Source organism: Vicia villosa, linkage group LG1 (assembly GCF_029867415.1).
Source record: "Vicia villosa cultivar HV-30 ecotype Madison, WI linkage group LG1, Vvil1.0, whole genome shotgun sequence".
Classification (NCBI taxonomy): Eukaryota; Viridiplantae; Streptophyta; class Magnoliopsida; order Fabales; family Fabaceae; genus Vicia; species Vicia villosa.
In genome coordinates this window covers 80,673,206-80,745,294 of record NC_081180.1, presented here as the reverse complement: position 1 = coordinate 80,745,294, position 72,089 = coordinate 80,673,206, and the positions used below count along the sequence as shown (strand labels likewise).

The 72,089-nt window shown below is 33.1% G+C and overlaps 7 protein-coding genes across 7 annotated transcripts; 3 read left to right on the top strand and 4 right to left on the bottom strand.

The window, feature by feature from the left end:
• Positions 1 to 15,081: 15,081 nt before the first annotated feature.
• On the top strand, positions 15,082 to 18,046 carry LOC131643315 (receptor protein kinase-like protein At4g34220). The gene is made up of 2 exons (XM_058913504.1): positions 15,082 to 16,963; positions 17,163 to 18,046. Exons 1-2 carry the CDS (start codon positions 15,349 to 15,351, stop codon positions 17,852 to 17,854), a joined length of 2,307 nt encoding a protein of 768 aa, XP_058769487.1. The 5' UTR covers positions 15,082 to 15,348; the 3' UTR covers positions 17,855 to 18,046.
• Positions 18,047 to 19,616: 1,570 nt separating this feature from the next.
• On the bottom strand, positions 19,617 to 20,294 carry LOC131647261 (uncharacterized mitochondrial protein AtMg00860-like). The gene has a single exon (XM_058917175.1). The coding sequence runs from the start codon at positions 20,292 to 20,294 to the stop codon at positions 19,617 to 19,619; it is 678 nt and encodes a 225-aa protein (XP_058773158.1).
• A 2,476-nt stretch (positions 20,295 to 22,770) lies between these two features.
• On the bottom strand, positions 22,771 to 23,493 carry LOC131647252 (uncharacterized). The gene is made up of 3 exons (XM_058917163.1): positions 23,378 to 23,493; positions 23,105 to 23,237; positions 22,771 to 23,016 (listed from the first exon to the last, which is right to left on the bottom strand). Exons 1-3 carry the CDS (start codon positions 23,491 to 23,493, stop codon positions 22,771 to 22,773), a joined length of 495 nt encoding a protein of 164 aa, XP_058773146.1.
• Positions 23,494 to 47,477: 23,984 nt separating this feature from the next.
• LOC131643314 (D-3-phosphoglycerate dehydrogenase 1, chloroplastic-like) lies at positions 47,478 to 50,570 on the top strand. The gene is made up of 5 exons (XM_058913503.1): positions 47,478 to 48,099; positions 48,449 to 48,825; positions 48,925 to 49,035; positions 49,132 to 49,227; positions 49,692 to 50,570. Exons 1-5 carry the CDS (start codon positions 47,574 to 47,576, stop codon positions 50,361 to 50,363), a joined length of 1,782 nt encoding a protein of 593 aa, XP_058769486.1. The 5' UTR covers positions 47,478 to 47,573; the 3' UTR covers positions 50,364 to 50,570.
• A 2,251-nt stretch (positions 50,571 to 52,821) lies between these two features.
• On the bottom strand, positions 52,822 to 57,056 carry LOC131643313 (sodium/proton antiporter 1-like). The gene is made up of 10 exons (XM_058913501.1): positions 56,547 to 57,056; positions 55,977 to 56,153; positions 55,720 to 55,848; positions 55,172 to 55,348; positions 54,820 to 54,926; positions 54,398 to 54,518; positions 54,127 to 54,188; positions 53,708 to 54,013; positions 53,332 to 53,626; positions 52,822 to 53,239 (listed from the first exon to the last, which is right to left on the bottom strand). The coding sequence occupies exons 1-10, from the start codon at positions 56,793 to 56,795 to the stop codon at positions 53,120 to 53,122; spliced, it is 1,743 nt and encodes a 580-aa protein (XP_058769484.1). The 5' UTR covers positions 56,796 to 57,056; the 3' UTR covers positions 52,822 to 53,119.
• A 6,484-nt stretch (positions 57,057 to 63,540) lies between these two features.
• On the top strand, positions 63,541 to 64,660 carry LOC131610637 (stress enhanced protein 1, chloroplastic-like). Its single transcript, XM_058882639.1, has 4 exons — positions 63,541 to 63,694; positions 63,778 to 63,882; positions 64,047 to 64,222; positions 64,363 to 64,660. The coding sequence occupies exons 1-4, from the start codon at positions 63,643 to 63,645 to the stop codon at positions 64,465 to 64,467; spliced, it is 438 nt and encodes a 145-aa protein (XP_058738622.1). The 5' UTR covers positions 63,541 to 63,642; the 3' UTR covers positions 64,468 to 64,660.
• A 382-nt stretch (positions 64,661 to 65,042) lies between these two features.
• On the bottom strand, positions 65,043 to 67,037 carry LOC131610628 (uncharacterized). The gene is made up of 6 exons (XM_058882629.1): positions 66,922 to 67,037; positions 66,720 to 66,779; positions 66,564 to 66,625; positions 66,413 to 66,471; positions 65,463 to 65,623; positions 65,043 to 65,368 (listed from the first exon to the last, which is right to left on the bottom strand). Exons 2-6 carry the CDS (start codon positions 66,737 to 66,739, stop codon positions 65,161 to 65,163), a joined length of 510 nt encoding a protein of 169 aa, XP_058738612.1. The 5' UTR covers positions 66,740 to 66,779; positions 66,922 to 67,037; the 3' UTR covers positions 65,043 to 65,160.
• Positions 67,038 to 72,089: the final 5,052 nt, after the last annotated feature.

The window sequence follows — 72,089 nt, the reverse complement described above, 5'->3', positions numbered from 1 at the left end:
GACTACTTTGCAACTAAGGATGAGAATAAATTAGGCCATCCAACACAGATTTATGGTTTAGCCTACTTAAAATCTGGCTAGGTCTATACCTTGATTTGGCCTACTTAAAGTTATACTCAACAAACAATAAATTTGAGTTTTCTACAATATTTTTGTATAGATATAACATCACTATAATATTACATAAATAAAATTAATATTTCCATTAAAATTAATGGTAGTGCTATTTATAAACAGAGCAACTGATCACCCGCTCCAATAGACTTTTTTGTAATTGTCTAAGCACCTAAAATATTTTTAAAAACAAACATTAAAATGGCATATTTGTTAAGAGAAAATGGATGGTGCATTGAGAGTGTAAATTATTTTTATACTGTCAACCAATGACGACCATGTAAAACACCAAGTCACATTATAAATTTTAAAATACTTTTATGATTTGGCACTTTAAATCATTCTAATTAAATGTATGTGTAATCTTTTTTTATACCGACAGAATACTACCATTAAACTCATTTGTTAAACAAGATAAGTATGGTCAGAGTATAAACAGATCATATACTATAGACTCCTATTAATATTTTATAATCACTTCCCCATAGTCTTGGACGGTGTTTATTATCCAAGTAAAATGTTAAAGAAGTCTCGTGTGAAAGTTCCGTCCCTTTCTGAATTCACAACTTCATATATGTACACATAATAAGACATACATTGATTTAGTTGTATCTTTACAATGATATGTACATAATTTAAGTATGGTGTGTATCTTAAAAAACCTATGTTTTTTTTTTTTTTTTATAAGCAAGATTATATATTAGATAAATAGATTAGAGTATTAGGGATACTCTAAACCAAAATAACGTTTTGATTACACTTATTTTAAAGCTTCCAAAGGAGCTTGATACCAAGAGTAAAAAGAGATAAAAGGGCTCTTTGACAAACCAACCGAAAGCCAAATCCAAGAAACCGACTTGATGTCCATGATAACATCATCTAAAACTAATAGCGAGTTGTTGAAGATAATGTTGTTTCTTGAATTCCAAATGACCCAAACCGTTGTAAGCCAGATCAAGCATAACTTCTTCCTTAAAAAACCTATGTAACCTCGTGACTAATACTTACTTATATAGTTTAAATTTAAGTATGGACTTTGTGATTTGGAAAATATATTCCACTAGAAACTGTAAAATTTTCCCACTTGAAAACTGGTGCCTGCTAAGAAAATTCTACATTCATCAATAAAGAACAACTTTTCTGCCCATTATTATTTAGAAAATTGATGGTGCGGTTAAAGAAGCAATAATGAGTCACAGAGATACACCTCATAATTTTCTGCTGCTATTCTATGCTATGAATATGACATTTTTATTTTTACTATATAGTTACACCCGTGACCAGAATTAATTAAAATGTACGAGATCAATTAAAAGATAGCACATGTGTACAAATGGAAATTAGTGATTTTGGTGATGATCAATATATATAATTTATTTGTTATTACTAACTACTATTGATAACTATTCATTTCAACCACATTTTATAATTTGTCAGTTGGTCGTGACAGCAAATAAACCTAGATGACACCAAACCCCATTTAAAACAAAACTAGTCAAACGGAAAAAAAGAAAAAAAAAAAGAAGAAAGAATAAACGGTGGTCCCATAAGCTTGGAGTTTTTGTCATTTGGACATATTTTAGATTTCTTAAAATTAAAATTTGAAGTTGTAGTTATGTTTTTGTGTAGTTTATTCTCAACTTATTTTGCTGATGCTTATAGACTCGTGAACTCGTCTCTATGCACCTTCGAGCGGTTTGTGTTAAAGATAGAAATGCTCTGCATATTCTTATTGATCAATGAAGAAGATAACTCTCTTCATTCAGTTTACACAGTTACAAGATGATGATTAACTAACTGATTCAGTTAGAGGTTAACTATATATCTTAACCTAAAACTGAAAACCTGTTAAACAATGGACACAACCAAAAGCTATTGGGTTAGGCCCATTACACTTTATTACATCATAGGCCCAAAGTAAACTATACACTCTAATAGTTTGGGATGACGAAAACCATGAATGATTTCTTGGAAGGACAACGAGATATAGTAACAGAAAGTGAAGCTTGAGAGTTAAATTTAACTAGGATGAACGAGAGAGTATTAAATTGTTCTCATTGCACCACCATCCAGGACAATATGATTCTTACATTCACTTTAGATTTATGTTATTATTTTTGGTTTATTTTTATTTTTATTTCTTTAAATTGTTTTTCATTGTAGTTGTTTTTTTCTTTTCATAATGATAATGATGAGGGCCTAAATCAGAAAAAAAAAATAACTATTCCGAATTTAATTTTGGAACCATAATCCCATCAACATTAGCTTCCAACAAGTTTTTGAAAAAATTTAGAGCTTTATCATAATAAACAAAATTATTCTCCCTACATTCTCGTTTTGCCAGAGCATCAGCACAAGCATTCGCACTCCTATAAACATGCAATGTAATAACCACTTCCATCATAGTCATAATCTCCATAATCTACAGAAGAATAGAAACACAATCAATTTGATCTACACCTCCTTTTTCAATAGCATAAGCTACTTGTAGAGAATCCACTTTAATCTTCACTTTAATATATCCTAACCATTTCGTGAGCTTCAAGCCTTCAGAAACACCTAAAAATTTCGCCAATATAGCATCCCATTTTCTTTAAGTGGTTTTTCATTGTAGTTATTTTAACATCAACAAGTTTTTTATGCATTAACTCAAAACTAATATGTAAAAATAGAATGGAACACATAATTGTAAAAGAGAGTATTTTTTTAAATGAATGTTTAGTTATGTATTGAGAGATTGGTATATGTTATAGTGTTTACAAGAAAAAAAGTTATTAAACATTTCTAAATATGAAAACTCGAAGAAGAGGATTACAATTTAATTTTTTTTTTATGTAATTTGAGTTTATTTTGTTATTATAGATATGGATTTTATAAACATTTACAATATATATATATATATATATATATATATATATATATATATATATATATATATATATATATATATATATATATATATATATATATATATATATATATATATATATATATATATATTAGTCTCCAGTATAGAAAACTTCTGAATTCGCCACTGATTTATAGACCGAGCACTAGTGTAGGAAGAGGATTTTACATCTGTTTTTAGACATTTTACAATCGTTTTGATCCTTTGTAAACTCATCGGATAAGACCTATATGAAGAATTTACACATGTTTTAAAACGAGTGTAAATGGATTATATATTACACACGATTTTACATATAAAGGATGTAAAAGGTATGATATTTACACTGTTATAAAACAAAATTACACCTTATTTTACATATAACAGATGTACAATGTCTGATATTTACACTGAATTTCAATGAAATTACACCCTATTTTAGATATAATAGGTGTAAAATATCTAATACTTACTTGAACGTATTTATACCCTATTTTAGATATAACAGGTCTAAAATGTCTAATATTTACACTCTATCTCAGGGCCTCCAATCTTAGGATATCCATAATTTTGGCATGCATCCCTCTTCTCGAAGTTTATGTGCTGGTAAGCATTACACATCCAATCTCCTCCTAACCAACTCATTTTTCCTGTTACATGTATGAAAACTTTAGTTTATTTTTTCCATCAATTCTTAATGCAGACAAAAAAAGAGATATAAAATTACTCGCGTGAGAAAACTAGTAACATATGTAGCACTCACATTCTAATCAAGAGTGTGTCTGGTGTTTAACATGCGTGTTGTGTCTGATGTGGAAAACAATTTTGTTGAATCATCACTTTGCACCGATGAAGATGAGGTGGGGCTAGTTCATACACTAATATATTTCAGAGTTATAAAATAAGTACTGGTGGTAATGGTTCTAATGAAGAATTAACTGAATGGATTTGACACTAAGCGTATGAGGTAGCAAGCTTTAGAAGTCTAGTATGCATTTTCAACTATGCAAATGCAATGATATTAAGCCATTTTCAGATAGACATCGTAGTAATTTGAGTTAATATAGATGAAATTCAAGATATGTATGCAATAACTATATAACTACTTGTATGCTCAAAATATAGATTCCCATAATATTTGATAATGGTGACCTCGTCAAGGAAAAAGACTTCAAAACAAGAAAGTATTTCTCTGAAAATAACAACATGATACTCACTAGTAGTTCAAAATTGAGTAGTCAACTAAGGTACTCATCAAATATAAATAAACTTAAGTGTAACATTATGAGCAATGATGTAGGTTTGGTTTCAAAGAAAAAAAACAATCTTCGAAACTTAAACAACATTTTTCCTTTAATTTTCACCTCCAAAACAACACTATATAATGTAGAAAACCTGTTACAAAAAGCAACATCATTGGCCAAACATATGGATAAGTTGTCAGCATTATTTTTCACTATTAAAATTCAAAACACAATAAAACATTTAAACTAATTTCCAATTCAGAAAAATTAAGATATTCTCTAATAAAACATGAAGAAGTTGTTTGTGTCACATAAAAAAAGAAAGGGTTTTGTAATAACATTTGAGATAGCCAAATTAATTCTAACTCCTTATTCAGAACCTAACATATCTTCACAAGCAGTAATTTTGTAAACCTTTCCTCTATCTTATTGACTCATGATCCTACAAAAATTGAGACACATAAGGAACCTTGAGGCACAAATTGGTCAATTAGCAAAACAATTTGCTGACCAACAAAAATATACATTCAAATACCTTGCATTCAAAATTGGTAATTTAGTTAAGCATCTACTTGATATAAAAAACAATGCTAACACTCAAACTAACTCAAATGATCAATACAAAGTGGGTGGAAATGTTAGTGATAAAGAAACATAAAAAGTTATGAAAAATGAAACTATGAAATAAGCTAAAGAAAAGAAGATGGAGAAAGAAATAATTTTAAGTACTTCTTCTGTCATTACAGTCGGAAACCTAATCAACATCACAAAAAACTTTGAGAAAGGGATAATTGCTAATTTAGATAGGAGAAAGATGGAGTCTATGTCCAATGGTACCCTTAAGGTACCTTAGAATTCTCTTGAAGACAATCAAGTGAAATTTAAGAGATGTGACATAAATTGACACTCTAGTTGAAAGAATACGCGATGTCAAGTTTGGTGATCGTAGCATAATGTAGAGCACCCACAACAAACATGTATATATAGGGATCATGTAGGGCATCAAAGCCAGTTTTGGTTAGTTTGCAAGAAAACTACATGAGCATTTACAGGGTAGAATTCAAGCAAGTTAGTTTTATGAAGTAAATCCCTAATGTGTTTGGACTAAGTCAAGATCCAATAGTCATGAGATGGTTGTTTCACTTAAATACCTAGAAAGTAATCTAGGTCACCAAGGTTCTTGTGAGAGAAAGCCATATTAAATATTGTGATAATCTCTTGCAATAAGAGGTGAAGCTGGTATTTAGTTTGATATCATCTACATACACAATTAGATATATTGTGTGACCAATAGAAAAATAAGTAAACATGGAAGGATTACACTTGTTGGCTATGAATTGAAGCTGGATAAGGTCATATTTGAGTCTCTCAAACCATTTCCTGTGGGCTTGTTTTTGTCCAAAAAGAGCCTTATTAAGCTTGCATACAAGGGAGAGATTAAAACTATCAAAACCTAGAGGTTTCTCCATATACATTTCATCACCAAATAATCCATTGAGAAAGGTATTGTTAACATCAAGTGGTTGAATGAACCATTTGTGTGTATTAATGGTGAGAATCACCATAATAGTGATTGGTTTAACAATTGGAGAGAAAGTCTCATTGAAATCAAAGTCATGTCTTAGAAGAAAACTGATTTCCACAAGTATGGACTTGTACCTATTAATTGGCCCATCCAATGTTTTCTTGACTTTGATTACCCATTTGCATCCACTGGATTATCTTTGAGAAGGTAGAAAGACAAGAGTCCAAGTGTTATTCTAAATTAGAGTATCATACTAAGCTTGCATAATTGCGTTCCATTGCAAGTCAGCAAGGGTTTGTTTAACTGTTTAAGACTTAGGATCATTACTACGAAAAACCCCTTTCACAACGGTTGGAAAAGAGGTACCATCACGTGGGTCATACTGTTGTTAAATAGGGTGTGGTTATAAGTTTGCTATTTCTACCAAGGTCTGGAAACCGTTATTGAAAGGCAAGACGCGCGCCACTTATCACAATGATTATACTTATAAACTGTTGTGATACGTACACATAGGTACTGGGTTCGAAACCCATCAGCACAACTTATATAAATCATAAATGACCTTTGATCATGGTTACAACATATAATCGTTGTGAAAAGTGCCCAGAGTTTATTATATAATATGTAGATTGCTTGTTTTCCATACACCTCACTAAAGAAATACAAGCTTTCAAATTGATGAAGAAGTCTTTAGTATCTATGTCAATTTAAATGAATGTATTTTAAGTGAGGGTTAGTGAAACAAACAATCTACATAGAGTATGATAAACTCAAACAACATCATACAAATAACCAAATATTATAAATTTGTGAGCAATGAAAAAGATATATTATAAATTTCTAGGACACACTTTTTATTGAAACTAATCGTGGAACAGGAATCAATTATGAAGTTCATCTAGTTTGTGAAGCAATGAAGAAGAAATATAAGGAGGAAGAAACTTACACAACAACTTCATACTTCTAATATTTCTTCTCATTGTATCTCAAACTAGATGAAGCATGATGCCGTTGTTATTTCTTTATTAACTAAAATGTATTGTTCTTGTTGAGTCCTACTATAACCATGAAATTTATCAACATGTGAAAACACAAACTTATTTGTCAATAGAGTTTGAAAAACATCTTGTTTATGAAGCTATGAAGAAGAAGAAGTACAAGGTGGATGAAGTTTCCATCATAGGTTCATACTTCTTGTACTTTTTTCCATAGCTACACAAACAATATGTACCATAGCCAAAGTATGGTCTTTCTTAAGATAGTGAAAACGAACCTGAAAAAATGAGAAAAATTAATCAACAAAAATAACATGCAACAAACAAGATAATGAGGAACTATCTAACAATAAGATGTAAGAAGAAGAATACCTTAACATATGAAGCATAATATTCATGGCTAATGGCGAAGAAGAAGAAGAGAAAAAATGGGTGCCAGGGTTTTATAACACCCGAGGCCGAAGAAGGTGAGGGGTGGTTGCACCGTATGTAACCCTCGAGGCCGAATATGGCAAGGAGTGGTCGCCATATTAGAATGAGAGAGATCCTGAGGCCGTGCAGGTATAAGACTGCATGATTGAAGGAAAGCTTATAAGGATTGATGGATACTATCTATACAAACAAGATGCATCTTCTTTTCGGTAGTCCGTTCCATAAGAACTCCACAGTTAAGCGTGTTTGACTTGGAGCAATTATGGGATAGGTGACCTTCTGTGAAGTTTCTCGGAAAGTGTGTGTGTGTGAGAATAAATCATGCTGAAAAGACCCATGTTGGTTTGTGGGGTCAGTCGATAATCTTGAAAGCAGTCTGGGGCGTTATAGGTTTTATTGTGAAGGAAACAACGCTACTGTCAATAAGTGAGAGTTCATTCACTTATATATGGGAAAATTATATCACAACGGTTATCTACCAACCGTATTGATAAGCATTTATTTATTATAAATATATCACAACGGTGGAACGTACCAACCGTAGTCATATCCCTTTAAGTTTTTTTATATAAAAATAAATAAAAAATAAAAATACGCCTTAACATTAAAGGAATACTATATATGATGGCGCTGACGTTCGAACCCATGAAAGCTTTATGGTTTTACCACGGTTGGCTGCTCAACCGTTGTTATATACAATTAATTTTTAATCAAAAAACAAAAAAAAATGGTAGAGCCTTATTTTAGAGATGTCACCACGGTGTAGTGAAGAACCGTGGTGACCATGGTGTAGCGGTGAAATTGGTGAGACTAAAGCCATGGAAAATACTTAGCTCATTTGTTTTAAACATTTTTTCCACCGCGCTTTATTGTTTCCAAAAGGAATGGGAGAAAGAGCGAATAAAACCCACAGAAGTTTTTAAAAACAAAACTAATAAACTTATCAGAGATTTGGGTAAGGGGGTTTGTTATACATGGGGAGGTTTTAAGCACTCCTCATATCCATGGTACTCCATGGGAACCTCTTTGAAAATGTTATTGTTTTTGTTTGTACATGTATTTTGAAAATCATATGTGAACTTGTTTAAAATAGAGGGTGGGGATGGGAAAAGAAGTTCTTAAAAGTGAGCTCGATAAGACATCGCATCTTAGGCCTACATACCCCTTTTAAAGAAAAGAGAAGTCAGAGCTTTTGTAGTTCCCCTTAAAAGGAAAATAAAAGGGGGCCAAAGTGGCCAAAATATTTTTGGGTGTGAGCTTTAACAATACTCAACAGGTTTTTAAAAGGGTTAAGCTTTAACAATACTTAATAAATTTTTAAGAAAATGGGCCAAGCTTTAACAATACAGGGTCAATGGACTAAGAGTAGTTTTACCGGGAATAATTCTCCTCTTAGTACCAAGGTTTTAAAAACAGGCTGGTTGAGCTTTAACAATACAAAACCAAATAAAAGAGACCAAGCTTTAGAAATACAAGGTCAATGGACTAAGAGTAGTTTCACCGGGAATAATTCTTCTCTTAGTACCAAAGTTTTAAAACAAAAGAGGACCAAGCTTTAAAATACAAGTTCAATGGACTAAGAATTTTTTCACCGGGAATAATTCTATTCTTAGTACCAAGGTTTCAAAAACAAAAGGATTTGGTTAAGCTTTAACAATACTAAACCATTTAAAAAGATAAGGTAAAAAGCTTTAACAATACTTTTCAACACAAAGATAAAAGAGATTGGAAAGGGAGTTTGAGTACCTTGACAATTTTAGTCAATATCATTCCCATCCTTTTGGACAAAAAACAACAAACTTAAGCATTCAACAATGGACACCTCAGGTGTGTGTGTGTGTGTGTGTGTGTGTGTGTGTGTGTGTGATATCATGTGACACAAGCAAACAAGTGAGTATGATAATAAACAAATAAGAGAGATTGATGTATCTAAACCCTTGGTTTCAATCTCATGTATGAATGATGAACGATTGATATGATGATTAAACATGGGGTTAGATAAACAACATATGTACATAACAAGTGATAAGAAATCAACAAGATAATGGTTAAAATAACAATTAAGTACAAAACACAGATTAAATCAACAAGCATGTACAAGATAACAAACTTAATTAATCATGGATAAACAAAAGATCAACATGTTTCTTTTTGGGTTAGGGTTTTAAACCTAGGGTTTTAGGATTAGGGTTTTCAAATTAGGGTTTAATCATAAACACCTAAACCTAATTGATTTTAATTGTTAAATATCAATTTCTTTAAGAGAAATGGTCTAAGGGTACATGAAAGAGTCAAAGACATCTCATTCTAACCCTAAACAAATATTTACAAAGGTGCACAAAGTTCTTTCAAAGAAATAATCAAAACAAAGAGATTTGTAGTTGATTTTTCAATATAAAAGACATGTTTTGAATTAATTTTTAAATAAAGAAAAATTAAATATTTTTGGGATTTTTTAACATGGCATAAAATTAGGCAAGATAATTAAATCACACAAAAAAAGAACAAGTGAAAAAGATTTATTTTTCAATTTGGTTGGATTTTTTGAAGTTTGTAAAAGAAACTAAAGAAATAAGTGATAAAAAAAATGGGGTGTGGCCACAAGGGCTTGAACTCACACCCTCTCACTCAATGCACAAAACAACCACCAACTGAGCTGCGCGCGCGTGGTGATAAGAGGATGATCCCAGTTCAACATAACACATGGCAAGTTTTGAAAACATAAAAAATAAAATAGCAAAAAGGTCTGGGGCGAGGGGAATTCGAACCCCAGATCTATGGGATGCGCTAAGTACAAGCATTGTTACCAAGTGAGCTATTACGATGAAGTCGTAAGTGAACGCATACCACTAAATATAAAATAAACTCATTTTTTGAAAACTGAAGATGGCGCCATGGCCAACTTCTTCTTCTTTGTGAAGAACAACAACAATAACTTCCATGGCTGATTCTGATTTTACTCAAATCTTCACCAAATTCAAAAATGTATAACACTAAGTTGCTTGAAATTTTATCACGAATTCAACCAAATGATTATCAACAATTAAAACACAATCAAACTTATGAATTTCTGGAATTTTCGTATGAACCCTAAAACTCAAATTCTAAATTAAACTCTGAATTCAAACAATTAATCCCTAAAACGTTAGGGCTATCATTCCTTATATGATTGTGAACAGATTGGTAACAAGAAATGATCAAAACAATGCTCAAACAAGTATGCACGAATTCAAGGTTCTTACCTCTGAAAATGGAGATTCAACTCGTGTTTGGAGGTGTTACATAAGGGCTCTATGGATTTGAATAGCTCTAATGACCTCCAAGGAAGCTTTCTGGGCAGTTAGAATGGATCGATCACCTCTCATTCCTCTAGCTCAATTTCACCTACAAACACAAAAAGTTATGCCTAAAACTCAATGTTTTAGGTGTTACAGGTCTGAAACAGGGGTTTGGATAGCATGAGAATGCATGAGCCAAATTGAATTTGACAACTTTGGTTCAAAGAGGTGCTTTAATGGAGTTTTGAAAAATGATTTTCTGTTTGGGGCTTTTGGTAAGTGTTTAGAGGTTATGGATAGCTTCCATTTGATAAATAGAGGCCATTGGAAAGGCTAATTTGGTTGGTTTAGTTTGGATTTTGACAAGATTAGACCTTGGTGAAGCTTTAATGAAGGTAAAAAAATGATTCTGAGTTTGGGATGTTTGTGAGGTGTGTGGAGGTAATGGATAGCTCACAAATGATGTTTAGAAGTTATTGGAATGCTTGGTTTGTACTCAGAAACTTCCTAACTCAAAATGGCTATAAAAATGGAAATGACACAAAAATGGAGTTTAAGAATCAATGGTGACTTTGAGAATTTTTGTGTGTTTGTTTTCAGAAGCAAATGCCTCTATTTATAGGAATAATTTGTGATTTGTGGAGAGAAAAATCTCAGAATTTGGAGATCACATGTGAAAGTTATATATTTTGGCTTCTTCATGAAGTTATGTGAGTTCCATAGTTCCAATGGAAGGTACAAGCATGCTTGGAGTTGTTAGACATTTTAAACATGTTGTGTCTGAGCTTTAGGGTTGCTTGTGATCAGATTAAAACAAGTTGGGAGCTAAATGCATTGACTTTGTGCATAAAGCTTACTTTTCAGGAATGGAAGTCTTAGCTTTTGTACACAAATGGAATGAAATTTGGATAATGCATAAAACACTTGGACCATAGCTCAAAAGCAAGTGAAATCTTCTGATTTTGGTGCCTTGAACAAGTTACATAGGTTGTAAGCAAGGAATCTTGCAGATTTGAACCAGTTTGGTTCATAACTTCTTCATGTTCTTCATGTTCTTCTTCATTTTCGAGTGTCCATGGAGCCATATTGACAAAACCATATCTCCTAGCTCAAGCCATGAAATTTCATGCTATTGGTCTCTTTGGAAAAGCCTTGCTACATAATTAAAGTCCCTTGTTAAAAGTTTCCTCAAGCTATTTTGGGATCATGGAGAAAAATGGCCATAAAGTTAGGAAAAATTTAGGTGAAAACACTTAGAAATTTTCTAAGTTTTTTGGAACATAATCTTCAAAATTCCATATCTCTCAAAATAATCATTTTTTGAAGAAATGTTCAATGTGATGAGTTGTCTGTTTGATCAAGATCTACAACATTTATGTTTGGATATTTTTGAGTTTGTAGGAAAAAATTGGAGTTTCCAAAATTAGGTCAAAATTCACTTGAAACCCTAATTTTGACTTTTGTTGACTTTTTTATTCTTGATGAATTTTCTTGATTTTCTTTGGTCAAATGTCTTCAATAATCATATGATGATGATTTGAATCCTTACAAGTTCATAGTTGACCATTTTTCTCAAAAGTCAATGGTTGACTCACATAGTTGACTTTTCTAGATGAACTGCAATTTTGTGATTTCCAAATGAATCAAGTTCTCCTCTTCAAATGAATGATATGGATGGATTATAATTTTTATTTGGATTCCCTTGAATCATGGTTTGATTCTTGGAGCCATGTCCTGATTAAAAGTCAACCCTCCAATGTAATTAGGTCAAAAACCCTAATTGGGGCCTCTGGTGATCTTGAAAGTTATTGACCTTGCATTGAACCATCCTTGGGCCTTGATATTGATTATAGAATACTTTGAATCATAGGAGAATGTTGGATTCCTTTGTGGGCCTCAAAACCCTAATTTGCTCAGTTTCTTCCTAATCAGTCTCCTGTCTTAGGACATAAGCAACAAACAACAAAGTTTTTGTATTTTTTGGTTAGCAAACGATATATGCATGATGACAATGATAATGGTGGTGATCCTACTACTTGGGATATGGTGGGATCTCAGTGGTCAAAAATTAGGGTGCAACACATGGCGTTGTTGTTTACGCGTTTTGTAGTAGGGAATGAATGAGCAATATTCTCGGTTTTAGTCTTGGTTGAGAGAAACCACATTTGGTCATGGCTTGCATATGATGAAATTTAACAAACTTATGTTGAATAGGCATGGCCTTGGGTGGAATGAACATGAGGCTTTTTGTTAAGGAAGTTGTGGTTGTGTCATTAGATTGAGTGGAACCTGTATCACTAGGCTGAGTTAAAATTGGAGACAAAGATTCATGAGGTGAGACAAACTCATGAGAGGGCTCATTTGTAAATGGTGACAACTGTGAGGATTAACTTTGTGAGATGGCATAGGTATGACATGATCAAAAGTGACAATAGGATACTGAAGTGACTCAAGCATATAAGTAGTAGTGTTTTCTAAGGAGGAGAAATGGGCAAGAGTATTTAGAAGAGTTGTGGTAAAGGGACTATGATAGAGAGGTGGTAAAGAGATATTTGTTGAGGAAGATGCATTTGAGACAAACTTGGGAAAAAGGTCAGTGTTGGGAAACCTAGACTCATTAAACAAAACATCTTTGAAGATTTATAACCTGCTATTAGAGGCAAGGTATTTGTATCCCTTGAATGAGGTGGAGTGTCCAAGAAAAAGACACTCATGTGACCTAAAATCCAACTTGTCAGCATTGTAAGGTCTTAGAAGAAGGAATCATGCACACTCAAACACTCTAAAAAATTTGTAGTCATGTTTAATGTTAAATAGGGGGATGTAGGAAACTTGAAAATTAACGGAGAAGGAAGGCATCATGTTAATGAGGTAAACAATCGTGTAAAATGCATTGTCCCAAATAGGTGAGGGATAAGGAGGCTTGACTCAATAGGATAAGGCTCAACACAATAGTGTGCCTATGTTTTCTCACAACCACACCATTTTGGTGATGAGTGTGGATACATATGACCATATGGGCAATATCTAGGTAAATTAGGAATGTATTGAAAGGCCTAAATTCACCTCCCAATCAAATTGAATGACCTTAATAGGAAAATCGTTTTGAAGCTTAACCATATATTTGCACTATTTAAAGGTTGGGAGGACTTCAATTTTGGGCTTAAGGAAATAAATCTAGGTAAATATAGAATAGGCATCTACAAATGACATATAATACTTAAACTCAAAATTAGGAGATGAGCCCCCACAAATCACTATATATAAGTCCTAAAGGTTGAGAGTATGTGGTGTACGAGGCAAGTGAGTGTAATCTATGAGTTTTACCCATACAATAAGCTGAACAAAACAAAGAATTATCTTTATTATTGAAGGAGACAATATGAGCAGAAAATGGAGGTGATCCCGTTGGAGGCGTTATTGCATCCATAAAATAGACCTAGATCGCACATAACAATCTCATATCATAATAAAATGCAAAGATAGGGTTTCCATTTATGTTGTAACAATTGATTAATAGAAAATTAGTTACACAAATTGATACAATTGTTTGTATTCATAATTGCAAATACTTGACCTTCTATAACATGTTTTGATACATTCAAGCGGTCAGATGTCAGTCTTAAAAATATGCACAATTCTAAACTAAACTTTAACCGACTTTTCTTTAATATTATGGATACAAACGATATATATATATATATATATATATATATATATATATATATATATATATATATATATATATATATATATATATATATATATATATATATATATATATATATATATATATATATACACACACACACGATTTGAAGGGGGGTAATTTTTTTAATTAAATCTTTTAGATGTTAATTATTTTATTCAATTTTTACCTTAATTGACAAAAGAGAACTATCATTATAGCCTCCTCTCCTTGCCCAACATATATATGGATTTTAGTTTTATAGATAAAAACAAATCTCTCATGCAATATAGAGAACTATCATTCTCTCCTTCCCTTTTTTTTTTCTTTTCCAAATTTCTCTATTTTCTCTTCCTCTCACCTCTAAAAATATCTAAATAGATATTAATAAGTTTTTCTTGACATAGAGTAGACCGTGTGTACTGCAACTCTTCAACCGATATTGGTCCTAAAGTATAACATCATAAAATGTTATAAAAAACTTACCTCAAATAAAATAAACTAAAGTTTGATAGAAAATTAAAATGCGGTGTGTCTGATACTATTTCACACATGACTCGTGCCTAGGACAGTACAAGAACTATAGTTTATTCTCCAACAAAGTATAGTCTAAAAACAATCATACACCAATAAAATAAAAACAATGTCCTGACATCTGCAAAACACTCTAGCACCTTTGAATATAATTTCATTTTCTAAAAACTTGTGCATTTCCTACTGTCTTAAAAAAACAGTAAAATCACCCTTTTAAAATTTTCATTTTTCACCCACACAAAAATTATGGACTCCAACTCACATAGGTGTCTTGTAGTATGAACTAGATTCCTTTCTGTTCCATTTTCCAATTATTTCTATAAATAATTTTTTGTTTTTTTCTAACATGACATAGATAGTAGGTGCAGCAAAACCATATATCCCACTTTTATTATCTTAACTTCAGTTAGGTTCATTTCATCTCTATCAACTGCACAAAGCAAGAGATTTATTTGTCTTTGCTTTCTGCTACCTTTCTTTTTCTCCATACTCTTATTCATTTTTCATTCTTTAACAACTTCACAAAGATTTGGTGAACAGCACAAACATATTGTAGTTAGTAACCATATCCTTTGTCTTGATTGTTGTTTTTCTGCATCATATGAACGAACTTGTTCTTGCAAATCCAATGTGTCATCTAAGTAAATCATCATGATGAAATTGAAACTTAACACCCTCTTGAGAGTTTCATCTTTTTTTGTTCTTCTACTTCTTCAATACTCAGTTGCTCTTAACTCTGATGGAATTTTCTTGCTGAAATTCAGATACTCCATCCTCAGTGACCCTTTATCAGTCTTTGAAAACTGGAACTATGATGATGCAACTCCATGTTCATGGCATGGAGTTGCATGTAGTGAACTAGGATCTCCTAACACACCTGATTTCTTCAGAGTAACTAGCTTGATTCTTCCCAATAGCCAACTTCTTGGTTCCATTGCAGAAGAGTTAGGCTTTATTCAAAACCTTCATCACATTGATCTCTCAAACAATTTCCTTAATGGTTCATTACCAAACTCTATCTTCAACTCTTCTCAACTACAGTTCCTTTCACTCTCCAACAATGTCATCTCAGGTAAACTACCTGAGTTGGTTGGTTTATCAACAAACCTACAAATTCTCAACCTTTCTGAGAATGCCTTTGCTGGGTCAATCCCAGAAAACCTCACTTCTCTTCACAATCTAACCATTGTTTCTCTCAAAAGTAACTATTTTTCTGGTGAAATCCCAAATGGTTTCAACTCTGTTGTGATTCTAGATCTGTCCTCTAATCTACTCAACGGTTCTCTCCCAAGTAACTTCCAAGGCCAAAATCTCCAATACTTGAATCTCTCTTATAACAAACTCTCAGGAGCAATTCCACAAACATTTACAAGGCACATTCCGGAAAAATCTACAATTGATCTCTCATTCAACAACCTGACAGGACCAATACCTGAATCTTTGTTCAATCAAAAAACAGAATCACTCTCCGGAAACTCTGATCTATGTGGAAAACCTCTCAAGACTCTTTGTACTATTCCATCTACTAAGTCTACTGCACCGCATATCACAAACTCATCTTCACCAGCAATTGCTGCCATACCAATAACAATCGACTCAGGAAATAACACAAACACAACAACTACAACAACAACTAGTGGTGGTTCACAGAATGGTCTAAAACCTGCTACAATAGCAGCCATTGTTGTAGGTGACATAGCAGGCATGGGAGTTTTAGCTCTTATCATACTTTTTGTCTATCAACAAAGAAAGAAAAGATATCCAAAATCAACCAATGTTCTTCAAGAGAAGAATGCATCAGAAACTGTAGCGAAACAAGAGCAACAAGCTGTGAAAGCACACTTACTTCAATGCTCTTCTTGCTGTTTAACAGTTAAACAGCAAGAAGAAACATCAGAAGCAACCGCTTCTGATGACAGTGACCGTGAAATCCAGAACCTTCCGAAAGAAGGTACACTGGTAATGTTAGACGGCGAGACTAAGATGGATTTGGAAACATTATTGAAGGCTTCAGCTTATATACTTGGAACAAGCCGTGCCAGTATTGTGTATAAAGCAGTGTTGCAGGATGGAAGAGTTTTTGCTGTTAGAAGGATCGGAGAATGCGGTGTAGAAAGAATGAAAGAGTTCGAGAATCAAATCAGAGTTATCGCGAAGATTCGTCATCCTAATTTGGTTAGGATCCGTGGTTTCTGTTGGGGTGAAGATGAGAAGCTTGTTATCTCTGATTTTGTTCCTAATGGCAGCCTCTCTGCTATTGGTTACAGTAAGTCCATATTACTTTTTCTTTGTATTTAGTTTTGAATTATATGAAATATTCCATCTATGCGGTCTTTATAATAAGAAACAGATAATTTTTTAGGTTTATTGAATAATTAATGTATTTGTTGAATGATTTTTTAGATTCATTAAATAACAGATGTGTAACAGATGTGTCTGATCTCTGAATCATGTTTATGTTTTAGGAAGAGGAGGTTTGTCGCCGATGAATTTATCTTTGGAATTGCGGTTGAAGATAGGGAAAGGGATGGCCAGAGGACTTGCTTACATTCATGAAAAGAAATATGTGCATGGAAATGTTAAACCAAGTAACATTTTATTGAATTCTGAAATGGAACCTATTATAAGTGATTTTGGACTTGATTTGCTTCTCTTGAATGATATCAACCATAGAGGAAACGATTCAGCTAGGCAATTAGTGAACCAGAAAACTCAACAACAACAAGAGTTTCTCATTGGTTCGACTCCGAGTCCGTATACGACAATGGGGTCATCATCGTCGACTAGTGGTGGTTGTGGTGGTGGTCAGGTACAACAATATCAAGCGCCAGAATCTTTCCAAAACATAAAACCAAACGCTAAAATGGATGTGTATTCATTTGGGGTTGTTTTGTTGGAGCTTTTTAGTGGGAGGGTTTTCTCGGACCGGGAATTGGACCAGTGGTCTGTTCTGTCCGGTTCGGTTGAAGAGGAGAAAAACCGGGTTTTGAGGTTGGTTGACGTGGCGATTAAACATGAGATCGAAGGTAGAGAAAATGTGGTGTTCACGTGTTTCAAGTTGGGGTTCAATTGTGTTTCTCTTGTCCCACAAAAGAGACCGTCCATGAAAGAAGTACTACAAACTTTAGAGAAGATTTCCACCGTTGGTTTTAATTAATTGTTTGAATGTAATGATAATGATGTAACTTGATTGAACCATGTTTTGAGATCAATGTTTTTAGCTTTTTTCCAACTTTTGTTGACTTGAAATTGGTATGAACAAAGGAAAAGATTGTTGGAAAGATGTGTTTGTTTATTAGATGTTACATTGTAGCTTTGACGGGTGAATGGAATCTTTTTGTCTTTATATATAAGTTGCTTTCGGTGGAGACTATGTGCAATTGGCATGGGCGTGGCCGGTGTTGATAACTATAGCGCATCTCAGTGCTCCCCAAAATTTTAGAAAAATAATGGTGTTATTAAAAGTTATAAGACCTATGTTAATGGTGAATCTTGGTCAAAGTTTGATAATAGTGTGATTAAGATATAAGTTAAAGGTAATTTTTTTTTAAAACATAAGTTAAACGTAACTTAAGTATCAATGTTTAGAGTTGGTCTATTTATATGGGTAGATAGATTAGTAGATGACCAATTCAGATATTAGACATGAATATTCTTAATGAAAGGATGAGAGCGAGGTACCGAAGAAGTATTTATGATAGGTCACATTATTTAGAATTATTATGATTTTTGTTTAATTTGCTATACATTTTTCTTTATTAAAATAAATTGTTGACTTCATTGTGGCTACATGTTACTCTTTGAAGTTAAATTGTAGTTTATCCTATTCTCTTTATTATTATTTACAAATAACAGGGTAGATTTGGCACATTGCATATATAAATGAGAATGATATTTTTACATGAGAATAAAGTAAATCTCGGATCCTTATTCGTTTGAGGATGATACGCTGAACTCAGCCTCAACTTAGAACCCCAACGTCTCTTGCAAACTCTTCCAAAAATCTGAAGTAAACCTCGAATCTCTATCCGAAATAATACACATAGGAACACCATGAAGCTTCACGATTACACTTGTATAAATCTCCGCCAACTTCAGTACTGGAAAACTGATGTTAATAGGAATAAAATGAGCCGACTTCGTAAGCCTATTAACAATCATCCAAATCGTATCATGTCCTCTTGATGTATTAGATAGTCCCGTCACAAAGTCCATTGAAATGCTATCTCATTTCCATTATGGAACTTCATACGGTTACATCACCCCTGCAGGCTTCTGATGTTCAACTTTCGACTTCTGACAAGTTAAACATGCATACACAAACTGCACTACGTCACGTTTCATCCCAGGCCACCAAAACAAGTTCTTCAAATCTTGATACATTTTAGTAGCCCCCGGATGAATACTCAAACTACTTCTATGGCTTTCTTCGAGAATCATTCTTTTCATCTCCGCATCATCGGGAATACAAATTCGATTGTGAAACCTCAACACACCTTGCGCATCTAACTTGAAATCATTATTCTGAGACGGATCAATCCCAACCATAGAATCTACCAGCTTCACATCTAATTTCTGAGCTTCTCTGATACTGTCCAGGAAATCATTATTAATCTTCAGCATACCCAACATTACACTTTGCGGCGTCACTTCACAAACCAAACTCTATCTCTGAACTGTTCAATTAATTCCAACTCTTTAACCATCATTGCCGACATATGAAAAGTCTTTCGGCTTAAAGCATTAACCACAACATTAGCTTTACTTGGATGATAATTCGAGCCAAAATCATAATCCTTCAACAATTCCAACCATCTTCGCTGTCTCATATTTAATTCTTTCTAAGCAAATAGATACTTTAAACTTTCATGGTCACTAAACTTCAAATCTAGAACCATAAAGATAATGCCTCCAAATCTTCAGCACAAAAAAAAAACTGCAGCAAGCCCTAAATCATGCGTAGGATAGTTCTTTTCATGAATTCTCAACTGTTTTGACGCATAAGCAACTAACTTATCATTCTCCATGAGTACACCTCCTAAACCCATCTTAGAAGCATCACAATACACTATAAAAGACTCTCCCGGATTAGGTAACGTCAAAATAGGAGCTATCGTCAATTTTCTCTTCAATTCGGTAAAATTTTCTTCAGACTGAATATCCCACACAAACGCTCTGCCTTTATAAGTCAGCTTCGTTAACAGAAGTGCTAACTTGGAAAAACCTTTAATAAACCTTCTATAATAACCAGCCAGTCCCAAAAAGCTTCTAATTTCTGACCCCAACTTTGGAGTATCCCATTGCAACACAACATCTACTTTAGATGGATCCACAGCAATGCCACTACCTGAAATAACATGACCAAGAAAACTAATCTCCTTTAACCAGAATTCGCATTTGGACATCTTTGCATATAACTTCTTCTCCTTCAAAACATGCAATACTATTCTCAAATGTTCAGCATGCTCTTCTTCCGATTTAGAGTAAATTAAAATGTCATTGATAAATACTACCACAAACCGATCCAAATAAGTATGAAAGGTACGGTTCATGTATTCCATAAATACTCCTGGCGCATTAGTAACACCAAAAGGCATCACAGAATACTCATAATGTCCATAACGATTCCTGAAAGCCATCTTCTGAATATCTTCATTTTTCATTTTAATCTGGTGATAACCCGATCTCAAATTAATCTTGCTAAACACACAAGCACCCACCAATTGATCCATCAAATCATCTATTCTTGGAAGAGGATACTTGTTCTTAATCGTTACTGTAACACCCTTCTAAACCCCGCGGAAATTTATAAAATAATTCAGAGTAAAACATGAAAACAAGGGTGCCACAATTCCAATTAAGACAAATTTATCATAACTTCATTGTCATGCTTTCACTAAGGAACAATTCATCATAATACATAAACATCTCATGTTAACACAACGGAAAATTCATCATATGGATAAGCATAACATCATCTATGCAATATCCCACATAATTAATACAATAACAACACGATAGAGTATCATCATAAACTCTAAATTAGCGTTCCCCCAGTGTTACAATATCAGAGCATGACACCTGACGCTACACTAAAACACTGACTTATGAGCTAATCCTCACCAAGTCGAAAGCAGCTATCCTAAATCTGAAAATGTCAACAGTAAGGGTGAGTCTCGTCACAGTTAACAAATGTTATTGCATCTTAAATAACAACACATCATAGTTATATTATTCACCCAATTTCATCATATTCAGATTATCAGGAACATCCATCATTTACACAAACTTCAACAAAACACATCTTTCAAACAGACAATCATACTCAACATAAATTCAACAAAACACACAACCAACACGTCATCAATATTTATAACACTGGAATACTTCCAATCATGTTATAAAAGTATGCATATGTATGAACTGACACTATGCATGTGGTACCAACATCATCCAATGGGAATAACCCATGACCGATCCAACATCATCCAGATACGGCCCTGCCAGCACAGATTCCACACAATGGGAATCATGCCCTTTATTGATCCAACACACCCTTATGGATACAGTATCATCAATGAATATGAATGAATGCAACATATACAACATACTTATACCATCGTCAAGTCTAATGAGTAACATCATCAAATACCCATTTCATCATCATCATCATCATCATCATCATCATCATCAAAGTATGTTTATATATACATTAGCATCATTCAAATACAATCAATCATCATCATCAATAATAAGAACACACATGTATCCACATCATTCCAAAGCAAATCAGTCATCATCATACAACTCTCAACAAATCATCACATCATAATGTTTTCCAAAACAACATCTTATATTGTCACATTTCATCATATATGTCAACAATATATCATCCAATTAAACAAATCGTCACATGATTAATATTCCAATGTAACATGTATTTAACACATCTCATCACATATATGTACAATACATCATTCACCAAGACATAAATTTATATTTAAAAATAATTGGATTCACACCTCATTCCATCATTTAAAACATAGGCTATCTCATAAGATTCATCGTGCTCGAAACGGCACTAAAAACAGACTTACGGTTCGAAAGTTACACATCATTTAACTTTTCAAGAAAACAACTATCGCTACAGCACGCGGCGCAACCAAGGTTCGCGGCGCGACCTGAAGCACACAAACACGTTCGCGGCGCCAACCTATGCACGCGGCGCGATACGAGAAAACAAGTACGCCTTCGCGGCGCCAACACGGGGACGCGGCGCGAACTGGCGATTTCACAGATTTTCGGGTCTGCGTCAGATCCTGTGATCTGACTCAATCTGAGTCCAAAACTGACTCTAAACATCATATACAGGCAGTTAATCATCAATTGCATCATTATTCATCATCACACATCAAAACAACACATAATCAATCAATAATTAATGCAATTTTCATCAATTCATAACCTCCCTAAACCCGACATATAATCCAATTGACTCAACAACATCCCTAATCAATATTATTATCCAAGAATACGATAATAGATGATAATCGGAGAGTCCCCCCTTACCTTAGCCCAAGATTCTTGATTGGTCTCTCCCTCCATTGCTCCTCTTCACGTACCAGCTTTCCAATCCCTCATCTCCTCTGCTCTGCTTTTCACGTTCCTTTTTCCTTTCTCCCAATTTTCCTTATTTTTATGAAAAATAACATTTTAATTAGTAAAGGGCTTTACTAACATAGCACCCCCTCTTTACTAATACCACACTTGGCCCAGTACTATAAACCATCTTTCTTCCAATTAAATCCCACAAACCACCAATAATTCTAATTATAAATTAAATTTCCATTTAAATTAAAAATTAAAATATACGGGTGTTACAGTTACTTTATTCAGTTTCCTATAATCAACACAAAGCCTCATACTTATGTCTTTCTTCTTTACTAGCAACACTAGAGCTCCCCACGGTGGCACACTTGGTCTTACAAACTTCTTCTCAAGTAAATCTTCTAACTGCTTCTTTAATTCTGCCAACTCAGATGCAGACATCCTGTACGGTGCCATAGAAACAGGTCAGGTACCAAGTACAAGATCGATCACAAATTCAACTTCTCTTTCTGGCGGTACATCAGGAATTTCATCAGGGAAAATTTCAGGAAATTCACGCACCACCTGCAACTCATCAATAATAGCTTGATTCTCAATAGATAACGAAGCCATCAATGAAAACACCCGAGCTTCCTCTTGCATCATCTTCTGCAACTGTCTAGTAGACAATAAACCAGTGTCTTCCTCTTCAGGAGTAGAAAACCTCACCGACTTTTTATATACAATTAAGATGAACATAGTTATATTTTAACCAGTTCATACCTAAGATAACATCCAAATCTCTTAAAGGCAAACACACTAAATCAATAGCAAAGTCCCTGTCGAAGATCGACAAAGGAAACTTTAAACACACAAGATAAGTAGTCACTGATCCCTTAGCCGGAATCTCGACGACCATCTCACCATTCATAAAAGACAACATAAGACCTAATCTTTCAACACAATCAGCAGCAATAAAACAATGTGTAGCACCAGTATCAATAATACTAATTAAAGGAATACTATTAATGAAACATGTACCTCGGATAAGTATGTCCTCGATAGCTGTCTGAGTCCCTGCCAAAGCAATCACCTTTCCACTACCTTGTGCCTTCTTTGGTTTCTGACATTGGCTACTAATGTGACCTTCTCCACCACAGTTGAAACAAATAACTTCTCTGTGCTTAGACTCAGGAACTGTATGCCCATTCTTGCCCACACTTTGGATGTTAGACTTATGGTACTGAGTAATCCGTGTCTCTAGGTCCTCTCAGAACTTGAAACTATCATTAGTTCCTATCTGAACCATGACCTTGTTGGGCCAAAGTCCTACCTATCTTCGATATACATGAATGTTTGAATTTTAACAATTAACATTAAAAACACATACTCAAAATGGTTCCTCTCTGAATCCATAATTTTTCCAATGTAAAGCCAACATTGCAGTTCCTTTCTGAACTACTCAACTCAACAAATTATATAGTTACAACTCAATAAATATATAAATAATCACAACTACTCATCAATAGAGTAAATTGTATTATTACTCATGTAAGCCCATAAAAAACGTAATAAAACAATTACTCACAAACATATCAACACAACTCTTAACATGTTAGAGTTTCTCAAATTTAACTCAAACAACTCAAAAGGATTCCTCTAAAATTCCCAACAACTCAAAATTCAACTCTTTTGGCTTGGAGGTCTTAAACAAGTAATAATAATGCTCGAAACAACTCTAAAGAGCCAAATACCTACAACTCCAACCCTCAACCTATCAAAGGAGTCTAAACAAATAAAACAGTGTCTCTAAATCCCGCCGAATAGGACGATAAACTGCCATTCGCAGCCAAACCGCAGTCTGCTACCTGAATGGTCGTCTTCTTTACTCCCGAACTGCATATTCGTGCCCTGACGACATCGGCCTGGCCACTGAGTCATGGCCCCCACCTTCCGTGCGACCGAGCCGCGTTGTTGCGGCTTGTGCCGCGTGTGCAATCTGGTGTTGTCGACCGCGGAATTGCGTCGCTGAGTCGTGTGCTCTGGTGCCGCTGACTGCGACCTCGTGTCATTGACTTACGCTCCCGCTGCCACCAGCCAAGCGCGGCTCTCCCTAATTCTCTCGAATTTGCCGATTTTTTATTGTTTGGAAAAAGATGACATTTGGGATTTTCTGGTTTTTTTTATTTCGCCCCTAAAACTTAAATCCACAACTACATACAATTCTATACCATAATTCAATTATTATAATTTTGCCATAAGGCACAACCACATACCCTCATACAACAACAATGCATCAACAAGGCAAACAAGTTTACAAATTATACAATTTCATAACATATTCATGAGAATAAGAGAAACCTCATCAATCGATGCCTCAAAAAGTTTTCCCAAACACTTTTTGGTCGCAAACACAATAAACACAAATATAAAAAGGGAGAAGACAGGAGGGTAAAGAATTTTCACTATCCCTCTATTTAAGCACCCATATACAAATAATTCTCCATTTACATAAAAAATTTCGATCGACGAAATCCTTTGACCTTTTTGGGATTTTCCCCCGCTCTTCCAGTTTCTCCTATATTTGCCTCTTTCTGCCTTTTTTCAAACTTTTGCACCTACAGTACAAAATTTCCCTCAACTTACCATTCATATTAACCTAATTCTTAATACTTCTCTCACCCCCAACTCCCCCTACACCCTTATTCTTACTTCTAAAATTTCAATTTCTATTATTTAATTAAATAAATAATACTATAAATTAATTATTTCATTAAATCTCACCGCACCCTTCGCTCTAACTTAACTCACCCCTTGCTCCTTAATTTTAATAGTAATTCTATTTTTCTCCCAACTCTAAAATATCTCTATTTTTTAATATTAAATAAATTAAATAATTAACGATAATTATAATTAAATCTTAACTCTCCCCAAGTAATCACACATATTCACTAGATTAAATAAAGGGTTAAATATTTTTCTGGTCCTCCAAAATATTGCGAATTTCATTTTTTGTCCCTTAAATTTTTTTCTTTAAATAATGGTCCTCTTAAATTTCTCAGTCCCTAATTTTAATCTATACCGTCTATTTGATCTAACGGAAGTTGACGTGACACGCCACGTCACTTAAAGTCATGTTCCAAACCTCCTTAAATAACTGAATAAACAATCAAAAATTAAAAAATGTTGGCTCTTAGAAACAGTAATTAGTGAATTAAATCACAAAAGCCATTTAAATAGATCATTAAGTAATTGAGACAGAATATCATATCTCCACCTATGACCTAAATGGAAAAAAATTACATCAGGTAATCAAGACAACAACAAGAAAAGTATCATTAGATTTGAACATTGTCAACTATCTCTTACTGGTTGTTATAATGCACATGCAGTATTGCAGCATCTAAACTCAAGAAACTGACTAATATATTGTCAACATGATTCATCTGAACCCTAAGCACACCAATATATTGTCAACTTACTGACTTAAATTGAATGTTCAATGCACCCACTTGTTTAATTCATTTTAAAATCACATACCCGGTCATAGTAATAAGTGTTTCCAATTAGTAAGGCAACATGTTTGTTATCCTGCTAAGAAGCTTGCCACCACAAAGAATGTGCCTGCTGATGCTTTTTTGCGTCAGTGCAAAGTCCATATTCATCCATGCACATGTTTCATTCTCCATATTTCTCAAGAATCCAAGTAGCATTACTTTGTTCCACTTGATAACCCATCTCATCCATTTTTGAAAACAACATATATGCCTTGCCAACATCACCTTCTAAGTATGCTTCCACTGCCCATCTAGACAAAGAGCTCCATGGACCTCGTTCTGCAACTAATTTGTATAAGGCAGTAGCCTAATACCATAAGTTCAAACTTGTAAGCACATAATTTTGTTGGCAGAGACTTGTATTTTGATATAATGGATGATGTGATACAAACCAGAGAAAACACATACAATATGAGACGACGACCCATGGTGGCGAAGCAGCCTAATGCAAATAACCGACAATATGAGATGCCGCATGGAAGAGTAGAAAGTGTAACGTTAATAATTTCTCACAAACAATTAATCAAACAGTTGGTAGACAAGTAGATGCAACTTCATCATAATAGAATTTCAAAATAAAACCTTAACAGTATGCATTTATTTATTTGGATCAAGAATCAAATCAAAACTTAAAATTCTACCAGTATTTGTTACCATTGGTCCTCAACGTGGTACTCCCTCACAACTCCATGCATACCTTGAAGGTTTGTGATTGTGAAGTAATTACTGAAACTTTTGGATTTAGTAAATTACATTCTAGTTTATATTCTATACTCCCCTTGATAGTTTTGTCCTTTTAACCTTTTTCTCTCCTTTTCCTTTTAATGTACACCTACTACAGAGTAGAACTCAAGAATCATATGATTAATTGGACTAATTGAAGATATTAGGAAGATGGCACAAGAATATCGTGTGTATTTTAGAGAGGATTGTTTTGATGATCTTGTTGACAGTTCCCATAACATATAAGCCATTATTTTGCTCTCATGCATTTTCTTATGATGTTCTGTATGATTACACTTAGCATATATATAAATGGTATGTTAAAACAATTAGGTATTTGACGAGTGGCGAGTGGCGGAGCCAGGATGAAATTCTTGAAGGGGTCAAATATTAAGAAAAAAAGAGTAATTAATAAAAAATATAATATAATGTTAAAAATATTTATTCAATCCAAGAGCACTTGAATGAGATGGTAAGAGATCTCTTCCGTCTTATTTAAAAAATTTTGGTTCGATCTTGGTCCTGGACATACAACCTTGTTAAATTCTTTTAAACATCCGACTTGAGAAATTAATCTGTGCAATTGCGCGTAGAGATATCTCATTTCTACAACAAAAAAAAAAATCATTCTATTTGCTTTCACTTTTTTTTGTTACTAGCAAAAATAAATGTATAAATTGTTTTTTTTTAAACTGTTGTGCAAAAGTGTGTCAAATTATACTATAAAATTTATTGATACACCTTCAAAAATCAACTAATTATTGTCAACTTAAATCAACTATTTATTGTCAACGTGTCTAGCAATATTATTATGTTCTTTATTTTTGTAGATTTACTATTTTTATATGCTCTTTGTTCAATAATTTTGTATAATGATAATTGATTGAAATCATTTTATGTGAAAAAAATAACAACCAAACAATATGTGTGTTTGTATGCGAGGAGGAAAGAAATTGAATAACCAAATAAAATATGAATGAGAGTGTAAAAAAAATACATTCAACACTTATTTTATAAAGAATTAGTAATACTTAATATAATATTAAGTTTGGAAATACATAGACAAATATTTAAAAAAATTGTAAAAAAATTTGATTCCATGACATTTAAAGAAATAGTAAATAAAATCAATTTAGACATCAGCCAGCAAGTTTTGATCCCATGACATTGAGCCTATAGTTATAGGGCATATCCACTTGGCCATTATGCATGTATTATATCATTGTGCTTTATAAATTTATAAAAATTAAATTTTATAGGAAAAATTATATATTGTACCTATTTAAAAAAAAATCATCAAAACATTGGGGTGGCCATGGCCACCCCCTGTCCCAAGGAAGATCCGCCCCTGGTATTTGTTGAACCCTGACATGAAGGTCGTGATATGCTTTCGAGTTGAATATAATGTTAAGTAGGATCATTCTTTAAAGGAAATTTTTCGAGGGACTAACAACGAAATTCGCAATATTTAGGAGGACTAGAAACATATTTAACCTTTAAATAAAATAAAATATAATTAAAGTTGGGGTGTTACATTCAACCCATTTGGCGACATAACGAAACACACAAGAATATATAAATGAGAATTTGAAGGTGGAAAAGACCCATGAAGTCAATTCCCCAACAATCAAAAGGTTTTACTTCTAACATATCATTTAGGGGCATTTCATCTCTTTTTGAGATGTTACCTGTTTTCTAACATTCGAGTCGTTGTTGAACATATAACTTACAGTCTTTAAATAAAGTTAGCCACCAAAAGCCACTTTTAAGTACATTAGATGTTGTTATTTCTCCACTAAGGTGGCCCCCATAGGCTGAGCTATGATAGTGTCACATAATGCTTCTCGCCTCTTCGCCTGCAACACACCAGCGAATCAAATCATCAGCACTAATTTTAAACAGATATTGTTCATCAAATAAATAGTTATTAGCCTCCTTGTAAAATTGTTTCTTTTGTTGCCATCATAGAATCTCTCTCTCTCTCTCTCATTACAGACAATAAAATTGTTTCGGTGAAGAGAATTTAAAATCGAATTGTCTGAATGTCTTAAGTAGTTGCGTCATGATTCTTTGAAAAAAGAGACAAAGGAGGATGATGAGAAGTGGAAGTGATTGATTTTGTGGTAATTGGATAGAGGTCACCGAACAATCCCCCTTTATGTTCATTTTTATTATTGCATGTTTAACAAAGGGTTTACACATTGGGTTCTTCCAAATTATTTGAATGGTTGTTTAGTGCTTCTTTGTAAGTTCAATTCAAGATTTAGGGTTTTTATGTTGATTAATTCAATAAATAAAACAATAAAAATTACAAAGAGAAATGAAAGTGAATTAATTGATCATGTAATCTAATGAGCACATATTTCAAATCAAGCAAATTTGTGTGATTGATATTCTTCAACTTAGTTCACTGTGTGATTAATAAGTTAAGATATTTGTATTGATAATAAAGTGAATTGATTTTGCATCAACTCAACAAAGGAAGCCAGAACTGAGAAAATAGGAGTATCTTACTCATTGACTAAACTTGTTCCATTAAGGTAGTGTGAACTTGTTTCTTGTGATTTACCAACACATAATCTACAGTTTCGGTCTTCTGGTTTTCCCCATTTTTTGCTTCAAAGTTACTACATCAATTTTTCTACATTAATCGCAATTTTATGGTTTTTTCCGCAATGTTTATACAGTCTATTATCTAAGTTTTGCGCGTGTTTGACAATGACATTTCATGGTGTTGTCACTTTGTATGGATTTTCAGCATTTTTTCTTAGTCTGTGGTTTGGGTTCTGGATCTATTTTTTGTTCCACTGCGGAAAGTGGAAGCTTGCATCATCATAATTGGGTTTTCCTCGATTTCATATCTTTCTTCAAAATCAAGCCTGTTACAATCAAGCAAATATTAAAAGGAAAAGGAAAAGAATACTTCTATTATTATTTTTTTTGACAAGAACAAACTCAACAACTTTCTATTATCTTTTAAGTATCTCTTTCACTCTAAACTTTCATTTAACTAAGAATACTTCTATTATTATACACAAAATGCATATTACTTACTCGGGGATACAAGCCATTAATAGATATAACTTTAGAGTGAAAGAGATACTTAAAAGATCATTACAATAAAAAGTTGAATTGCCAAGTTTGAACTAACTTGTAGTTCTTTAAGCCAGATAGTTATGATTGAACCGAACCGTTTCAATTTACTAAGAATCAAATTAAACTAAAATTATTCATTTGGTTTACCGTAATGAAATTCCAAACCATGTCAAATCGTTTGAAGATAATTTTTTCAAAACGAACCGTTTATTAAAGAACTAAGCTATTTTTCATTTGTTTATAAAAAATTTAACTTGTTTTAAGTAATTTTCATTTTTAATTTTGGTTTGATTCGGGTTCAATTTCAGTTCGGTTCGATTTCAATTTTAGTTCGATTCTAAAATTGTTTGTGTATTATAGTTTGACGGTTCGATTCAATTCTTAGATTTTTTGAATAGTCCTAGTACTAATAGATATTTAGATGTTTGAGGTCCAGACGAAAGTATTTGGTTCAATAAGACTAGTTCTGTTTTGGAGTGTATGCTTTCATGAAGTGTATATTAAAATGTGTTTGGAGTATTATATCATCAAAGAAGAAGAATGTGTTTGGAGTACGGCTGGAAATTGTTATATTTAGAATTTGTATGGCCTATTAAATTAAACCAGTTGTTGTTGGACCATTTTGTTTTTGGCTTTTCTTTAAAGTGATTTTCATAGTGTTACATAATTTTGTGTAAAAAAATTGGAAAATTTCTCACCCCACCTCATAGATTTCTTACACACTACATGAATTTCTATTTTTGTCCCTAACTTTCGTAGATGGATCTCCGGAAGCACCACATATTTTGAAAAAATTTGATTTCTTTCATAGATGTATATACGGAAGCGTACAAAAACAAAGAAATCATATTTAAAAACACTTTTTTCAAATTAAAAATACTTCCGTAGATGCATCTATGGAAGGTGGTGAAAACAGAGTGTTCCGTAGATGCATCTACGGAACAGTCTGCTATTTTTTTAATTTATCTCATTTTCAGTTAAAAACTCTATTTTTTAAACACACATTTTTTAATTCAGAAATACATGTAAAGACAACAATAAGTAAACCAATAAAAATACAATATATAAATAATGTCGGTCAAATACATAATCCAAATACATAGTCGAGTACATCATCAAATACATAAACAAATCAAATATAAATACATCATCTAAAAAAAACTACTGAGTATGCCGGGTAGCATCCTGCGTACCATCCTTCCCATGTCCTCCACCTCCGTCTCCGCCTTCGAGTCCACCAAGGGTTCTGCTGGCTCTACCCCTGGCGTCAAGTGTCCCACGGGTCCTGGCTCGATGTCGACGGTACAAAAATGCACTCTCTGTCAGCCTGATCATATCGTCCAACACACGCCTATGAGCAGTCCCCTTAGGGAATAAACCCTCTGCAATGGCTCCAAAGCCCCTGTCAGCTATCTGACGACATAGAGGAAGAAGATCCTAAGTGTGGTCCAACTGAGGAAAATAAATATGTAACTATCAAATAAAACTTACATCTCCATCCCATATACATCTCGCAGCATGATCAACATATCCAGTAAGCAGAGAGGCGTCTACGGGCCCACCAGGATACCAAACAGGCTCTGGCACATGATCATCCTCGTGTACCTCCGGAGGTGGCCCGGTAGAAAAAGTACTGCCCCGACGAAGTCTGCGTGAGGGTGGTGGCAACTCTGACGTAGAAGTACCCTTAGGATCATCCTGAGGTTTCCGTGATGGAGTAGTGGACGTAGATGGAGTGGGTCTGGCTGATGCAGGTGAACGAATGGGCCCGGCTGGAATGGGTGATGGAGTGGGCCTGGCTGATGCAGTTGAACGAATGGGCCCGGCTGGCGCGGATGTTGGAGTGGGCCTGGCTGATGTAGGTGAAGGAATGGGGCCGACTGAAGCGGGTATGCCGGATGTAAAAGGTGGGTCAGGTACAACCGCAGCTCCATCAGTCAACTGAGATACTGTACGCACCGCCCGTTCTGTCGAACGGATGCGTGATGTGTTGTCCTACCATGGATGTCGCTGTTCGGACCGTGAGTCATGATGTCTGCATTATGATACAAAAATGATCGAGTTAGAAACTGCGTATTATTAATAAACATAAAGATTTATACAAGAAAATACTCTTTCGTAGATGCATATACAGAAGCACCGTGTTTTCAGGAATCCTGGGTGCTTCCATAGATGGATCTACGGAAGGACCTTTCTTTCAAAAACATTTGGTGTTTCCGTAGATGCATCTACGAAAGTGTTCTAACGTTAATCTATTCCGTAGATCCATCTACGGAAGCTACCGAAAGCAGAGAATGCAACAATGGCATCTTCTCCATTGTTCAATCATCCAAAAACACCATTTTTGTCTTGATTGTCCGTTTTAAACCCAAAACATTGTCTACATTGTCTATAAACACTATTTCTAAACCTATCCAATCAATTATACACCTAAATATCAAATTCTAATTCGATTTCACAACTACTCTAAAATAACTCGAAATATTGAAAACTTACCGATTGATATATATATATTTGAAGTTGATGGAATGTGTTGGAAGTTGATGTTGACAGTGTCGGTCGAACTCAAGCAAAAAAAATGCACTGTAGGAGATGCTTGTTTTTTTGGGGTTCAGAGAGAGTTTGTGTTTGAAGAAGAGAAAACTGAAGAATGGGGAAGGAGGGGTCTGGCGCGAAGTATAACTTCAAACTCTTCCGTAGATGGATCCACAGAATACTTCCGTAGGTGCATCTACGGAACAAAGTAAACTTAAACAAAAAAAAAGGTGCTTCCGGAGATCCATCTACGGAAGCACGAGGGCAAATTTTTCAAATCGGTGGTGCGCCTAAATGCTATGGGGTGGGGTGAGAAATTTTCAAAAAATGTACGAAAAAACTTTTCATATAAGCTTCAAATAAAAAATTGATTTGAATAGTTATTCTTAAAATGTTATTTTAGGTGTTTCATTTTTTTATATCAAAAATTAAAAAAAAAATCACTTAATTTTGAAGTTATTTCAAAAAAAAATCATAAAAACCATTTTTGAAATACAACTTTTTGAAAAAAATTACAATTCTGACTAAGATTTGGTATTCAATAGTGTATATTTATACTATAGGACGTTAAAATTACTAATTCATTTAAAAAAACGAATATAAAAAAACTGATAATATTTTGAAAAACTGTTTTGTAAAATCTATTTTCAAAAATAAAAAAACTATATTTTTAAAGTTGAAACAAACAAGACCATTGTTGCAGTGTATTAAATGCTTGATCAGTGTTGGCTATTATAGATAAGTTGCAGTGTTATGAAACCAGGTATGGAAGTGATATTTTGATGGTGATTTTGGCGACGGTCTTTGTAACACCCCAAATTCTACCCAAAAATTATAATGCGGAAAATATCAGAGTATTTAAAAATTTCAAATAACACATTGGAGTATCACATATCAACTTAAAACTTAAACTTGTATTTCATTCAACAATGATACATAGCATTCGAATTAACAGTCAACTATCCGCTTATCTCAACTCAGACAACTTTGAAGTATAATAAGTACCTCATATTATTCAACTTTGAATCAACGGTTATAATAACAACAACTAAAAGCATCGATAACATAGAAATAACAATATAAACGACCCCCGAGTGTTACGTATCAAAGCGACACACCAACAAGACTCAATGAAGCAACAAACTTCCACAACTATACTTGAGTACCTGCCCATTTCCCATGGTAGGGGAAACATCAGCAGCAAGGGTGAGATATCAAACTATATAAATAGGATCATGATAAATCATATATTAGGTAAAGAATATAAATGAATCACCGCCTCACACATCATCAACATAAACAGCACAAAGAACGTCATCAATGAATAGTCATGATATCAACATATAAACATATTCAACAAGTCATCATATAAGCATCTTCAACAAGTCAACACATACGCATCTTCAATAAGTCAACATATAAGCATCTTCAACAAGTCGACATATAAGCGTCATTATCAATATATAAGCATTTTCAACAAGCCAACATATAAGCATATATATCGTCATATAAGCATCACAATGCATAATCAACAACTCCAACCAACAACAACAGACAACGACTCAAATGCGACTCAACTGTGCATATGCATGTGGTACCAATCAGAGCTTCAGCCCCCGTCACCAATTGCCCAATTCAGAGGCACAAGGCATAAGCCTTCGTCGCTAGTTTGCCAATCCATGCTGTCACAGAGTATGCATATGAAATGTGACTCGACAAACAAGACAATACAGCATACTCATCACAATCACATATCGTCACGAGGCATAAGCCTATATCACAATCAATTACCATCTATACGAGGTAATTCACGTCACCATAATATTTCATCTTCACTTAGTCACAAAATCATCATCACAAATATATACAACATCACGTATTACTAATCATTACAAATCATCGTCATGTTTCGACACATGATCGCAATTATACAACTTTGCATATAAACAAGTCATTACATATATATCCTCATGCTTCGGCATATGACAACAAACATACAACTTCGTGTATTAACAAAATCGTCACGAATATACAATTCGCATATCATCAAGATTATTGCAATTATCATCACGTTTCGGCACATCGGCACAATTACTCAATTTCACATATTAACAAAGTCATCCAAATCAAAACCATAATTTTCGATCAATTCGTAAGATAATCTCAACATGTTAATTTATCAAGTAAACTGAATCAACTTCCAATTATCAACTAATTCAATTAGACATATTATTATTTATCAAGACAACATCATTGGCATAGCAATATATTATTCTCAACATAAATATTCAACCAAATCACGATTACGGTCAAATTCTCAAGATACCGTAATTTACCGATAAACCGAATAATTTATCCAAATCTAAGTATATTTCAATTAATTAGAATTATTGAAATTAATTCTAATATTTAATTTAATCAACCGATTAATAATTATATTATACTAATTCCAATTTTCATTATATTCTATTCCTAAAATGTGTGTCAATTCCCATCACAAAACCAACATTTATTTATAAAGAATATTTAAATCAAACACAATTTCGATCGATTCGTAAAATATCACAATTTCAACAAAATAACACCACCACGTTAATCTACTAATTAAACTTAACTTCCACGTAAATTGTCATCAAATTCCAGACAACTAATTATACGGTTTAATACAGCTATTTCGGTCGAATGGAACTGTTTAGAATACATTTGTTCTATAATTTCTATTATTTCACAATTATTATATGCCATTATATAATTCTATTATATAACCATTATGTACTTCTGATTTATATAACCATTATATATATATTAAGTACCATATGATAAAGTAGAGATAGAAGAAAACAAATTTGCAGAATGTACAGGAACATCACATGGTAAAGCAACACAATGGAATAGCATTAAGATAGATATAAATGATAACAAAAGGGACATCCAGCAACGTAATTGGAATTAGCTGGTAAACAAAATAAATTAATTAAAGTGATGTTTCATTTCTTCTACATGCCAATGTATAGTATATATACTCATTAAAGGGTGGTAAGCAAACACACACAAAGGAGTTGCCGCCCGTCACAGGTAGAAGTGCCGACCGGCACAGGGCTAACCGGTGCTAAACATTTCATTATTAATTCGTTTCAACAATTTTCCAAATACGCATGGCCTTTTCATATTAATCCTAAATTCAATTTTTTTATGAGCAGCAACAGTGATAGAAACAAATTCAACACAACACAATGACAAATTTATAACCTAAACCCACATTCAATCCATCATATTCCCATTTAGGTAGTAAGAATCCACTTACCTTGGATTGAGTGCAGCTCTAAGGAGAATCAATGGAAGATTGGGGAAAATGGCACTTGAGAGCAACACTTTGGGTCTCCTTCTTCTCCTCTTCACAACCCTAGCCCCCTTTCTCTTTTCTTTTTCTCCTTTTCCTCGGTTCCCCTTTTTGCTTCTATGCTTCTACTATTTCCAAAAGACAAAATGAGACCACCACCACTTAGTCTCTATTTCATAATGGACCTAATAAAATACACCCCTTAATACTTAAAGATACCAAAATATAAGCCCAAATTAATTTCTACACTTAATATAAAAATAATACTTCCATTTAAATTCCATTAAAATAAAATCCGATTATTTTAATATACCGACTTATTACTCAATGCCTCATATTTCCGGTATAATCTTAATTACTCGAAAAATTCCCAAAACGCTAAATACTAACTCATTAATATTTTTAATACTAAAAATATTAAAATCTTCGATTAAATATCGGTACGCTATCCCGAACTAATACCGACTAAAACGTCCCAAAACGCGAAAATTTCAATAAACATCTCAATAAATAAATAATATTATTCTTAATATTATTCTTCCGACTATCCGACTAAAATCAGACTTTAACTTAATAAATCCAAATACGCCTCTCAAAATAATACCGACCATCCAAATTCGACTAAATCCAATACTTAAATCCTTTAATAATTTAATTAACCAATTAATTAAATTCGGGGCGTTACAACTCTCCCCTACTTAGAATATTTTCGTCCTCGAAAATTCACCCAACACAACCATCCCTATCATCGCGTCCTCATCCGACTTTCTTATTATCAAGTTGCGCTTGACAACACTCCGATTATTACTATTCCGATATATCTGTATCTCAACACGACTTGAATCCAAAACTCATACGTCAATCTCACAATTATCCTTGCAACATAATCGTCTCTAACTTGCTAACCATTTCAGCAATATCTTAGAACAACATCTTACGACATTGCAACAACTTTCACTCGTTAATACTTGACGATACAACATTGCTTCACCATCGCAACAACATACTTAACACCGATACACATATACAATTCTTATTTCCATACTCAGGTGTCATCCACTAACAAAGTACCATCAACAACATTATTGTAACAGCGACAAAAGTATCATAATACCAACCTGATAACATAACTCGACTAATAACCTTATAAGTCATCATTAACCAACAACTTACAAGAACATCCTATTACAATCAGCACTATTCACAAGAAAACACAATACATCTGGCACATCTTGCTCCAACTGCGCAACTCTAGTCATCCATCTTAATTCATTGTCCTTCATTAGAGTTTTTATCAACTTAAACGATTCACAAGCTTCAACTAGGTTTCATACTTTCTTCAGCATCCATCACCTCACACACCATTAAGACAATAAGATAAGTCTATAACATCCAATACAATTTCGTCTACTATCAACAAGAGATTAAGGGTGATCAAGTCCTCAATTTGTCAATAGACAGCCGACAATCATAATGGAGTATAACCATCATTACCAACTATAACAGTGTTCCTTTAGAAATTGAACTTACGTCACCAAAATACCATACTTCAACAACTTACAAAACTATTCGAACCTGCTAACACTGACGTCTTGCAGCTATTTACTAAAACACCTCTGACGATACATTAGAACAAAATTTCTTCACACCAATATCAACACTTCTTATCATTGAAATCATACTCATCTCTTCACATTTCTGACTCTTACTCACGATCCATAAAGTTTCAACAACTTTGACAGCTTCTACCACAGTCTCAATCACTTACTAAAATCCTACAGCAAGGTCTACAATAATACTTCACTTAATTGTTGTTCCTTCGTCAACAGCTTACACAGGACTACTTACACAACAACATGCTCGGCTTAACTTTGTTTTGGACAATTGCAACAATAACCGTTTATATTCAACAGGCTTCACTTCTACTATATCCATAACACTCCTATAAGGTAGAGTATAGTCTCACCTCTTTGTAGGCTCAAACGGTACGCCAATCCGACACTCGAAGCTCAAGATACAATTCTCCGACGTTATCCGAAATACAAACATCAACGTCATGCTGCGATAATCCTTACGATATCTCTCAAACTCTTCAAATGACACACTTGATCTTAAAATTTCTCCTCAACAAACCTTCTCATCTCTTCTTCAATTCACTCATCTATGACGCTGACGTCTTGCACGATACCAACGCACAAGTCCGTCTTCCAAAGACAAGCGTAACCGCTAACTTCACCTCTTTCCAACACCATCTTGTCTCAAATAAATATACTTACAGTTAAGGCATCCATTCTTGTATTAAAATTCACCTCGTTATCTTTCCGACGCTTCAAGTCGGATATCCGACAATCACTTATGTGAGTCCAACATAAAGTCCACCGCAACTTCATCACTCTATCACTTTTCCAACACCGGTACCTTTCACAAGGCTAATCGCACTGACAACTTCACAGTTCATCCACAACGCTGAACACAACAACTTTCTAAATTCCATCTTCCAGGATTTATTCTTGGTACTTAACAGTTAACTCCTGAAACATCATGAGTTTGCACCATACTTGCAGATCAACAACTGCTACACTGTTCCTCATTCTTCGAAGAGTAAACGTAAAAAATTCTTGATCATTCTCCTTCTACAGACGCTCCAAGCTTGTTAAACAACCAAAACATTAAATCCATGTCTACAAGCTCCAACAATACTTGCACTGTCTCCTTAAGCAGTACATTGCGGCAACAACTTATGACTGAAACATATCCGAGAAGCACAGCTTCTCCCCCACTTTGCTTAAACTACATCCTACAACCAAAACAAATAAGTACCAACAGTGTTTCACACACATGTCGTATACTAAGGAATAAAACACTAACAACATTCAACTGTCACACAACTCAACTGACTCAACAACTTGGCCGGACAGACCAACCTGCTCTGATACCACTTATGTAACACCCCAAATTCTACCCGAAAATTATAATGCGGAAAATATTAAAGTATTTAAAAATTTCAAACAACACATTGGAGTATCACATATCAACTTAAAACTTCAACTTGTATTTAATTCAACAATGATACATAACATTCGAATTAACAGTCAACTATCAGCTTATCTCAACTCAGACAACTTTGAAGTATAATAAGTACCTCATATTATTCAACTTTGAATCAACGATTATAATAACAACAACTAAAAACATCGATAACATAGAAATAACAATATAAACGACCCCCGAGTGTTACGTATCAGAGCGACACACCAACAAGACTCAATGAAGCAACAAACTTCCACAACTATACTTGAGTACCTGCCCATTTCCCATGGTAGGGGAAACATCAGCAGCAAGGGTGAGATATCAAACTATATAAATAGGATCATGATAAATCATATATTAGGTAAAGAATATAAATGAATCACCGCCTCACACATCATCAACATAAACAGCACAAAGAACGTCATCAATGAATAGTCATGATATCAACATATAAACATATTCAACAAGTCATCATATAAGCATCTTTAACAAGTCAATACAAAAGCATCTTCAACAAGTCAACATATAAGCATCTTCAACAAGTCGACATATAAGCGTCATTATCAATATATAAGCATTTTCAACAAGCCAACATATAAGCGTCTATATCGTCATATAAGCATCGAAATGCATAATCAACAACTCCAACCAACAACAACAGACAACGACTCAAATGCGACTCAACTGTGCATATGCATGTGGTACCAATCGGAACTTCAGCTCCCGTCACCAATTGCCCAATTCAGAGGCACAAGGCATAAGCCTTCATCACTAGTTTGCCAATCCAGACCGTCACAGAGTATGCATATGAAATGTGACTCGACAAACAAGACAATACAGCATACTCATCACAATCACATATCGTCACAAGGCATAAGCCTATATCACAATCAATTACCATCTATACGAGGTAATTCACGTCACCATAATATTTCATCTTCACTTAGTCACAAAATCATCATCACAAATATATACAACATCACGTATTACAAATCATCACAAAACATCGTCATGTTTCGACACATCATCGCAATTATACAACTTCTCATATAAACAAGTTATTACATATATATCCTCATGCTTCGGCATATGACAACAAACATACAACTTCGTGTATTAACAAAATCGTCACAAATATACAATTCGCATATCATCAAGATTATTACAATTATCATCACGTTTCGGCACATCGGCACAATTACTCAATTTCAGATATTAACAAAGTCATCCAAATCAAAACCATAATTTTTGATCAATTCGTAAGATAATCTCAACATGCTAATTTATCAAGTAAACCGAATCAACTTCCAATTATAAACTAATTCAATTAGACATACTATTATTTATCAAGACAACATCATTGGCATAGCAATATATTATTCTCAACATAAATATTCAACCAAATCACGATTACGGTCAAATTCTCAAGATACTGTAATTTACCGTTAAACCAAATAATTTCTCCAAGTCTAAATATATTTCAATTAATTAGAATTATTGAAATTAATTCTACTATTTAATTTAATCAACCGATTAATGATTATATTATATTAATTCCAATTTTCATTATATTATATTCCTAAAATGTGTGTCAATTCCCATCACAAAACCAACATTTATTTATAAAGAATATTTAAATCAAACACAATTTCGGTCGATCCGTAAAATATCACAATTTCAACAAAATAACACCACCACGTTAATCTACTAATTAAACTTAACTACCACGTAAATTTTCATCAAATTCCAGACAACTAATTATACGGTTTAATACAGCTATTTCGGTCAAACGGAACTGTTTAAAATACATTTGTTCTATAATTTCTATTATTTCACAATTATACTTCATTACACTATGCCATTATATAATTCTATTATATAACCATTATGTACTTCTATTTTATATAACCATTATATATATTAAGTACCATATGATAAAGTAAAGATAGAAGAAAACAAATTTGCAGAATGTACAGGAACATCACATGGTAAAGCAACACAATGGAATAGCATTAAGATAGATATAAATGATAACAAAAGGGACATCATACAACAACGTAATTGGAATTAGCTGGTAAACAAAATAAATTAATTAAAGTGATGTTTCATATGTATAATATATATACTCATTAAGGGGTGGTAAGCAAACACACACAAAGGAGTTGCCGCCCGTCACAGGTCGAAGTGCCGACCGACTGTCACATGTAGAAGTGCCGACCGGCACAGGGCTAACCGGTGCTAAACATTTCATTATTAATTCGTTTCAACAATATTCCAAATACGCATGGCCTTTTCATATTAATCCTAAATTCAATTTTTTTTATGAACAGCAACAGTGATAGAAACAAATTTAACACAACACAATGACCAATTTATACCCTAAACCCACATTCAATCCATCATATTCCCATTTAGATAGTAAGAATCCCCTTACCTTGGATTGAGTGCAGCTCTAAAGAGAATCAATGGAAGATTGGGGAAAAATGGCACTTGAGAGCAACACTTTTGGTCTCCTTCTTCTCCTCTTCACAACCCTAGCCCCCTTTCTCTTTTCTTTTTCTCCTTTTCCTCGGTTCCCCTTTTTGCTTCTATGCTTCTACTATTTCCAAAAGACAAAATGAGACCACCACCAATTAGTCTCTATTTCATAATGGGCCTGATAAAATACACCCCTTAATACTTAAAGATACCATAATATAAGTCCAAATTAATTTCTACACTTAATATAAAAATAATACTTTCATTTAAATTCCATTAAAATAAAATTCGATTATTTTAATATACCGACTTATTACTCAATGCCTCATATTTCCGGTCTAATCTTAATTACTCGAAAAATTCCTAAAACGCTAAATACTAACTCATTAATATTTTTAATACTAAAAATATTAAAATCTTCGATTAAATATCGGTCCACTATCCCGAACTAATACCGACTAAAACGTCCCAAAACGCGAAAATTTCAATAAACATCTCAATAAATAAATAATATTATTCTTAATATTATTCTTCCGACTATCCGACTAAAATCCGACTTTAACTTAATAAATCCAAATACGCCTCTCAAAATAATACCGACCATCCAAATTCGATTAAATCCAATACTTAAATCCTTTAATAATTTAATTAACCAATTAATTAAATTCGGGGCGTTACAATCTTGATGCTGCTTATTACACATAAAGTGTTCTAGGAAAAGATAAAGAAGATGATATTGGCGGCAAAAATGAATGAATGTATTATTGAATTCAAAAGGTAAGTTGACCTAGATATTACAACCATATATATAATGGACTTCAACATGCCTAAGGCCCATTAGAGTAAAAGAGGCTTAATGAGGCCCAAAGAATACAAATGTTATATTCTAATAGCCCCCCGTAAGTTGGGGTAAATAGAGTGAAAACCAAGCTTAGCAATATTATCTAAAAAAGGTGTTATGTCTAATGGCTTAGTAAAAACATCATCTACTTCTTGTAAAGAGGCGAGAGAAGTAGGTGAAATAATTGTTGTTGAAGCTTTTCACGGACAAGGTGGCAGTCGAGATCAATATGTTTTGTTCGTTCGTCGGATGATGAGTTGTTTGCAATGTGCCTGGCTGATGTGTTGTCACAATATAAGTTGGTAGGAGTTTGAAAAGGGATTTTCAGGTTAGCTAGAAGGTTTGTTATCCATTGTATTTCGCATACAGTTGTACCCATAGATCTGTATTCTTCTTCTGTGGAGCTGCGAGACACGGTGGGCTATTTCTTCGATTTCCAAGATAAGAGAGATTCTCCTAAGTATATGAAAAAACCTGTGATGGACCGATGAGTGTTTGGACATGTGACCCAGTCATAATCAGAGAGAGAAGGCCTTGATTTGTATAGGTTGTTTGTTGGGGAAGTGTCAGCCTTGTCCTAGTGCAGATTTCAAGTAGCGTAGAACACAAATTGTTGCATTGTAATGAGTATCCCTAGGGGAACTCATGTGCTGGCTAAGCTGTTAAACTACACAGGCATTGTCAGGATGAGTGTTAAGCAGATAAATGAGCTGACCAACAAGGCGTCTGTATTTGGTTGGGTCTGGCAATGAGTTTCCATTGCTTGAAGACAGTATGGTGTCACGAGCCATAGGGGTCTTGGCTGGCTTGCAGGCAAGTAATCTTGTTGTAGACAGCAAATCGAGTGTATACTTTCTCTAATTTATGTTGATTCCAGAATTGGTCTGAGCGTAGCCACAACCCAGGAACGCCTCATACAAAATTCTAGACTCTGGCTACAGTGTGGCCGTAGCTACTACTATAGCCCGTGACGAAACCCAAAAAAGTGCCTCTTCAGTAAAACATGATTTTTCCACAGCTTATTCATGGCTAGGGTTACAGTCCATGGGTAAACTCAGGATTCATACATTTGCCATTTGTATTTTCTCAAAAAACAACCCAATTTTCCAGCAACACACAATCAAAATAAATGGATAAACACAAGAAAACATAACATACAATTGATCATATTCATATGCATTCAATATAAAATCAAGCAAAATAAGCATCATTTCATGGATAAAACCCAAACCTCACATGCAAGAAACCTATTTGTTTCTACCCTAATAAAAATTCTAAAAGAATCCCACCTTGATGGAGAAAAGTTATGAATTGAAGAAGATGAGATGATAATGATGATGATCACTTAATGATCCATTTAATTCCACCTTGATTCTCGTTCAAGAGTCCAATAATTCCAACATGCAAGTCAAAATTCCCCTTAATGATTTAGCTTTCTCTTCTTCCTCAACCTTGTTCAAATTCTCTCTCTCTCTCTCTCTCTCTCTCTCTCTCTCTCTCTCTCTCTCTCTCTCTCTCTCTCTCTCTCTCTCTCTCTCTCTCTCTCTCTCTCCTCTCCCTCCCTCCCAACTCTCTCTTTTCTGAATTTAAAGAGGATGAAATGAGTAGAAAATGGTGAGAGATCTTAGGAAGCGGGCTTATACACTCCTCTATGGAAACAACCAAAAAGTCCTTGCCATTAGGTTCAATTTACAACTAATGTCATTGCTCTAATTATGGTCATAAAACTCTAATTGTTTCACCATGATTCCCTCAATAATCTCTACTAATATTTCTTAATCATGTTTTAAGAATGAGGGTTATTACACTTTCCCCTTAATATATTGATAAAAGTACACACATATATAACTTAGTTGATCGTATAATCAGTCACGCCTTAGTTCTAGTATATGTGAGTAAACTTGTTCGCCCATTATTCCATGCATTCTTCCCCTTTTATAGCTCCCCGTCGATGACTATTCATTACTCTCCATTGCATTTGCTTCATTGATGATATTAACTAATTAACTCTTCGTATACGTATTGTTACTGTTATTTGTGACTAGTGATGATTCATCGATATCGTGCTCGTACCTGCCACATCCTTGTTCAATCTCGAGATCAACCAAACTCACCCTCCGGCCTCCACCAATTTCTCGACTATCTTATTCTTTCTTCTGGTAACTCTTTTTGGCCTCTGTCTATGTATTTTAAAATTCGCCCATCACGAATGAATTGATAAAAATCGATATATACATCACATAGTGCATAGATACATATAACTTTGTTCTGGCTTTAAACGGGGTCCCCGCTAGTGGACGGTGGGATTGGTCCCTCTTGGATTAGTCGGTCGCAAGGCCGGATTCCAAGATTTCCAAAAAAAAAGAGCAAAATATTTTAACTAAAAAAAAAAATCAAACATATCAAAATTGATATAAACATATTTTTTTCATTTTATTTAAAAAAAAATCTTTTGTATTTTATTCGATTACCTTGCTTTTTCTTAGCAAGCACACTTATATTTTTATCAGGCTTATTTTTAGCAATTGGTAAAATAGTTTTTTTTTCATACTTTTTTTACTGTTACTCCTTATCTATTTGTTGTTTTAAATAAAATATATCCATGCATACTTGTTTACTACTATTAATTATTCGGTTCAACCAATTACATTTTAACTCGAATATTATATGGGTTCGGTGATTTTTAAATAATGGGTGAAATTTTCATAAAAAATAAAATAAAATAATGGGTAAAATATAAAGTATTTGGCGTAGTATTTTTCATGCGTGAGAGCACCGCACATGTTAATTCCACAAAACAAACCAAGCCGTGAGGGAGGCACATAGCAAACAACACTAAATATTTTATATAAATAAAAAGCAATGGAATTATATTAAAATAAAAAATCTAAAACTAGCACAAAGAATGCTACTTAATACTTATACAACCAAAAAAACCACACTGAATTAATTGACTCCTTTACCTACCAACCATGGATCCTTTATTTGATGTGTTTGGTGAAAGTCATTATTGATTAGAATTTAGGACTATTTTTATACTGAGGAAGGATCCACTTCATTTCTTACCCTCCATTTCTTTTCCATTACCATAGTTTTTTTGTGTATATTACACGTATTTCTAAGATATGTGACACATATTTATTATTTATTTAACTTTATGCACATAAAACTATAGTAATGGAAAAGAAATGGAGGATAAGAAATGGAGTGGATCCTTACTCCTATTTTTGTTGAAGAAGAGTGAAGACATTCTCTTCACTTTTTTGGCCACTTGTTTTCGGCAAAATCATATCCAACAACACAACATGGATATCCTACCAACCCCCAGTACTCAAGCTTGCTTGAGGCTGCGCATCTCTCTTACCAATAATAATAATAATAATTAAACATAGTTCTACATACTCCATTGCAAATTTTGTAAGAATAATTCTATATAAACTTATATTTTAAAGACTAAATAATTCATTAATAAGAATATTTAGAAGAAAATTTTAAGCATACACTTTTTTTTCTTTCAAATGTTTAAAAGTCTATTTTGCGGTTATCTCAAAGTTAAGTTTCTTGTTTTAAACATTTATGTTAAACAAAACATTTGATAAAACATGTTAGGTTTTATGCGAACTACATCCTTACTAGTATATCTGTTAAGATTAAAAGTTGGAATTGTGTCACTAAGACCATCTAAAATTTTGTTAAAATTAGAGTTCATACTTCATACCATATGTTTTGTTGTCTTTGAATATATGATATTGTAACAATAAAGATTGGGTCGTGGGAGCTATAAAATCATATAAGACACACTCTACTGTTGAGTACAAACCTAACTCACAATCCTAACAAGTAAAAGAAACCACCACTCAATGAAAATTCTCAATTCTACCAATCATAATATTTTCAACCACCTCTCACAACTCTTTATCAAACTAAATAGTTTCCTCCTCCATATGAATTAGTTGACAATCCTCAGATCAAAAATAAGTTTAGCAATACTCATGCACGAATGAGGTAGAAGAAGCTTACTTTATGAACCCCTTCAATATGGATACATTAATTCAACAATTCTAACAACTCTCTTCATGAACAAACCTTCGATAAAATCTCTATCTTAACTAATAGCCCATTTGAGCAATTTTTTCCCCAACGCCGACCTTCCAATATCTGAAAGGAACAATCCTTTTGTGATGCTTACTGCCATCACACGTAAGCCAAAAGATCTCAGTCTTACGGATATTCAATTCAATACCCAATCCTAGACCTATCTTCTGAATGATGTCAAGAACTTTAACTACCTCATATGAATCTCCTATGATGTTCATTTCATCAAAATACCAAGCATGAAAAAGAAACTTACAATTGTCTCTAACCTTATTAATAAAAAAAAAAATGTAACATAAGAACAAAAAACATAGGCCCTAATAAGTTTTCATGTTGTACTTGAGTTTCTAACATAATATGTTCATCCTTAAGATACAACGTTGCCTAACCATAAAAAACAAAATCCACCGAAGACAGATGGACATCTTGTATTCACTTTGGAAGTAATGCTCACTATAAAAATATTGTTTTATTTCCAATTCTTTATTTTCTATGTTTCCCTATTTATCGATTTATTTACTACTATTTATATTTCTTTACATTATTTCCCATAAATCTGTTGTTCAATGTATCTTGCTGCTTATAAAAAAAATATTAAATCAAATACATTTGAAATTTCAATATATCTTGCTACTTATAAAATTAAGATTAAATTTAAAATTAAATATAAATAAAAAATATTAAACAAATTCTTTTAGAAATTTTCTATACTACTTTATTTGGAATTATTTATAAGAAAAAAATTATGTTTTATATTTATTAAAAATATATACTTAGCCTTGACTTAAATCAAATACCTTTGAAATGGTAGAATTTAAAAAGAAAAATAAAAATCTTTTTTTCAATATATCTCGCTGATTATTAAAAACAAGTATTTAGCTTTGACTTAAATCAAATACATTTGAAATGGTGCAATTTAAAAAATAAAATAAAATTCTTTTCTTCAATGTATCTCGCTGCGATGAAAAAATTTAAATAACAATGTTTATAAAAAAAATTACATAAAAAACAAGGTTTTCAGAAGATTTACAAAAATGTCTAGGTTTTGCAGGACCCCCTAGAGTATGCGCCAAACCATTTGGCGCATTAGTATAAAATTTTTTGAATTAGCCAATTCATTTGGCGTATATGTGTTTGTGAAAAGTAAAAAAAAAAAAAATCCACATTTGCGCCAAACCATATGGCGCATACTCCTAATTTTTGTACTAATGCGCCAATTCATTTTGCGCATACTCCAGGGAGTCTTCAAAACCTAGACACTTTGGTAAATTTTTTGAAAAACATGTTTTTTTGGTAATTTTTTTTTTAAACCTTGTTATTTAAATTTTTTTTTCTCTCGCTGCTTATAAAAAAAGTATTAAATCAAATACATTTGAAATTTCAATATATCTTGCAACTTATAAAATTAAGATTAAATTTAAAATTAAAAATAATAAAAAATATTAAACCCCGGTCATAAACCCTGTCCCGTGTCTGTATTCAACCATCACCGATTCATTTATAAGTAGTGACCGAGCCTTCATTTCAGGAGTCGTGTTTGATTTCAACAACTTCCCACGCCGCACTCACTCACTCACTCCTTCGTACATCAAACATGGCCACCGCTAATTTAACTTCCCAAACCCTCCGAATCCCCACACCAACCTCCCTATCTCTCTCCTCCAAACTTCCTCTCTCCTCCGTCTCCCTCCCCCTCCGCACCCACCCCCGTCGCTCTGTAATCGTCTTCGTCTCCGCCGACGCCAAACCCACCGTCCTCGTCGCCGAGAAGCTTGGCGAAGCCGGTCTCAGTCTTCTCAAAGACTTCGCCAACGTGGACTGCTCCTACAATCTCAGCCCCGAGGAGCTTTGCACTAAGATCTCGCTCTGTGACGCTCTCATCGTCCGGAGTGGAACTAAGGTCTCCCGTGAAGTGTTTGAATCCTCCGGTGGTAGGCTGAAGGTAGTGGGAAGAGCTGGTGTCGGAATCGATAATGTGGATCTGGCTGCTGCCACTGAACATGGTTGCTTGGTTGTTAATGCTCCCACTGCTAATACTGTTGCGGCCGCGGAACACGGGATCGCTCTCTTGGCTTCCATGGCTAGAAATGTTGCTCAGGCTGATGCTTCTATTAAAGCTGGTATGTTTTTTTAGTTGAAGCATTTTATCGAACACCTTGGTTGTTATATTTCGTTTAGATCCTATTGCTTTTAGTTAGTACTTTTTGTTTTCTTTCATTTCATTTCACATCACTTTATTCTTTGACTTGGTAACGTAAGCGTAACATTTTCTGTTAAGAGGGAATTTCTATTCTTTATGTATTCATGTTGAGATCTATTTTTTTATATGAGATAATACTTTGCTTTTTCTTTTTTCTTTTTTTTATTTGATTTGTATATGTATTTTATGAGTGGTGTTTATGTTGTGTATTTGGTGATTAGTTTATCTGGTTGATTGAATTTGTGTTGGTTTGTGGTTTATTTATGTAGGGAAATGGTTGAGAAATAAGTATGTTGGAGTTTCTCTTGTTGGGAAGACACTTGCTGTACTGGGATTTGGAAAGGTTGGTACTGAAGTTGCTAGGCGTGCTAAGGGGCTTGGAATGAATGTTATTGCTCATGATCCTTATGCTCCTGCTGATCGTGCACGTGCTATTGGTGTGGAGCTTGTGAGCTTTGATGATGCTATTGCTACTGCTGATTTCATCTCTTTGCATATGCCGCTTACACCTGCTACCTCAAAGATGCTTAATGATGAGACTTTTGCTAAGATGAAGAAAGGAGTTCGGATTGTCAATGTTGCTCGTGGTGGAGTTATTGATGAGGATGCGCTTGTTAGAGCATTGGATTCTGGAATCGTAGCTCAGGTTTGAAGCTTTAAACAACTAATAGTTTACTACTGTAGAGGATAATAATTGATAGTTAGTTGGGTCGGAATAATGACAGTTTCTTTCTCTTTGTTTCAGGCGGCTCTAGATGTTTTCACGGTGGAACCACCTGCCAAAGACAGCAAGTTGGTTTTACATGAGCTAGTTACTGCGACACCTCATCTTGGCGCCAGTACTACGGAAGCTCAGGTAAGTTACTTAAAGCAAATGCTTATGACAATGAGCTTGATCTTTGTCCCCTTTTTATCACTCTAGAGTCTAATAGCATTTGAAAATGATGATCAGGAAGGTGTGGCTATTGAAATAGCAGAAGCTGTCGTTGGGGCGTTGAAAGGAGAGCTTGCTGCTACTGCAGTCAATGCACCAATGGTTCCCTCAGAGGTACTAGGAAAAATCTTCTTTATGCTTTTATTTTATGATATATAACTTGCTTCATGATATTGCTATTGTTTCTCTTCCATATCTATATAGTTTTTCATGTCAATAATCTAACTTTATGCTACGCAGCAATCTGGCTTCCGAAAATCATTGTGTATTCATTAAATTGTTGTGTAACCATATTCAAATGTTGAAATGATATTCGGAACCGAAGTCTTTAATTTTTAAATTTTAACTGCAATTAGCTCAAGTTTTTTCGATCATAAGTGTAAAAGTTTGGTTTGAGAATTCTAAAATAGCGATCTTACTATGAGTTTTATTACTAGACTTTATCTCTTCAAATTTGAAACTCTGGCTTTATCTCAAACTTATCATAATAAAAAATAAACTGGAGTTGATGATAAAATTGGCCACTGGAATGGCCCAAGTTTAACACCTTTTTAATTCCTTTTTGACTGTTACCGCAGGTGTTAACTGAGCTAAAACCATTTGTTATTCTTGCTGAGAAACTGGGGAGGCTGGCTGTCCAACTGGTAGCAGGAGGAAGTGGTGTAAAATCAGTGAAAGTGACTTATGCTTCCGCTAGGGCCCCAGATGATCTTGACACCCGTCTTCTTCGTGCTATGATAACAAAGGGTCTAATTGAGCCCATATCCAGTGTTTTTGTGAACTTAGTTAACGCCGACTTCACTGCTAAACAAAGAGGGATAAGAATAACCGAGGAGAGAGTTATTCTTGATGGTTCACCTGAGAATCCACTTGAATTCATCCAGGTCCAGATTGCCAATGTGGAGTCTCGATTTGCCAGCGCTATATCAGATTCAGGGGAGGTTACAGTTGAGGGTCGCGTGAAAGATGGTGTCCCTCATCTTACAAAGGTCGGATCTTTTGAAGTTGATGTAAGTTTGGAAGGTAGCATCATTCTCTGCAGTCAGGTAGATCAACCAGGTATGATTGGAAAGGTGGGAAGCATCTTGGGAGAAGAGAATGTGAATGTCAGCTTCATGAGTGTTGGAAGGATTGCTCCAAGAAAGCAAGCTGTGATGGCAATTGGAGTTGATGAACAACCCCGCAAAGAAAGTTTGAAAAGGATTGGAGATATTCCTGCCGTTGAAGAATTTGTTTTCCTCAAGTTGTAAGATTAATGTTTGTGTTTTATTTTTTCTTTCGATTGGGTATATCTGGCAGGTGTGCCCAGTTTTGATGTATCATCGCGAACAAGTGAGTCTATGGGAGATGAGGAAAAGAATAATTTAATTTAGTGAGATTCCTGCTTTTTCATTTTCATTTGAAAATAGAGAAAAACAATATGTTGCAAAGTTTCAATGAATCACTCACTTTTTAAACTTTTTCGGGAAAAGAGGGCTTTTTGCCCTTGACTTGAATTCTCTATCTGTTGGTCTTTTTTAATATAATGTGCCGGAGTATATTTGTACAGCTAATATAAGACTAGTAGCTACTTACCTCGGGGAAAAAGTCCCACAAATAAAAGTCAGACACAACGCACAAGACCTAGTTACCCGTGAAGATAATAAAACAGAGAAAAATGCATATGACACATAAAAGGATGTATTATGAATAAAGTATGCATGGAAAAAAAGGCGACTATGCATGGTGGACAGGTGGACAAAAAGCATTATAAAGCGAAAAGAGAATATGATGAACTAGAGAGAAAGGAGGACTCTCTAGAATATTGGTAGCTAATACAAGACTTGTAGCCGAAGATGATGAACTAGAGAGAAATGAGGGCTCTCTAGAATATTGGTAGCTAATATAAGACTTGTAGCCGAAGATGATGAACTAGAGAGAAATGAGGACTCTCTATCAAGGTTGTCAGAATCGAGTTTTTACCTTAACTCGTTTTACCTAGGTAAAATCGTAGAGTTTACCTCATATTAAAATTATATTAAATTTATATATACGACGTCTATATACTAATATAATATTCTAAATGCATTAATTATTTAAAATTTTAACTTAATTATATAACAAAAATATACTATATCATCATAATAAAGTATAATATTCACAAACATGTATCAAACTACATAAATTGTCCACTAAATCATAAAATATAATATCCAAAAGATTATAAAAAAAATAGTTTCATAAATTTTTCAAGTTCAAAAAAATAAATCTTTTCATCTTCAACTTAATCAAAATTCCAATCCTTCTACAACATCATCTTCATTAATTAGAACATTCATATTCGACTTGATTAAATCCATCTCCAAATGTTAATTTTTTTAGTATTATAACCAAGATATGAATGTGAATAAAATTAAAAATCCATAGAGAAAATTTATGGGCCGAAATATAACCTGTAATTTTTAACTTTGACAAAAAAAAGTAAAATCAGGTCAAAGAGTAAAATTTAACGATTTTACATGATTTTATACGATTTCACCGATTTTAGAAAGATTTAAATTACGTAAAATCGTTTCAGAATACAATTTTACATAAAAAGATTTTTACCTGCGATTTAACACGAAATGCTGACCTAGAAACGTAAAATCTATAGAGTTTAGGTTTTAAATCGAGATTTTAACAACCCTGGTAGTTAATACAAGACTTGTAGCTACTACTCTATATCTGTGAATGAAGTGATCTAAAGAAGAAAGATATCGAGATTGCGGCAGATGTAACAAAAGAAATAAGCTGCTGCTCAGAGAAAACGAGACATTACATTGACAAAGTAGCTAAATCACTTGGGTATGTTGAACTAACTTAAGAATTTGTTGTTGGAAAAAAGGAGAGATTGGGAAAAGCAATAGTGAAAAGAGTCGTAAATATGCGAGGCATAAAGAAAAGAGAAGGTAAAGCCTAGCAAAAAACAAGTGTCCCTAAGGGGTAAACGCAGTTTGTTGGAAATGTTACCGGCAAAGAAAAATCTTGAAGAAGGAAAAAGTGGGGAGAAGAAGAGGCGTGTGGAACTTACAGAACGAAGAGATGGTGTTGGAATCCTAACATTGCCAAACTCAATGAAAACCATATCATGAAAATGTGGAGGCTTGAGGAACCCTCGTGCAGATCAAGTCTTGTCAAGACTATTTAGAAAATTCCTACCTAGTGTTCTTGATGGAATGTAGGTTGTCATAGCAAGAAGTAGATAGAGTTAGAATCCATTGTGGCTACAATTCCGGCGTCTTTGTTGGATGTACAGGTCAGGGAAAAGTGAAAGCTTGTGCACTTGCTCTGATGACATATATGGGTTACTATGGTTTTTCTTGGGTATGTATAGCTTCCCATCAAGAGTGAAATAAGAAGAAAACTTGGAAGCTTTTGAAAAAGCTCTCTGCTATTGCCTCTGATAACTGGTTCTGCTGTGTAAACTTCCTTCACAACCTCAGAAGAGAATGCAGGTTTCACATTTATAGGAGAAGATGATAGTGTAAGAAAGTATATTTTCTATTGTGAGACTTGTTAAATGAGTATTGCAAAACTTAGATCAAGTTTTTCAAGTCATTATAGATCTTGTGATTTTATTTGAAACAATGAATATCTGTTGGAGCATTTCAACATACATGGACTATATCCCATGCATCACATTTAAATGTTCTACATATGTAAATATCACTTGCTGGGTTGTGTTTCAAATGTTGAATCCTCATGATACAAATACTTCAGAGCATTCTAACATGACAGAGGTTCATTGTAAAAACAACATACGGGGGCGAATCTAACGAGAGCATGAGAGGAATTAATCTTAACTCCTCAATCAAACACTACATCAATGGCCAATATGAGCTTATCTCACCTCAAGCTTTTACCCGATACACCCCCTATATATACGTGTATATCTATATATAAAACCTCTTGTCATGACAAAAATCATAACTTATGGCAACCATGCTTTTGATGTCATGGCAGTTGATATGAAGTCTGAATTCTCAACTTAAGAACCAGAGAGAAAAGGAACCTCAGCTAGAGTTGTTGGTATGGAGATGTTGAGGTTATGAAGGGCTAGATACGTAGCAATACCGGCAGCATAGCCTGCAAAAGCAAATCCACTAACCTGCAAAAGAGAATAAACGATGACAATTACGAAATATAAAGAAACATTTTATTCTATCAGATCAATAATATCAAGGGAAAAGTAGGAAGTACCTTTTTAAAGTACCAAAAGAAATCCACTTTTTCCATCCCCATGAATGCAACTCCAGCAGCTGAGCCAATAACTAACATGGAACCACCGGTACCAGCACAAAATGCAACCAATTGCCAGAACTCAGAATCTTGAGGGAAAGAAGTGACGTCGTACATTCCCATTGTTGCAGCAACCAGTGGAACATTGTCTATGATTGCAGATATGACTCCAATAGCACTTGCAATTAGTTCACTATTTTGGACATGAGCGTCAAGGTAATTCGCTATTTCCCGGAGAACTCCTGCTGCCTCCAGACTGCAAAATAACATCACCTTTTGATTGCAAATATAACCGATTAAAACAAGTAGCCAAAAAATTTATCTCCTTATTACCTACCTGCTAACAGATAATAGAATTCCGAGGAAGAATAGCGCTCCTTGAGTGTCTATCCTTGATAGAGCCTGTGGGACTTTAAGCTTTTGTCTCTTTTCAGATTCACCATAGTGAATAGCGTCGGTAAGGATCCAAAGCACGCCGAGTCCAAGCAGTATCCCCATGTACGGAGGCAAACCTGTGACGGCCTTGAACACGGGAACAAAAATCAAAGCGCCTAAACCCACCGAGAAAACAAGCTTTCCTCGAGGAGCCATCTGTTCAGATGACAGGACATTGGGAGATTCCGGCCCCTTCTCGTTAGCTTCACTGAACAGAAGAAAATGCAGCATGATCAAGTATGTTATTAAGTTACAATATGTTAAGCTAAATTTGACTATTTGAATCGGCTTTCTTGGTTGACTTTTGAAGTACAATAGTACCTTGTGAATGACATTAGGGCCAGTGGAACAGCTAGAGAAATGGCTGAAGGCAAAAACAAACCCTGAAATTAAAGAAAATGCAGTTAAGGAAATCTTAATTTAGGGCTTTAAATTATGTATTATTCATCACTATATCAAAGAATATTTTAGGGTGCCTCTAGTGATGAATTCATTATACATTTATACGACAAAAAATTAAGGTGTAGTTGTAGACAAAAATATTTCAGTCCAAATAGACGAATCACATTGTAACAATTTTTCAAGAGATAACCTTCATTGTTTCCACTGTAGTTATCTGACCATGTATCCACAGCATAGTAGTGGTAACATCGCCGATAGGAGTCCATGCACCGCCCGCATTTGCGGCTATTACAACAACAGCTCCAAGAATCCTGTCAACAGAATCCAAAGCAACTTCTTGAGGATTTCAATGCTGATTTCAACTTAAATGAAAAAGCAAACATGTCATATCATCTACGAATTATAAGCACTAGCAAAAATAAAGTATTCCAGCTAAGGAGCAGTCTCATCAAGCTATGGTGAACCAATGAATGAAACCATAGGTGAAGCATGAATGCTATGGTGGACCCATTCAATTATTATGCTATTTTAGAAAATATGGTCACATATTGAATACAGTAACGAGTGGGAAGAACATTACACCGAAAGTAAATAACATAACGACGCACATACTTTCGATACTCTGATGGAGGTACTAATTTCCGCAACAGAGAAACCATGACTATGGTGGATGTAAGGTTGTCCAGAACTGAACTGAGAAAAAATGTAATAAATCCAATCTGCATATTCAACTTTAGTTTGTCAAATTCCATTACTGCACAAGACATTGAAAAACTTGACGCTTGGTTTTGTCGACTCATCTTCTTATGATCTCTTTTATACTTTTATAAAACTTGACAATACTTAATGTGTGATGACTTAATGTAGTCAAGTATTCAAGAAATTCAAATTTTGCAAAGAGTTCGCTAAGAAGCATTCTAAGTATGGTAAAAACATGTGTAGTCAAAGTGGTGAAAGCACTTACCACCCAAAGGAGAAGGCGCGGGTTTCGAGTTTTTATATTGTCGGTAACTATCTTAAATCCTTGATGAGCATCAACTATCTCAACAATGGTCATTGCACCAAGCAAGAAGAACACTATTTCGCTGACTTCAGCAGACGCGTGTGATAGCTCCGAAACAGCTATTTCAGTTGATGGAGCCTACAGTACAAACAATCCATAAAAAATAAAAATGGCAGTGGAAAATCCAATCAAACGATCTATCTAGGGAGTAGGGAGAAAAACTGAACTTTGTAAACATGCAATCTACTCAAGAAATCTATAATATCCATTTTTCTACCTTTTATCCTGTTTTATTATACTATTAATATTAATATATACCAACCATATAGCTCTTTACTGTTCTAAGTTCTAAGCCATTTACGAAAAACTACCATAAAGTTCAAACCAGTCATAGTTACGCTACCATAAAGTTCAAATCAATCAATAATTATGCTGCCATAAAGTTCTTAACCAATCAAGCATTCACTGATATCCTCAAAAGTGAAGATACATATAAGACAGATATTTACCCCAATGCTACGTATCACCCATAAGCTTACAGCCATCAATAGCCCTACTCCACTTTTGTTGAAAGCTAGAGACTCTTCAAATATAATGCCTGCATATCCTATTACAAATAGCAATGCCATAGCAAGATCCTGCAGCGAGAAATCCCAAGAACTACCAACTATCAGAATATATCATATTTAGAGTTTTTTTCGTAAATGCGTGTACTTCATTGTGAAATTTAGCAGAAGCAAAATCAGGTAAAATGACAATAACGAACCTGATTAGCAGCCACCCAAGAATGGTTAATTGCTACTGTCCCAGTTGCAGCCGCCGCAAATATCGCAACTGCTTTGAGCAAATCAGTCTTGGGCTGATAATTGTCTTCGAAATCTTGCGAACTTGTTTCATCAACTGAGCATAAGGGATCACAAGTTCCAGATTCTGATGTCAAATCCTATTACCAAAATTAGTATATAAGAATCATATTCCGTAGCTTTGTAATAACAGTTATTAATTACCAAAATTAATCCTTTGAACTTGTACTCCTACTACTACCTGATCCCATGATTATTACTTTTTTGAAAGAAAAAAAAAAGTGAGTTCATTATAACACACCCAATTAATTAAGCACAGATTTTGAATCTTTGCTGGATTAGTAAGGTACCCACATGTAAATTTCAAATGAAAACGTTTGAATTCAACTAATTAAGCGCAAAAATTGAATCTTTACTGAATTACTGAGGTGCCCTTCACCTTAACCTTATCATGCAATTATGTAAAACAGCATGAAACATGAAAACTAGTAAACGAACAAGCAAAAGGGTTAAAAGGGTAATCACAGAAGAACCTGGTACTGTTGCTGGGAGCTTTGTGGAGGCTGAAATGAAGAGTTAGAATCTCGGGCTTTATCTTCAGCGCGTGCCAATACATTATTACGGAGTAACTTGGGATTGGGAAGTCCGAATCTGGTTCTACAAGAAGAAGAAGTGGTGAAGAAGGGTTTGGATTGTGTGGGCGAAGATTGAATTGAAGAAAGCCTTGAATTCCTCGAATGTTGGAACATGGACAAGTGTGTTCCGATTGAAAACGTAGCCATTTCTTTCTTCCAGTAACTGAGCCAACAATAATAGTGAAAGATTTTTTGCTAGTGTGATAAATAATGGAAGAGAATGATTAATTGATTAGTAGTTAGTAATTGGTTTCATTCATAGCAGGAAATAATAGCTTTTTGATTAGTAGCTTTTTTACTTTGTTTTTCGTTTTTCTGTGACCCGTGCTATCGATCGACTCAAGTAAGGGTATGGTAAGGTAAGTGCTAGTATCTAATAGATTTGATATTGGGAATGGAACCTTAATCTCATCGAAACTACAACTTCCAATATACTAGTACTATAATTTTTACATATAAAAATAGTCTTGAAATAGACACAACTGTGTTTTTTCACAATTTGTTTAGGAAATATCTTAGTCCACTCCTGGGTTCTCCCACTCATCATGCAAGTTATCTAAAATGTTATTCTCCTTTCGTAAAGTACTTTCAGAAATACTATTTTTCTGTTTAATGTTGTTTTATTCTGTAGGTGTATTGTGTATATACGGAAACTTCCGTAGACTCATCTACGGAAGCATTTGATGTTATATTCGCGTCATACTCTTCCTCCATCTATTCTTTAGTTTTCACATTTTCAAATTCTCCAAACCTCAAATATCAAACTTCACAAAACTTGTTTTCTTCCTCTTGAGTTCGGCCGATAACGTCAACGTCAACTACCAACACATTTCAACAACTTCCAAACTCAATTTAATCGGATAAATTTTCGACGTTTCAAGTTATTTTAGAGTTTTTGTAATAAAATTTGAATTCGATTTTTAGGTGAAGAAATGATTGGATAATTTTAGAAATATAGTTTACAGACAATGTAGGTAGTGTTTGTTGTGTATAACGAACAATCAAGCCACCAAAATGGGGTTTTTAACCTTCTGCAACAGTGACCAGACGCCATTGTTGTATTTTGGAGGTTTCAGAACCTTCTGTAGATGCATCTACAGAAGAGTGGAACGTTCGGTCATTCCGTAGATGCGCCTACGGAAGAAACTCAGTTATTTGAAACTTAAGGTACTCTCGTAGATGCATCTACGGAAGAACAAATATTTTTTCTTTCTTTTGTTGTCATAACTACATAGTATCTAACTCGATTTTATTTGTATCACAATGCAGACATTATGACTGACCATCCACACCGCATTATACATGAGAAGACGAGACAACATGCATCTGTGCAGTGTGAACGGATGCGTGTAGTATCGCAGGTGACTTATGGAGCTGTCATTTCAGATGATGTACCAACTACACCCGTTCTAGCCAGACCTTGTCCATTCGTTTCAATCGAGGGGTCTTCTCCATCCGTTCCAGCTGAGAGGCCTTCTCCATCTACTACTTCATCAAGGAGGCCTTGGGATGATGTTGAGGGTTCCTTACAAATGCCCTTCGCCCGCACACGTCAACGGGGCAGTTCTTCTACTTATGTGTTTGTGCTAGTGACGGCCGAGGCAGGATCTCCGGTGCCACCTCCTGAGTTGCACGAGGATGATACAGTATCGGAGCCTATTTGGTATCCAATGGGTTCTATAGATGCATCCTTGTTGACAGGGTATGCAGATCATTCAGCCAGACATATCTGGGAGGGGGAGGTAAATTTTCTTTGGTTATTACTTATTACTTTTTTTATTCAATTTATGACTTTGCTTAAAGTTAACAGTCTTTTTTTTGGAAAATTTCAGGAGAGGGATCCTCAAAGGTTCTACAACCACGGCCAAAAGATTGTCGCTCTCGCGCATCCTGGCGAGTCGTGGTTCCCAGATGTACTCGCAGCTTCTGGGCTGAGGGACCTTTGTCAGGTCGACTTCCATACGATCCATAATGAGATGCTGATGGCATTTGTAGAGAGGTGGCATCTAGAGACTTTCTCCCTTCACCATCCTCATGGTGAGATTACAATTACTCTTGACGATATTGCATTCCTCCTGCATCTACCAATCAGGGGTATCCTCCTTGGTCACGGTAGGATGACGAATGAGGAAGCGATGGAGATGCTGATTGAAGAGCTGAGGACTCATCCTGCTGACACACTTGAGGAGGTGGAGAGGACCCGTGGGGCGCACGGGAGGTTTCACTCCTTGCAGCGGATATATGATGTCAAGCTTTTTGCGGCAAATAAGGCTACTAGTGACGACGTAGAGGCGGATATACACAAAGAGCGGATGCTGAGATGTAACTTCTTATATTTGATAGGCACTCAGCTCTTTGTGGACACGAGCTTGACGTATACAGACGTCATTTACCTGACGTACTTATCGGATATCGTACGTGTCCATGAGTACAATTAGGGAGCGGCTACACTGGCGTACACCTACCACAGAATCGGAGAAGGATGCTTGTGGAAGACAATGATTATGGCTGGCAACTGTACTCTCTTAGTTGTAACAAACTTATATTCTTTTACATTTTCTCAAAGTTTATCATATATTTGCGATTATGTTTGATCACCGTGTTTTTTTCCAGGGTTGGATACTACAACAGTTCCCTGACATTATTGGTTGGAGAGAGGTTTCGGGTTACACTGAGGCCATGCAGCGTGCTAGAGCCTTCGTACTCCTCAAAGGGAACCCGATGTCGGATCCTACATGTCTTGATCGCATGGTTGTTGAGGACGTCTGATATGCCTGCTATGATGATCATCATGAGACGGTTTAGTGGGATGACATCGCCCTATATTTTGGATGGTCGGCTGTCAGTTTGACCATTATTGATCGTTATCTTCCGGACCGCGTCATCCGTTAGTTTAGCTACCAGGAGACGATACCCTGCCACCCTTTTGATTCTGCTCCTATCGCCATGACCCGTTGGCAGCTAGATGATGTCTTTTTACAGACTGGCAGCATCACATGGTTCTTGACGAGGCTCGGATGACCAGATCAGAGGTAGACTGGAGCTGCATTGACAGATACATCACCTGGTACTATAGAGTATCACACCCATACATGATTCCCACCGCACCTGAATCACCGCCCAGACTAGCCCATGAGGAGATCTTGCAGACTCATCAGGCTCTAATGGACCATACTGACGATGTTCTTCCTCGGTGTCATGAGATAACTAACATGGCACGAACAGACATTGCCGATGGTTTATTCCCTGAGGGTCTGATGGCAGACGTCTAGTGGAAAGTATCATTAGGGTGACAGATGAGGCATTTTTGTGTCGTACATACCATACCAGGAGAGGTGAGGCGCTTGACGGTAGAAGCAGAGTAGCTAGCAGACGGCGTGGTGGACGCAGAGGAGGAGGCGAGGCAGAGGCAGCGGAGAGGCGCAAGATGATGTCCGACACACACAGTAGTTATGCTTGTGATTTTTTATATCTGTATTTTTATTTTATTTATGTACGTTACTTTGATTATATATTCGACATTATGGCCGACGATTTATACGATGTAATTTTTTGGCGTACTATTTACTATTGGCTTTAAATTACATTACTTTAATTTATTATAATTTGAGTTTCCATTTTTTTTATAAAAATTGAGTTTTTGAGTGAAATGTATGTGATTTGAAAATATAGCATACTCTTCTGTAGGTACATCTACGGAACACTCTGTTTTAACACGTTCTGTAGATGTATCTACGGAAAAAAAACAAATTTTTTGAAAATAAAATACTTTTTGATGTGTATCTACGGAAGCAATAGGCATAATTGGAATTTCGCCAGGTGACTCAGAGATTAAGGAGTAGGTTGAGATTTTCTCTTTATTTATCACAATTGAATAAGAGGTTAAATATATTGTACGTTAAACTAATACTCTTTTTCCACTATCATTAAAAAAAATTATAACATTCAATTATGTCACGTCAGTATTATAAATAAAAGTGTAATTTAATAAGATACACATATTGATTGATTACAGTGTAATTTAAAGAAAATTTATTGGATAAATAAGTCTCATCATACTCCCTCCGTATTGATTACAGTGTAATTTAAAGAAAAGTTATTGTATAAATTTTCCTCTGATTTTATCTAAAAATCGACTGTTAAATTAGGGGGAGTACAAAGAAAATACGGGTTGAGCCCGGGCGCCTGCCCGGACTAGCTGGACCTTGGCTCCGTCCCTGATAGCAAGGATGGCCCTCGTGAACTCAACAAAGGGTGCATTTCCATGGCCAAGATAACAAGCAAAAGTACCAATATGGTTTGCATTATGATCCATGAACATACCTCCACAAGCTGTTTTGCTAGGAGTACCAATTGAAGTTTCATCAATATTGCATTCGATCTAATAAAAAATGAGAGTAATCCTCATGACTTCTTTGACTATTTAATGTGAGGATTAGGATGATAAATTTGTATCTTGAAAGCCTTGAGGAGAATAAAATCCGTGTTTGAGACAGTGGCAGATGCTTTGACTAAATTGCCTGCGAAAGAGACTTAAGACAGGATTTCAACAGATGTAGATTTCCAATTTGAGACAATGTTGATGAATTTAGCATTATTTCTTACTTTCTATATTCCATTGAGAGTGTTTGTGAGGGAAGATATCAAAATCAATCAAGATCGACTAGATTATTGGTTTTCCAAAATTCTCTTAGCACTCATCCGCCGACTTGATTAATGGATATAAATTAATTAGAGTAGCTACCAATTCCAAATATTATGAGCCTAAATGAATTCAAAGAAAGGATGTTGCAAAGTTTCAAAATTATTTTGACAAAGATTGCAAATACAGGTCATATGCAGACCTGCATAAGTGAGCCTATCATCTGTAAGCAACTTACCATGAATGAGCCTCCAAAATAACAATGATCTCTATGGAGGAATTACCTTTGTTTCATATCATTTTTCCCCAATAAATAGCTTCAGGCATGTTAGTTTTATGGATATCTGATTTTTTAGGGTGAGTTGTCCATCATCTGCAGAACATCAAACTCTCTAGTCCATTACCTCCTTGGAGATAATCACACCCCTTACCTAGATTTCAATAAAAAAATTAAGTCTTCTTTAAATTAATTTTCTTTTCCTTATGATTTTTATTGTCAATGATAATTAACTTTAAAATTTTTATTATTATTCATTTTATGAATTTATAATAGAAATTAAATTTTAAATAGAATTTTGTATCCACTTTACCAATTTTCCAATCTTTATTTTATTTTGTAATGATTCATATTTTATGATATGGTCTAAAAATATGTGTTAATGATATTGTGAATCCAAAATAGAGACAAGTTTTTATTGAAAGTTTAAATATATTAAAATGAATTAAAGTGTTAAAAAATTAGGAAATTTCTTTATCCACCTCCTTATGGGGTTGATCCCAGCGAAAACTTCAATTTGTCTCTGCTTCGAAGATGTATCTCCGAAATAATTTTTTTCTAAATTTTTCAGACTTCGGAGATGTATCTCCGAAAAAATCCCAAAAATTGAGATTTTGATTAATTCCGATATGCATCTCCAAAAAAACCTTCCAAAATTAAAATTTTTGGGATATTAATTAATTCACATATCATAAATTTGATATAATTTATGAGTTATGAATAATAATAATTATATATTTTGCTATAATTTAGGAGTTATGAATAATAATAATTATATATTTTTATTCTGATTCATATTTTAAAATTTAAAATAATTTTAATTAAAAAAATTAAAATAATTTCAATTACAAAAAATTTAAAATAATTCCAATTATTAAAATGTAGTTATGAATAATTTCAATTCATGTTTCTACGGTTGATAATAATATTGAAAGAGATCAAGTAAGAATAATGATAATAATAATAATAATAATAATAATAATAATAATAATAATAATAATAATAATAATAATAATAATAATAAAAAATCATTTTTCATAATAAATTATGATAAAAAAAGTCATTTTTCATAATTAATCATGATAAAAATATAATTTTTCATTTAGTTTAAAAAAAATTGTCTAAATTTTATTTAATGAATAAATTTTATATTTAATTTTATATAATTCAAAATTTAGTTATGAAATTAGAATAATTTTAATTTATATAAGTTAGTAAAATAATAATTTTAACTTTAAAATTGTTTAGAAAATTTTGATTCACCTTGATTTTACTGATTCAGCTTATTTTATTGATTCAACTTGATTTTATACCCTATTAATTGTATTGATTCACCTTGATTTTAATTTTTTAATAATTATTGAATTTTTTTTGGAAGTGTATATCCGAAACATTCCAAGATCAAAAATGGAGATATTTCAGATATGCATCTTCCAAGACATCCCTCTCCCAAAAAAATGGTGTTTTCGGAAGTGGATCTCCGAAAACACCATTTTTGTTGTGTTTTCGGAAGTGCACTTTCGAAATCAACTTTTTTTCAAAAAAAAATAATTTCGGAGATATATCTCCAAAATATAGGGGCATTATGGAAAATTCGCTGCGAGTGACAAAAAAGTTAGAGGGTGGATAAAGAAATTTCCAAAAATTAAGAGTAGCTTATAAAAAGAAAGAGAGGATAAGAGTTTAGATTGATTAGTTATATGATACATTTTATTAAATAAACAAAATTTATAATTGTTTCTAGGTAAATTCTTAGGTACCGATACCTTGATTGGACAAGGATACCGGTACTCAACTAAACTCAAGAGTACCGGCGTGTTCACCTTGTTTCTATTAGGAGTATTTAACTTCTCAAATTTCAAATAAAAGATATTTTGTTGTTCTATAATAATAGTTTGTTCCGCAACAAAAAGTAAAACAGAAAAGAAGCCACGTAAGCATTAACGAGTGAGAAATATGAATGGCCATGGTTTCATCATCACTTTCTATTGAAAAGAAAATTGAAAGAGATAACACATACTACAGTCTTGCAATTCGATTGCTTATTACAGTAACTTCACAATCCAGTCCAATCCATGGCTCTTGCTCAAGCTCCACCCTCTGCTTCTCTCTCCGTCTCTCTTCGCGGTAACCCATCTCTCTCTATCTCTTTCTTCTACATTCTTAGAGAAATTCTCAATTCTCAAGTTCCACTGATAATTTTGTTGCAGATGCTCGTGTTTTCGCCACAAGAAACTCTCCTTCAGCCTCTGCGAAGTTTCTTAAACCCAGTTTGTCTCCAGTTCGAGCATCCTTCGCCACTGGTTCCCCACTATGTAAGAATTCTTGTCATTTTTACTTTGAATTGGGTTATTAGTATTATACTGTAGCATTGTTTGGTTCATATAATTGATCTTAATTCTTAACCGATGAGATGCAGCTTTCGTGTTTGTTGTATGGTTTGTATGAAGTTAAGTAGTTTTTTTTTACTTGTTTCAAGTGATTCGGGGGAATCATGGAAGGAAGACAGTATACAGAGCAATGCCAGTTTCAATAAGATGTGAACAAAACACTAAGGATGGGAACGGTTTGGATGTATGGCTAGGCCGGGGAGCCATGATTGGTTTTGCAGTTGCCATTACTGTTGAAATTACTTCAGGAAAAGGACTCCTAGAGGTATGTTTTACACACCATGACCTTGACTGAAATCATTTATCTTCATGTTCTGAGCTATGTAACATTATAATTTTCATCAAATGATTGATAATTTGGTATGTGTGAGTTTGATTTTAATATTCCTTACTTTGATTTTGCAGAACTTTGGTCTCACAAGTCCATTGCCTACAGTTGCCCTGGCCGTAACAGGACTGGTCGGTGTCTTGACCGCAGTTTTCATCTTCCAGTCAGCCTCAGAGAACTGATCATATATTTAGGCTGGTTGTGTTTGTTGTAAATTCTTTAGTTTCAAATGAAATTTCATTTTTCAAGTCACTTTTTTATCACTATTTTGTTGTAATATTTGTATTTGTGAAAGAATTTGCATCATCATCCTGAAAGGTTAAAGTAATAGAAGCATCAATTGGCTGAATCCAAATGCAATTTTCATTTTTCGTATTATGTTTTGTTATCTCATTGCAATAGACATGATCCTGGCCAATTTTTCTGCAACAAATATTAGCCACCTTCATACATACTATGATAAACTTCTAATCACAAACAGCCTTCCCATTTTCTAAATCTTGTACACAAATAACCAAACATGAACTTAAGGCTGTTTACGCTACAATTGATGTTAATCATTAGTCACAACTCTAACTTTCTTATATTTTCTTTTTATGAAGAATCCTTGAATGTTTATCAAAAGTTGATATATGTGAATAGTTTCATTCGCAGCTATAATCAGCAAGTAGTCATGCCTGTTCAATTCATATGTTCAACTCATACTGATATAAAAATCAGCAGCCAACTATCATGGACATAACTATAGATTCTGCTTTATAAATTTAAGATGTCCTCATTCACAATCTAAATACTGTAATGCTTCCCAGAAGTAGTACAATTATATAAAAATCTTATGAAAAAGACACTAATATAGCATTTCCATACAAGAGGCGTTATATATCCATAGACTGCACTCCAGCCCGAGCTTTCTTCATCTTCCTCTTTCTCGACCCATTCACATTTTCTTTTTTCTTGGGTTGTTGTTCCTCTACTACTGGTAATGGTTGTTGGTTCCTTAAGTGTTGATGAATGGCAGCCAAGGGATTCATTTGGAAGGAATGATTCTTAAAAACCTCAGACAAATTTTTTCCTTCCTCCAATCTGTTGAATAATTAACAAGGGTTACAAATACTATTTTAGATATCAAATGGAAAGTTGCCAGTAGAATTACTGAATTGTGATAGGAAACACTTACACTAATTTCTGTCTATTTTTACAATTAAGCTTGAAGTTAGCCTCTTGTGGTTTCGGTGATGCCTTCAACTGTTCCTTCAACTCCGGAAGGGTTTCTAAGAGGGAAGAAAGGCTATATGCTTTCAATTTTTTTTCCTGCCGTCTTTGTTGTCTGCTCTTTTTCTGACCAGATACAACATTTTTCACAAAATCAGTAACAGTCATGTTTTACACATGAAATGAGAGGAGCATAAATATCTAAAACAACTTTGGTTCAGTTACTATAAAATGCAACAATCCTCTCATCTGGACATTCTCAGTGAAGATCACAAATCTTCAAAATAATTAGTATGTTCAAGTTTGCATTGAATCTTCAAAATAACTAGTATGTTCTAATTCCAATTAGCTCTTAACTCGTGGGAGTTTTTCAATTCACACAAAGTTATAATTCTTCACTTATAACTAGTACCTATATTGAATGAATTAAAGAAAATAAAATAGAAATGATCGAACATTCCTCTGCAAAATTTGCCTAAAACATTAGTTTATATTATGAATACAGACTTAACACACCAGTACTTCAGAGAAATTTTAGAGAGACAAAGATAAAATAGATATAAAGCAATTCATATCCAAGAAATTCGAGAGTCTTGGTCTCTGCCGTCCAGAATTCGAGAGTTTGGTCTCTCACACCCAAAACTACTCAATAGCTATTCCATAATCAGTTTCTCCCTTCCTATCCCTATTCCTAAAATTAAACATACTAACTGATATAATAACTCTGAAAACTGCCATTATAAGAAGTCTAACATGTTTGTCAGTGCTTATAAATACATAAAAGGTAAAGCATCGGTCTGGATATCATCAATGCGAACGGGAACACAATAACACTTCAAAATCAATTGTATATATCAATGATTTATAATAACCATAATATAATACAGTTAACCAGACTGAAAATGAAATTCTCACCTTCGCAATAGACTTTTGAGCATTCAAGGAAGCAACGGTATATTTCACATCTTGCACATCTGCAATAACAGCAGTGGTTGCAAGGAGTTAAAACCTAGACAGGTATGTTATATTAAGATGCATCCAACTATAAACTTCGTATCGTACTTACGGGCATAAAATTGTTCCTTCTTGTCGTATTTGCGATGCAACTTTGATTCTGATTCATCTGACCTGGGCATATAAAAAATTCAACCTCAGAATTGCGAAAACGGGAAGCAATAAAAAAGAAAGCAACTTAAAACTTAGAAGTAGAAATGTTATTAACCTTTTATTAGGCTTGCCCATTGTTACTGTAAAACTTTTAGGGTATAAAGAGAGCCAAATCCTATTATAACATACACAGAAGCTCAGTTTAAAGTTCACAAGCATAAATCAAAAGCAACAAAACAAAATCTCTGATGAGTGAATCCCAAAACGAAACTATAATTGCAACAATAACAAAATCAAAAAACAATTAGAATACGAACCGGCGGCGTAAGCGTGGTTGATTCACAGTGGCACGTAAGGCGAGGTTGAATGAATAATAGTTCGGCTGCTAGGTTAAAGGTAAAAGGAAAGAACTCAACAAACATGTAAAAAGAGGTATTAATTGAGATTTTAAAAAATATTTTGATAATAAGAATAGTATTTGTAGATTTTTAAAAATTTCATAGAAATATATTTTAAAGATTTTTTTTAAGGTTCTTTATAGATTATAAATTTCTTTAATAAATTTCTCTAAAAAAATAAAGATTTTTAGAATATACAATTGTATTGTATAAATTTATAAAATTTGAAAGTATCTTATAATTTAAAAAAAAAAATTAAAGTTAGAAATGTGAATCAATTTTTTAACAACGAGATTTTAGTAATATTTTATCATTTATTTAAGTTATCTAATCATCCATGAATAAAACTTTTTTTCTTCTTTTTCGCTCTTTCATTTTGATTTTTAAAAACTAATTTTATAATAAAAATATTGTAGAACTTAAAAGGCATTATATATATATATATATATATATATATATATATATATATATATATATATATATATATATATATATATATATATATATATATATATATATATATACTAGTATTTAGATCCGTGCGAGCGATTTTAAAAACACTTATAATTTACAAATTTTACTTATAGTTAGATTACTATTGTATAGATAAAATCTCATTGTTATTAATAGTATATATAAATAAAAAAGTTTACTTAACTAATTTTTTTTGTAAATTATAAAATAATTTGAGCATAAAAAAGTTTACTTAACTAATTTATTTCTAATTTGTAAATTATAAATCTTTAATTTACATAAAAGATCAGTTTAAAGGAAATCAAAAAATAAAGAAATATCAAATCTATTTGGAGGATGGCGGGTTGCGCAACATTATTGTAAATAGTAAATAATTATGTTAAAGTAATGATTAAAAAAATATAGATAAAAAATATATTATTAAAAATAACTAGTAAAGGACCCGTGCATTCGCACGGGTCACGTAAAGTCGATGAATATTAAATAAATATTATATAGTTATGATTAAAAAATGTATATTAATTTATACGAATTAACAGAAAAAAATTCAATGTTGATTGTCATACAAATATTAATTTAATTTATTAAGTTGTAGTAGTTGTCAGGATATATATAGATTTATTAATTGCTATTAAACCAAATATATGGTAGAAAAAAAGGTTTGTCCCGTATGGCATGCCTGTAATTTTTATAATTGTTTATAATTTTAATTTTACAACTAGTAACTAACCCGTGCGTTTGCACGGGTTCTGGTACGGGACGCGCATTTGTTTTAAGTCCCCACTTGATATTATAATATATTTATTATATAAAAATTAGTAAAACAAATATTGATAGTATAAGTAAAAAAACAGTTAGACTGGATATTTTTTAAAAGTAAATATCGAGTAAAAGAAATCACTGTCCCAAAGAGGATACTTGCATACCAGATATTATGGAGGAGTTGTAAATATATATATATATATATATATATATATATATATATATATATATATATATATATATATATATATATATATATATATATATATATATTGAAGTATTTAAAATAAATATAACTTGTGATAACAATGTGAGGGTTACCCAAAAAAATAATAAACCCGTGCGTTCGCACGGGTTCTGGTACGGGACGCGCATTTGTTTCAGATATATATTTTTAATAGAAAAATGTCTGGTACCCGTGAAAAAATAATAATTGAATGTATAGAAATATGTCTGGTACACGTGAAAAAATAATAATTGAATGTATAGAAAAGTGTCTGGTACCCGTGAAAAAAATAATAATTGAATGTATAGAAAAATGTCTGGTACCCGTAAAAAAAATTAATTAAATGTATAGAAAAATGTCTGGTACCCGTAAAAACATTTAGATCAATAAAATTTTTTAATATAAAAATATGTGAATAATAGAAGATAAAAAAATACAATAAAAAATAAAAGCTAAAAAAATTATGATGGAATGTCATGACATCAACTCATGACAAATTATTTTGATCAGTAAATTCAAGTCTCGTTATTAATCAATATTTAGATCAATAACTTCATGTCCCGTTAATAATCAATATAATACGAATGTATATAAAAAAGAAAAACAAAATTATTTAACCGAAAGAGTTTATTGAAAAAGAATATTTTAATTTATATATAGATTAAAAAAAATGGTTCCCATTTATTAAAAAAAATTAAAATTTAGTCATTTATTTAACACGCTATTAATAATATAATCCCTCTATCTCAAAATAATTATCTATTTAGATTAATAATAATAAATAAATATATGTCTTTTTTATTTAAAAATTTGGAAAAAAGAATTAGTTTTTATAAAAATTTAAAAATACTAAGTGCTAATTTAATATAATAATATTTTATTTTTTATATAGCTGTCTTTTGTCTCAACTATGAATTTCATATAAATAATTTATAAAAAATTATTTTAAATAATATAATGAAAATATGTTAAGTCATATAAGAAAAAGTCAAATATAGTATTTTAAAAAATCATATAAACTCATTGTATTGTTATAATACTTGCAAGATTAAATCAATTAAACTCATTTGTTTTTGCTACATGGCTTGCACGTTTAAATAAATTAAACCCATAAAAATAGGGATGGACATATTTTTTTGAACACATCATATTTTTTAATATTTTGAGACCCACAAAGTGTACTCAAGTGCTTTTAATATTTTAATACCCACATAGTGCAGTACTTAAGTGCTTCATTGTGATGAAATAAAGATAAATAAATAAATTTATTAGTCATATAATATAGAAAAAAATTAGAAATGTGTGAAGTAGTTATAAAATATAATAATAAAATAATTTAATACTGAATTAATACACAATGATATATGAAAAAGTTATGTTAGGAAACAAATAATTTCTTTAATAATAATATAAGTAAAAGAATAAATATTACATAAATTAAAAAAGTATGGAAACACAAAAAAGTGAGGTGAAATATTGTATTTTATTTTAATGAACAAACGTGTTATAATGGATTATAAATAATATATTATATTTTAACATCTATGTGTTATTACGCTATTGCAGATTAATTTTTCTTATATTGGTATAATATTTTTCTATAGTCTTTTTATATTGAAAAAAATGTAGCATTTTAATAATTAAAAACTACATTTAATTCGACAAATATCTTCCAACATAAGATTTATACAATAACTAATATTATAAAGTGATAATGGTGATAAAATATTAAAGATTTGTTTTTAGTTTTGTTAATTTATTTATAGAAATTCCATTATGAATAATTATTAACGAAAATAATTAAAGAGAGATTTTGCACGTCATTTATAAATATTTATTCACATGGTAAAAAAGGAAAATTTTTACATGATTATAATTTTAATCTATTTTATTCTTGTGAATGAACTTTAATTAAAAATGACTGATATTGTTTAAAATTTAAAAAAAAATAATATTACCCCTACTAATTTTCTTTTAACAGGAAGTTAAAAAAATAAATTCATAAATTAGAGGACTAAAGCTGCATTTTACAATAAGTTTCAACTATTGCAATTTAAATAAAATTGATGAATAAATAAACCATTGAATTATATAAAGCATTATCATAACAGACCATTCAATTTATTAATGTGTCCATTTTTTCATCTTGTTTTTATGTAGTTATAGAGAAACTAATTTTTTTCATCTTATTTTTATGCAGTTATGCAAAAAATTATAATTAAAAATCTTAAATATAAAGAAATAATTTTTCAAATCTATAAATAAATAAAACAGATCTATAATAAGAAATAAATAATTATCTTAAATAAAAATTAAATGGTGATACAAATATTAAATTGTTTTAATATAACTATTCGTGGATTCAATTGTTAATTAGTTTTTGCCACAATTATTTCTTGAAACTTCAAATCAATAATATAAATATGAGTTGAAAGTTTATCATTATGTTGAAATGAATAGCCTTAATAACTAATTTATTTGTATAATAGCATTTTTACTCATATATTTAATTATAATTATGTTCTTTTATTTATATTGGAATATGGAGTTGAACATTTATTTTGGAATGCTTTCATTATGTAGTTAGGGATAAAAGAGCATATTTGAAACTTTGTTCTGGTTATTTTTAAAAACAAAAAATAAATGTACTTACTTAATAGTAGTGGTCTCTAATAACATGAAAAGACATAGAGATAGTTATGTAATAGACATGATTTTGGCTTGCCATATCGCAGTACACTAAAACCTATCCTATAGTCTATTCTATAGCTTTTATTTGATTGAACCAAGGCAATAATTATCTCTTTTTGGAAAATTTATTCAAAAATGAATCTCAATTTTTAAGATATGAATTACTTAAAAATATGATATGTGTATATTGTATTAACTTTGGTAAAATTTGCTATAAATGTTCTATTATAGTACTTTTATGACTTTTATTTGATTTCATGCTAAATCAATCAATATATTACTCCCACCGTTTAATTTTATTTTAAAAAAGCAATATAAAAATGATAATGTTGAATGTAGATATGTTTTAGTGTCAAACATTGTAGTGATTTATTATGATATTGTTAATATTATTAATTATTATTGTAATTATTATTTATTTTGAATATGTATCATCAAATAAAAAATAAAAAAAGTTTTTGACAGTCTTTTATAACATTAAAAGACCTATGTGATGATGAAAAGGTAAAAGACATACAGATAGATGTCATTGATGTGACTTTAGCTTGCAATAAACAACACACTATACTAAGACCTATTATATAGTCTATTCTATAAATTTTCTTTGATACAACCAAGACATTAATTATCTCTTTTTATAACATTTTTTTATTTTCAACAAAATTATATATAAATATATATATCATTACAAATTTTATACTCTTAAATGTGAATTAATTATTATTTATATGGATCTCTTTATTTTGCATTTATAAAAAGAAAGACATATTTTAGAAAATAAAAAGATCAATATATTTTGTTTCTTAATTTACAATTCACCATCTAAAATTGAAGATTTATTCTCACCAAAATAATAAAATATTTTTATCTTTTATAATTATAGATTATTAGTAACATTAATTTTAGTTTTAAAAATTTCATTAAGTAATAAATA

Excerpts from the sequence above, each read along its gene's own strand:
- LOC131647261 (XM_058917175.1), bottom strand. The coding sequence starts at position 20,294 with ATGCCTTTTGGTGTTACTAATGCGCCAGGAGTATTTATGGAATACATG.
- LOC131647252 (XM_058917163.1), bottom strand. The coding sequence starts at position 23,493 with ATGGGCATACAGTTCCTGAGTCTAAGCACAGAGAAGTTATTTGTTTCA. Across the intron at positions 23,238-23,377 it reads AGGCACAAGGTAGTGGAAAG|ATTAGGTCTTATGTTGTCTT; the intron begins GTGATTGCTTTG and ends TTGTGTTGAAAG. Across the intron at positions 23,017-23,104 it reads GGGACTTTGCTATTGATTTA|TCGGTGAGGTTTTCTACTCC; the intron begins GTGTGTTTGCCT and ends GTATATAAAAAG.
- LOC131610637 (XM_058882639.1), top strand. The coding sequence starts at position 63,643 with ATGGCTCTTGCTCAAGCTCCACCCTCTGCTTCTCTCTCCGTCTCTCTT. Across the intron at positions 63,883-64,046 it reads CGCCACTGGTTCCCCACTAT|TGATTCGGGGGAATCATGGA; the intron begins GTAAGAATTCTT and ends ACTTGTTTCAAG. Across the intron at positions 64,223-64,362 it reads CAGGAAAAGGACTCCTAGAG|AACTTTGGTCTCACAAGTCC; the intron begins GTATGTTTTACA and ends TTGATTTTGCAG.
- LOC131643314 (XM_058913503.1), top strand. The coding sequence starts at position 47,574 with ATGGCCACCGCTAATTTAACTTCCCAAACCCTCCGAATCCCCACACCA. Across the intron at positions 49,036-49,131 it reads CCAGTACTACGGAAGCTCAG|GAAGGTGTGGCTATTGAAAT; the intron begins GTAAGTTACTTA and ends AATGATGATCAG. Across the intron at positions 49,228-49,691 it reads CACCAATGGTTCCCTCAGAG|GTGTTAACTGAGCTAAAACC; the intron begins GTACTAGGAAAA and ends CTGTTACCGCAG.
- LOC131610628 (XM_058882629.1), bottom strand. The coding sequence starts at position 66,739 with ATGGGCAAGCCTAATAAAAG. Across the intron at positions 66,626-66,719 it reads ATGGGCAAGCCTAATAAAAG|GTCAGATGAATCAGAATCAA; the intron begins GTTAATAACATT and ends TTATATGCCCAG. Across the intron at positions 65,369-65,462 it reads AAAAATAGACAGAAATTAGT|ATTGGAGGAAGGAAAAAATT; the intron begins GTAAGTGTTTCC and ends ATTATTCAACAG.
- LOC131643313 (XM_058913501.1), bottom strand. The coding sequence starts at position 56,795 with ATGGCTACGTTTTCAATCGGAACACACTTGTCCATGTTCCAACATTCG. Across the intron at positions 54,927-55,171 it reads CGCGCCTTCTCCTTTGGGTG|ATTGGATTTATTACATTTTT; the intron begins GTAAGTGCTTTC and ends TTGAATATGCAG. Across the intron at positions 53,627-53,707 it reads ATTCTATTATCTGTTAGCAG|TCTGGAGGCAGCAGGAGTTC; the intron begins GTAGGTAATAAG and ends GTTATTTTGCAG.
- LOC131643315 (XM_058913504.1), top strand. The coding sequence starts at position 15,349 with ATGATGAAATTGAAACTTAACACCCTCTTGAGAGTTTCATCTTTTTTT. Across the intron at positions 16,964-17,162 it reads CCTCTCTGCTATTGGTTACA|GAAGAGGAGGTTTGTCGCCG; the intron begins GTAAGTCCATAT and ends TTTATGTTTTAG.